This window comes from Oryza glaberrima, chromosome 11 (assembly GCF_000147395.1).
Source record: "Oryza glaberrima chromosome 11, OglaRS2, whole genome shotgun sequence".
Classification (NCBI taxonomy): Eukaryota; Viridiplantae; Streptophyta; class Magnoliopsida; order Poales; family Poaceae; genus Oryza; species Oryza glaberrima.
In genome coordinates this window covers 5,943,967-6,004,914 of record NC_068336.1, presented here as the reverse complement: position 1 = coordinate 6,004,914, position 60,948 = coordinate 5,943,967, and the positions used below count along the sequence as shown (strand labels likewise).

The following is a 60,948-nucleotide window of genomic DNA, read 5'->3' as shown; positions in this document are numbered from 1 at the left end:
ATAGGCAATTGTATCTATTAATTAGGATATTTTGTGTAATTTCCTTAGAAATATGTTTGGGCAAAAGTCTGCCGCAAAGACTTATGGTACCTTAGAGTTTGTTAGAGATAAGAGTCGTGTCCGGCAAGAACATATTTTGTACCTCGGGTATAAATATGGCCCGAATCCATGTAATCAAACAACAATAGTTTAATCAACCTCGGCGCATCGCCACCCTTTTTACTTTCGTCCTATTTCGACGAGTTCTTGCTTTCGGGTTGAACTGCATCGATTCGATCTTCAACTAGAGGTAAACTTGTCATGGTGGTTTGCGTTCTCGGGATTAGTGCTTCTATCTTTATGATACTCTAATCCTGTTTATGTAATTCGTCGAGTTATCATATATGCTTTATAATCTCTGTTAGTTGCGCTATATAGCTTGTTATCGGCTGTTTCTTATTATTAGGAAGTGACCGATATAGTTATGTTTTGTTATTAATCTAGATTATATCGTATATCTACCATCTCTCATAGGTTTTCATCATCTTGCCTAGATTTTATACTTATCTTTATATTTAATGTTGCATCGGTTGAGTTCGATCTATTAAGTAAGATCTATAATCATGATATCTAGCTTGCTTTATGTTTATCGAAGGAGATAGTATCAGGGTTTCAGTCGATCTTACCTGATTTAACTACTTCACATCATATATGCTTGATTGATATGTTAAATCTACCATTTATATTAAGATCTTATTGCAGTAAGGTATATTAGGCTTCTTGTTTGATATATTCTACTTGTTTTAATATCTTAATATAGAGTGGTATCGGAGTATTAGCCGGTACACGCTAGATCTATCTGATCGGCTATGTTATAAACATATATAATCATTGTTTTAGTGTATGCTTAGACTTAAGTGATTTATACTGTCTCGGCATGGCGACCGATCTATCCCAATCACTTAGTTTAAGCATACGTTGAAAGAAAGATTATATATTGTTAATGCCTACAGCCAATTGAATAGATTTAGTTCTATCTTATTGGCTTATGGCTACCGATCGATTCAGATATGACATCAGCTCAAAGAATTTGATAAATGATATGTCATCGGCGGCTGGCCGATCGGCTATCGTTTATGGATTTAACTACTATTTTCCTGTCTTTATTTCTTATTGATTGCAGGATCAAATCAACTGGCACACTCACGAACCTAAATGCAAGATTTTTGGACCTGCACTGAAGTTAAGCAGATCTTCTAAGCCAGTGTGTGTTTTTCGCATCAACAGTGTCCCAGGGCAAATTTTGCCTATAAAAAGGATGTTCCTGTACATGGGACTCTTTAGATTGCAGATGAACCATAACTGGTCGCGTCTGCGAAAATCGTCCTCCATTTTCATGTGCGGCTTAAGAAGACCGCACGCAAAAATCAATTTTCGATGCGGACCTCTTAACAGGCCCGCATGGAAAAATACTATATTTTCGCAAGCGGGCCACTTAAGAGGTCCGCATGGAAAAATCTATTTTCACATGTGAGCCTCTTGAAGGCCCGCCTATAAGTCTATCTTTGTTCCTCATTTCCCTCCACATTTCAAAACTTCATCCTTATCATCTCCTCTTCTCTCACTCTGTTTTCTCTCATCTCCTCTCACAGTCGGGTGTCGGCGGCACCGACCGACGGCGAAGGCAATGACTCCCTCGCCTTCACCCGCGAAGCTTCGGAGGCGGGCTTGAGCGGGAGGCCGGCGGGAGCGCGGAGGCCGCCGCCACTGCCGTTGAGGGCGGGAGTGGCGTCCTTGGCCGACGATGACGACGACGAGGAGGAGGAGGCGGCCTGGGGAGGTGCACCTGGCCCCGCGTGCACGTGCCCTGCCCCCACCGACGAGGAGGAGGAGGAGGAGGCGGCTGGGAGAGGCGCAGCTGGCCCCGCGCGCACGCGCACTGGCCGGATCAACACCGTCCCTGCCGCCGCCGACGAGGAGGCGGCGGCAGCCGGGAGCGGCGCCGCTGGCCCTGCATGCACGTCGTGCCGCCGCCGCTGGATTCTAGGTTTTTTTTCGAATTTTTTTCCGTGCGGGCGACATACGCACTAGCACGTAAAAATAGTGAATTTTGTAGACATCTGGATGCGTGCGGTTCGTCTACCGCACGCGAAAATCCTTTTTGACAAAAAAAATGCTTTTTTAGTAATGCTACTAAATCGCATTATCACAACTTTAGATCGTTAGGAATTTGGAATATAGATGACCTCGATCGACCTTTTGTTTTCCTTCTTTTAATTTGGCATCGGACAAATATAACTTTGACTATTTGATATTTTTAGCATCACCGACCTACATCATGATAGCATAATCATATTAGTTCTAACTTCGAACTAATTAACATCAATTCAACCAAGATCAAGATATCTACTTAGGTTTATCCCCTAAATATATTTCGATTAACTGAGCAGGGTGATGATCGAATTAATTTCGATTAGTGAAAAAAGCCTAATCGAACCTCTGGTTGAAAATTTTATCTTGTTTTTTTTTTATCGGTTAGCTCGGTTTTTTTTTATCGGTCATTTTTACCCACCCCTATTTTGGGTCATTAGCCCAACCTGCAAAGTCGACTAGTACAACTGTACAAGAGCTTCCCTTCTCTTAAATTACCACACTTTGAGAGTGTTAAATTCACGTCTTTCGAGTGTCCCACAGCTAATTACACAATTTTTTAGTGTCCTGTAGCAAATTTTGCATATTTATAGTGTACTACTCCGTCGAAAAAAAAGACAAATTCTAGTTACGAATCTGGACACATAGCTTGGATTGGTTTTTTTTGGGATGGAGAGGTAGTTAATAAACGATAGTATATATATTAACGTTGGAGTTTCTAAAAATATTCAGATAGGTATTGATTGATTGATACTGTACTTCAGTTGCCTATCAACAACGGCTTAACACATGCAACATAATCAAATTTGAGTCTTTTTTATCTTAGGTTACTACTAGGAAAACATTGTTATCGATCTGATAGTAGTATAGTGCCATATATACACACACTCTTGAAACTGCCCTAGAGAACAGATGGTTTCGTATATAGTTATAGGCAGTTGTTTAGGCACACACTTGGTGTGTGTAGTCCTTGTTGAACTCTACTTATATAACAGTACAGATCCACTGACGTTTCGTACGTGCTGAGCTTTTTGCATGCATCCGGTGTTCAGCATCTGCACGAGAGAGCATACCACACACAGCATTTACTTGGTGTTGAGAGAGATGAAGAAGGCAATCTCATGGATTTCGGGTGCCCTCTTCATATGGATGTTTTTAATCGACGTGGCAGAACCTACCAAACGGGCCATCAAGTCAATAAAGGTTACGCCCGTTTAATTTCCTTTATAATTTATTACTTGTTATTCTCAAAAAAAATAATTTATTACTTGTTAGTTTTGCAATTAGCATCCAAATTTTCCTAAACAAGTATATATACAAGATAAAGCAAATTAAGGCTTCTACTGTGTTAGGCTGACGACGGTGATGTTATCGACTGCATCAACATTTATCAACAGCCAGCCTTCAACAATCCTCGCCTTAAAAACCACACAATATCGACAATCAAGGTACGCAATATATCCAACTTAATTTTCATGTATGCATGTTTGATTATTTGAATATTCCTTCACTTTGTTTCTTGGTTTTATACAATTGGCATGCCAATATATGTGCTGCAACTTCTTTTTTCTTATTAATTGATTTCTGTGTTAACTTTGCTAGACACGACCCGGCAAATTGCCTTTCTCCAAAAGAGCGAAAACAGCTCGACAAGCATGGCAAAACAATGGGAGATGTCCCGATGGAACTATAGCAATTAGAAGGGCCACACAACAATCTCAGCTTGAGGTTGATGCCACACAACCAAATGGTTGCTACATCGAGGTATATATATTTATTTTCACAGCTGTACTAGGAGTACATGTTAATCCTAGGGACGTGCTATTGACTGTAGCATCGGTTTCTATATAAAATACTTCTTTGTCCTAAAATATACCATGATGTTAACTTTTTTTTAATAGAAGACGACGAGAGAATTGCCGGTTATATTAGATAGAGAAAGAGAGTTTTACAAGAACAATACAAGAGATAGATGCAGATTACACTTATTATAGGGAACAAGGAACCGACAGATAAACCTAAGGGAGTTTGAAAGCGATTTAATTTCTCTACCTCTTATGTCTTCAAGAATGCCCGCTACCACCCGACTCGCATTTAGGGGTCGGTGGTTAAATATTTTTTCATTTCTCATCAAATGATGTTAACTTTTCATATATTATCTGACTATTGAGTGTAGTATATGTGTACTAGCTAAGTATGACTCGATTGATTGTCTTATAGCTAGCTAGCTAGGTTAATTGTTTGTAATTTCAATTCTTCAGTATGCAGGAATCCAAGCACCTCAAACTGTATATGGCGCTAGAGGGGACGTAAACGTGTGGGGCATACGAGTAGAGCCCAACGAGTGGAGCACGAATGGCATCGTAATAACCAATGGACATGGTGCCTCGTTGCAGTTTGGGTGGATGGTACGCAACTTTATTAACCTTTTGTACAATTAATTAATTAATTTAGTTGCATCACCAATTAATTTTAATAACAGACTGTACTAGCTCAATTAATTAAAAAGAAAAACTAACAACTAAGTCTTACTGTTTCAGGTAGCCCCTACTCTGTATGGGGAATCCCACGGTAAAACAAGATTGTTCATCCGAACAGTGGTAAATATCATGATTTCTTGTAAGCACATTCATATAGCAACGCAGCGACGGTATTTAATTATATTATGGAATATTGGAATCCCTTCTTCCTATATAGGTGGTACCCACTAGATCATTTACTCCTATAAAGCTTGCTCTATGTTAATCCACGTCATCAGCACTTTTAAGTATATGCTAATCCTACAACCACACCCTCATAAATAAGTGATGATGCAACGTTTGGGGTCATGTAATTAAGTAATACTCTCTCGATCCCAAAATAAATACAGCTGTGTAGTACAAATTTGAACTATATAGTTACACTTATTTGGGACAAAGGAAGTAATTATACACTACTGGCGAAATGATCTTTGGAGGGTCGAGCGATTTCCACAATAGTCCTGGTTCTAATAAGAACTGGGACTAAAGACTGTTTTTAGTCCCGGTTAAAAAAATGATCTTTAGTCCCGGTTGGTATTACCAACCGGATCTTTAGTCCCGGTTCATCCCCGGTCAGAAGCCTGCCAGGGAACCGAGGATCTTTAGTCCCGGTTGGACTTTAGTCGAGTAAAGATCATTTAGATCTTTAGTCCTGGTTGGTATTACCAACCGGGAGTATAGATTTATCTTTAGTCCCGGTTGGAGTTACCAACCGGGAGTAAATATTTCTCCCCCATATCTGATCGGTTAAGTCCTAGATAAGATCAGTTAAGTCCCCTCCATTGATCTCTCCTCCCCTCAGATCCAATCTCTTCCCCCTCCCCTCCCCTCCTCCCCCTTCTTCCCTTCCTCCTCCTCCCCTCTACTCCCCCTCCTCCCTCTGCACGACCGAGCGGCGGGCTGAGCCGCGGGCGGCGCGGGCGAGCGCTGGGCCAGGCGGAGGCCGGCGCGGGCGAGCGCGGGCAGGAGGCTAACGGCGGCGGGCCGCGCACGCAGGCGGCGGCCGGCGTCCTCTTTTTTTTTCGTGATTTGTGATTTGTGATTCACTAGATGTATAATTTCTAGAATTTGTGATTCATTGCATGGATCTGCGATGTTTTTATTTTGTGTGTAATTTATTTAAGGATTTGTGATGTATTTGAGGTGAATGATTTGGGATGTTACTTGATTTGGGGTTTGATTTGGGGATATGCTTCTCACCCGATTTGCGAGAAAATACAGGATTAACTGTCAGTAGTAAATTAACAATGAAAAAAAAAAGAAAAGAGGATCAACCGGGACGTGGCTTAGCCATCTTTAGTGCCGGTTGGTATTACCAACCGGGACTAAAGATGAATCTTTTCTCCCGGGTATCTGAACCGGGTTTAAAGACTGCGATCTTTAGTCCTGGATTCCTTCTCCCGGTTCGCTACCCGGGAGTAAAGGGGGTTGCGAACCGGGAGAGATGTGGGGTTCTCCAGTAGTGATAAATTTGTGGTAATAGTTGATATATGCTGTTAGAATGTTTTATTCGTTGGTAAATTTATTACTTAGAATTAACCATATATAGTTTCTGTTGCACATTCTAATATACACACACGCAGGATCCACAAAACGGTGTCGATTGCTTCAACCTGAATTGCGCTGGTTTCGTGCAAATTTCGAATGAGTATGCATTTGGGGCAGCCCTAGCCCCTTTGTCAGAGTATGGGGACGTGCAGTATGAGACCCATCTCACTATTTACAAGGTAATGACTTCAATTACACATTCTTTTATTCAAAGTAAACTTAAACACCACCGCTAGAGTGTTCTTTTTTTCCTAACCTCAACATACTTAATTTTGACAGTAAAAAAACAGTTAACAGTATTCGGAGGTATGTTTGGTAAAATTTCAACGACGTGTATAGACAAATGTAGTGCTTGATGGGGGTGGTTTTATTGTTATCAAAATTTTGGCAAAATTATGAGATACGTTTAGTTGTTTGCTACTGCCTAACTTACCCCCTTAGTAGAGAATTTCTGTATTAGGCTACTAATGATTTTGAATTAAACACTTATATCACCATGGTTGTGTACAGGATATGCTTTCTAACAGATGGTGTGCCATGTACGGGGACACCATGCTGGGGTACTGGCCCTTAGAGGCTTTCCCTGCCTTTGACAAGGGCGAGGAAGCTTTCTGGGGTGGCCAAGTGTGCAACATGCATGAGGGCCAGGAATACACAACAACGGGAATGGGGAGCGGATATCACCCAATAGAAGGTATGGGGAAAAGCGCATATATACATGGGATTCAGGTCATGCAGATTGACAAATCTTGGCAGAGGCCAACCAGGACGTTTGGTAACATGAGCAACCAGCCCTGCTACGGTGTCGAGCCCTATGAATCCAAGGATGGGGCGCTCTCCATCTTCTTCGGTGGTACCGCCAATATGGCTTGTTGTGGCCTCGCTTGCCAGAGCCCAAGGAAATGATGAATGGCACAGACTTCCACTACATGTAATGTAGAATGTATGGACATCCATTAATATTATATATTTTTAGTTACCTAAAATTTGAGTTGATCCAATTAATTACATTCTACATCTATGAAGGAGAATCCTCTTATTGGTTTATTGTTTACATTTGTTGTTAACTCCTATATTTTTCAACACGGTTAATACACTTAAAAAAAGAGTTCTCCTTAAATTCTGCATTTTTCAACCCCCCCCACCCCCGCCGTTATGCTTACAAGCATCAGTCAAAATCGAAGTAATAAAACCTGAAGCAACAGAAAGCCATGTAGAAGAAGTGAAGAACTACTCAAAGACACACCTTCTTGAGCTAATTTATGAGCAGCTTTATTCACTGATCTACTAACCCGAATGACACTAACGCTATCACAAAGGACTCAACTTCATCTTCAAATCTTGTGTACCAAAGACCTATAATTCGATCTGTTGACTTCCTTCTGAGCAACCATCCTCATCTATATCTATATCTATACTAATATAAAAAGGAGGAGTTGTACCCCTCCAATCCTACATGCCAAATCACATGTATCAATCCCTACCGTCCATCCACGTCGCACGCATCACAACCGTCCCTACCAGCTACCGCCCACCGATTCCACTCCCTCCACTGCGATTTCTGCCTGCACTCTCTCCACCGCGTGTTTACTCCGCCCCCGCGAGATCGATGATTCCGCCGCCCACTACTCGCTCATCCTCGCTCCGCGCCTCCTCGCGTGTCCCCGCTGCCACCACACTACACTGCTGCCCCCGCCGGAGTCGAGGCCATCCCTAGCCGCTGCTGCCCCCCGCCAGAGCCAAGGTCGTCACTAGCCGCCACTGCCCCGCTTGAGCCGAGGTCATCCCTAGCCGCCGCCGCACTCCACCGCTGCCGCAAGCCGCCGCCGCCGCCGAGGTGGTTCCCCCTTTGGCCGAAGATAAGCTTTCGTTCGTTAGTCTGCTAATGGATACAATATTTAGTTTTTTAGATTCATCCTCTCTTGCTCCACTAGTCAGTGGTCTCAGGTTGTAGGCAGGAGAAGGCGATCTCATAGCAGGGTGCAATGGCAACATCATACCATCCCTCGCAATGCTTCTGGACTAAAGGCGATGCAGCTGGATACATGTTCCTGTATCCATGTTGGAGGTGGATTTCCTATAAGTAGGTTAATTACATGGTTGATGGAATCTTCATGGCATCAGGTTCTACTTTGTAAATTTACAAATTATTTTTTCCTCTATAGTTCTGTCCCTATGGACTGATATATATTTTGTATCTGAAAATGCATTTGGGGCTTGATGTGGCCATGCGGATTCTTGAGTGAAATATCCAGCAAGTTCCATGGGTGCTGGAAATTTGAATATAGCATGACATCCACAAACGGGCTTCAGGAATTAAGAGGAAGCCAATCAGGACAAGGGCCTCCTGAGCTAATGTTGTGTATTGCACGTACTTCTTTGTGTCTCAATTTGGGCAACTGTTGTATCAAAAAATTTTGTTAATGAAGCTGATATCTCAATTGTTGTCAGTTGTTCCTATGAATACATGTGCTTGAGCATTAAAGAAACAAATGTCTTCAGATATGCACTTTCATGAATTCTGAGAGAAGATATGGACCTCCCACAGCTAGCTATGGAGAAACATGCACAGTTTAGACAAAATGTCAGAGTGCCTAGGAAGACATGCTGAAGACATGTTGGGTTTCTTTTTCCATAAAATAAATTAGTATACCATTTCTACATCTTGGCAAAGGTTGTACTTGATGATCTTTTATGGCCACTGTAGGTTAGTTATTCACTGCTGTCTCTCCTTTCGTTGGAGAATGGGCTCCATGGTGCAATGGTTGCAGTTGTTGGTTTTGAACAAAGTTTTAGTATTTTTTGCAGTTCATGGTACTTATTCAACTATAATAGCCCTCAAGACAAGCATATATTCTGAGGTAACTCATTGTCTACTAAAGTTGAAAAATTAATTTAGTTCATACTTATGGTACTTATTCTGCTATAATAGCCCTCAAGACAAGCATATGTTCTTAAGGTAACTCACTGTCTACTGAAGTTGAAAAATTAATTTAGTTCATACTTGAACTGGTTTATCATAAATAAGGTGCGTGATTATTCAAAGATCTAGAGTAAAGTAATCGATCTGCATGGTCTTTTGTTCGTCAACGAGAACTCTCTGAAGTTTCATTCCTAGGTATTTTTTCCTCTTGTGATCATATAAATGTTATTTCGATTGCAATGTGAGAAGAACACATATGAAGTCCTTGTGGCTGTAGGAAAACCATTGTGGAGTTCATCTGCTTATCAACAGATATCATAGTTCTTTTTTTAGACAGTGGAGTTCATCTGCTTATCAACAGATATCATAGTTCTTTTTTTAGAAAGTGGAGTTATCTTCAATCCCACTGAAAGAATCTATGGCATATGCAACTGAATTAACTGATCAAATTCAGTTATTATCCTTCACAGCTTGAGATTATGCTTCTAGCACATCTAGCCAGCAGTCCCTTCATATGTGCAGCCTTATGCAATTGAATTAGCCACAAAGTTATTTATGAAATGCAGCAGTGGCTTTAACAAGAATGGAAGCCTTGCTTCTTGGGGAACTTAGGGTGGCCTGAGCTACTCATCAGTTACTTAGGATGAGTCCATATCCTTATTAGGATTAGCATGATACTGATGCTCCCTGTACAGCTGTACCCAGAATATATATGTGAACGTATACGTTCATTTTTATCTTAAATAATAGAAGGTTGGTTAGCTAGATCTAAAATGTGAGCTTTTCTATGGTGTGGTGCCCTGGTATACAAGAGGTATAGGGTTAATGCTTTCAGTATTCTGCTTTGTTTGCTATCTATTAATGCACAGATGTCTCAAGCCACTGTATAATTTGTAAAATTCATGCCAACTGATACCAAATACAGAGCAGTATATGGTATATTTTTTATCTAATCCTTGCATGGATAATTTATTGAATTTGAATTAGGGATAATCCTTTTATTTGATCTTGTCGAGGATCTGGTGGCAACAGCTCTGTGGCTCAATAGTAAGAGGAGGGGGCGTTGAGAGACCAGGAAGTGAACTGTTGGCTACAATTGGTAAGGTATGCCTTTTTTTTAATTACTGGCTCAAATGGACTAATAATTGGTATCATTATGTGTATTACAATAGATATTATATACATTATCTGTGATATATTCCAAAAAGTGCTCTTCATAGATAAACCATCGACTACCTCATATGAGTCATTAAAGTTCCCCGGTTATTTTTGATATGTTTGAGGTCTACCGCCATGGGATTGCTAACCATGGACTATAATATTACTCTCTACGATGCAATTTTACAAATGAGAAATGAGATGCTAGCTGTTGGCATTTTTTTACCAGCTGGAGATGCTAGCAATCTCACATAAACAGTGAGCATAGTGACTCTACTTCAGAGTTGTTTCTTTTTTTTTTTACCAATGAATAAAATCTGTGTAGATATCCTTTTGTTCCTCGGGGGCACTCATATGGAGCTTTGGAATTTCTATTAATAAAGGTGGATGGTGCATTGCATGTTATATTGTCACTCTAGGAATAGACTATGCATGTTTTTTAGAGATCATTCAAATTATCATCCCACAATGGTCTATGAAACTCAATTTTTACGTGAAGAATTTATATGGAGTGTTGCATAAAAAAGGCTCGCATTTATTATTCTACTTTTGTGTATATAATGCCAAAACGTGCCTTGCAGATGCACGATAACTAGTTACTTCCAAAGAATCGGTCTCAATAATTAGTTTAGATACTACTAACTCTCCTGCAAGATTAGCCGCCCTGCTACAAGCCAGAAATTCCGCCCTGGTAGCATCCTTAACCCTTGGATGATACTGTGCAACCGCGGCCATAAAAACTCCACTGTCATTTCGGATGGCCACCCTGGCCCACTACTTCAAACTTGTGTGCCACCTCAAAATCCCCATTTGTGTTTGCCTTCACCCAGCCGATCGGCGGTCTTTGCCAAGTCTGTGATGAATCGTGAATATGGCCATTGTTCCTGGATGACAAGTTCGCCCATCTATACCTATACTAATCGGGCACTTTCTACGAGCTCTCATGTTAACCAGAAAAATCTAACCGTTGATTAAATAATTGATATTACAGTCACCGTAAATTATAAATCCAATCCGTTTGTAACTTTGTGGGCCATCTGTAAATCAATCTATTTTACACTGCTTCACATAGAGGAGATGAGGGAGTTATTACGGGAGTGAAAAGATGGTTTCCGCCGTAACACGATTAGATCTGTTTCAAGCCACATGAATACATCCACAAAAATCAGCCACACCTGGCACAACCGGAATCAATTGGGTCGAAGCTATAGGCACACGCAGCGGCCGGTGTAGGAAGACCCATGATCGATTCATCAGTCACCGGAAGTTCACGTCCATGCAGCCGCCAGCTAGCAGTGCAGAGGCTTGATCATCAATTCATCATCCTTCATGCCATTGATCAGATCCAAAACAAGTGTGCAATGAAGATTTGGCTATCCAACGACCTCTTGGTGAGTCATGTATGTTCATGTATTAACTATTATGATCAGAAAAATAATGTAAGTTAACGCCACTGATTTTTGATTAATCCTCATCAATGTTCAATTTATATCCATGAGTCATGCTGATTGCCTCGCTTTTGATATGTACGAAGGATTAGCTTGACGAAGGCTTGATCCAGCCCAATATTAAACAAGGAGGTTACTATGTGTTTACAAAATAATACTCCTATATGCATAATACACTCACATCATAAAGATAGATTGATCTATGCAAATCCAAATTAAATCGGAGCGTGGAGATCAGGTTATACTAAATCTTTTCTTAAATTTTGATTTTGTTAGGGTAGTTTTTTATATGTACCTATATATTTTTCAATCAGTTGAGGACATGAACAAATTTCATGACCTAATTCTTTTAGGCTCTGCTTGCATTCACATACAAAGGATGAGCACAAGTATATATGTCAATGATATTGTTTTTCTGATCTTTTATCAATTAGCTTTATTAATTTCTTTCACTATTATCACAATGTCATATACTAGGTTAGCTATATATTCGCCTACTTTTTTTTACTGAACAAACCTCGCATCATGGCCATCTTTAGTTGCAAATATTTCTTTTAATACTAGAGGGTAGGTGTTTGCAATAATTAATTATTACTTCATATAGACGGGCAGAATTTTTTTTGTGGTCTCTTTTTGCCTACAGGTGAGTTAACCAAGACTAAACTATCTATTTCTACTATTCACTAGGCTCCCTAAAAGTTTAGAGCTAAAATATATTCAATCCCATGCTGGGTATAAAAACAGTTGAAATCCTGGGGAAAAAATAATCACCTTCAATTGAATAGGTTAAAATAAGAGTACATGTTAGGTACAACCCATCTATTACAATTTATAAATTCATAATTTAATTATTATAAGTTTAGATATTCATAATTAATGAATTTAAAAGCAATAAAATTGGACTCAACTACAAGTATAACTTTATACTTATCAGTTCTGATTCTTAATGCAATAATTTAAAACATAAGAATAACATAATTAGAGCTACTAATCTAACCAACTGTTTATACTTACAAAGTACTATACAAACTCTTTATTTTTTTTCAGAACTTAATACTTTATGATTTCATAATTAAGAATTATGTTCCTATCTCATACTCTCAACTCAGTATTTTTTTAGAGATTAATAATAGCAATTAGCAATTGATGTTAAGTGTTTTTTTAACCAAGTCATTATAATTCATAAGATATCCAATATATAGTTATAATTTAATATTTACAGCGTGTTAATAAATATCCCGTGCAACGCACGGGTTGACGGCTAGTTCATCCAATTGGAACATGATTTTGCTTGCCATCACCATATCTGGATGCTCAGGGTAGGTAGCAAAACGAGCATCATTTCAAACCGACCACAGATTATAGAGCGCCACCACAAAGCTTGAAGTTACCTGATCTGATTGATCAGCTAGCTGGTCCAGTAACCAAGCCGCCAAATTTTTTGCATTGTGGTACTCCCTTCCAGGGTAAGGAAACTCTGCCTATATTTTGTCATGTAAAACTTTCCACACCCATTGCGAAAAAGCACACTCACAAAAGAGATTATAAGCATCCTCCATTCTGCCACAAAAGATACATCGAACCCCTTGTTTAGTGCTCCTTCTCTGTGACTCCGAACTCAGAGCCAATCCATTCTGGATCAATCTCTAGAAATGTACCTTCATTTTATTTGAACACTTCCTTCCCATAGAGTCAACCATCCCAGGTGGGATTGCTGATTAGAGGTTGACACCAATTGGACAGATTTTTGGCCAAATTTTTGATGTTTACAATCTTATATTTATAATATGATACTTCAGAATTTTTGTCCAAATTGTAGAAGTTTTTGTCTCAAAGGTTTTTTTTGGTCATTTGGACAAAATTGTACAATATTAACGGAGGCTAACCGGACGGCGATGGTAAATTGTAGAAGTTAAGCAAAAGTATATGGAATATTATAGAACGTGACAAAGTCAATGGTAAATTATAGACTTGTGACAAACTCAGTGACATATAATGGATTCTCTCTCGTGGATGGAAACCCCTACGGCACAGCATGTGTGACTGTAGGTAGGGGTGGATAACGAGCTAGCTCGGCTCGTTTGAGCTCGTTGTCTTAACGAGCCAGCTCGGTTCGGCTCGTTAATGTTAACGAGCTAAAAGGCTAGCTCGGCTCGGCTCGCGAGCTGGCTCGTTAAGCTCGTTAACGAGCTATATCTCATTAATGTCATATTAATAATTTCAAATTTAACATTTTATTATGTATTAACATAATAATAAATACTAACTAATATAATACTCACTAAATATGAATAGTTTTGATGTAATTAAAAGACTAAGCACTCGTCAAGAAACAATAAGTTCATGAAGATATGGTGATATTTTATACTAACGAGCTAAACGAGTAGCTCGCGAGCTAGCTCGTTAAGCTCACGAGCAAAAAGACTAGCTCGACTCGACTCATTAAGAGTCCTTGTTCAAATCGATCCGAGCCGAGCTTGCTACGAGATGATCCGAGCCACGAGTTTCGAACTTTTTGTCCACCCCTAACTATAGGTGATGCATAAACAGTGAGTAGTCCTTCACAATACGTTCAAACTGAAATAAAAGGGAAGAAATTGCATCCAAGCTAAGAGTCTGAGATAACTAAAGGGAATAGAGGCGTGTCTAATTAACATGGGACTTCCAATCTTCCATTGGGAGTGGGTTTTAGACTAAAATCCGCTCTAAATGGCATCTACGATTAGGGATGAAAATGATTTGAAAATAGCTTCAACCATTTTTTGTAATTATATTTTTCTCGAAATCATAATCGAAAACGATAAAGCGAGAAATTAAAACGGTATCGGAAATATCAAGAAAAAACATATATGCATGGAAACATGTTGGTTGCGATCAGAAACTAGTTATAGATGTCGAAAATCACATTTATAACTAAGTAGAGATAGGGGCGAATGAAAAGAAAATAAGGACAATGAAATTAACATAAATTAACATAAATCGGCTTAGAGTTGATTCTTAGCATTTATTAACATAAATTATATTGTATGGGGTGAATGAAAAGAAAATAAGGACAATGAAAAAAATATTTTGGTCCATTAATAGTTAACAGGTCTTGTTGTCTCAACTATTATAAGTAGATACTCCAATTTCTAAGTGATGTGGATTAACTAAAAGCTCATATCAAACTCTACCTTTATATATGCCCAAATATGACCAAATAATTCAAGCTTACACTAGGTTAATTATAAGTTGTCTGTTATTTAGCCATACACTCAAGTAAGGGTTTGGTTGATGAGTTGACGGGCCTTAGATCAAATAGGGACATGAACCAAACATATTTGGGGTATTTAAAAAATGGTATTTACCATATTATTAAAACAATAATTTCCAGAATTATAGGGTCAATTATGGAAACGGTTGGTATAACAGCAAAGTCACTTTCGTTTTCTTCCATATTTTTTACTTGTTCGACTATATCATCCCGGTCCCTAAACTTGCATATCACTTGTTTAGGTCCTCCAACTTGTTCAGTTGTGTCACCCCGGTCCCTAAATAAGACGGTCTAAAAACTTTATATCAAAAAATAATTCATAAGTGAACTCTAATGAAGACAAACTTTATATTAAAATTGTAGCCCTCGACGCGACATACAACTTTGTAGTTGAAAAGTTTTTGAATTAAAACTGTTTAGGGTCCCAAAATATTGTTGCATGTTTATAGATTTTGAAATTTTAATTTTAAAATTACATTTTGGGATAAAAAATGACTTAAAATAAAAAAATAAACTACAAAGTTGCAGATGGCGTCGAGGGATACAAGTTTGATATAAAGTTTGTCTTCATTAGAATTCACATGAAAAGGTTATGAATTATTTTTAAATATAAAGTCTTTAGACCGTCCTATTTGATCCAGATGATATTCAAATCCAAGTTTAGGGACCGGGATGACACAACTGAACAAGTTGGAGAACCTAAACGAGTGATATGCAAGTTTAGGGACCGGGATGACACAGTCGAACAAGTTTGAGGATCTGAACGGTCGATTTGCGAGTTTAGAGACCGGGATGACACAGCGGTACAAGTTTAGGGACCGGTGATGGACTTTACTCTCTACAATATGTTAGCTATAAGTTTGTCTACAATTTATTTTCTTCTCTTTTTCTTTCATTTATACATTTAATTTATTTGTCTTGAAGTATGTGTAGAGCTAACTCTTACATATGAGCCAACACCCTTATTTTTTGTTCTCTCTTTTTCATATAAGCTTATAGCTGACTTAATTATAGCACATTATTATCAGAAGCTCGAAAAAAATGAAGTGGGAGAGGTCACACTCTCTTTCTCAAAATAAATAAATAAATAAATAATAACCTTCCAACTTGCTTTGATTGATGGACCTCCGATCACATGATCCAATTCGAGTCTGCATGCCAAATTAAATGGGCCATATATAACAATGCATATATTATGTTTTTGCTTCAGTTGCGAGTCGTCACAAAATTCTATGAAAACCCATACATAAAACAATACTGATACTACATAATGGCAATATTAACGTGGTAGATATCTTACACTAAATTTACATGCATTGTTATGTAACTGTTAAATTAAGTAGGAGCACTGTGTGTGATCTTTTGGTCTGCATTCCTGTTGTACCAACCAACCGATCGACCAACTCAATTTACCACATCCTTTGCGTGAAGCAAAATATAGTAACACAAAAACCAAAAGATTGTGACGAACGAAGCAAACGCCCAAGGCACAAACACTAATTAATCGTGTCAGGATATCCATGCATAAACTAACTGCTAATTAATTAACCCGCATATATATACCGGTGGTGGTAAAACTAGTCGAAGCTGTAATTAAGCACCATGGCTAGGAGGATTATTTTCCTACTGTTCCTCATAGCGTGTGTAGTTGACAGAAGCGTCAACGTGCATTGCGAGAAGCAACTTGTGTCATCGTTCGACAAACATGACAACGCATCGTCTTCACTAGCTGGTAACTATGAATAGCACATATGCGTGGGTATCTTATTTAATAAGATTTTAATACTTTGAAGTTTGAGGATGTTCATGGGCAGTTTTTGTTGAAAATAATGTTCATGGGTATTTATCAATCGTACGTACTAGTGTATTAAGTCGCTCATTCGTGCGACTATAGCCATCATGTTATAAATTGCGTGCAAGAAAATATGTTAAAGATAATATGAAATTAAATAATTAGTTACTTGGCTTGATAGCATAAATCTAAGAGATTTCCTGGAGTTATAAGTAATTCTATTTCATATTCTTGCTTATTTTCTTTGTGAATGCATTCAATATTGAAATAAAACCAACATAAACATAATTACCATGTGTATAGAATTTGTAAATGTTTAAGGGCCAAATATTAAAGTTTATTTTGTCGTTTGAATTAGTCTAGTTGTGTGTGTGAATTCTAATTAGTCTAGTTCTGCACTCATAAATGAAACAGTAATGAAACTAATTATGCATCAAAACAACACACTATTAATTTGTACTAGTTGCTAGCTAGCTAGTCACCATCACCTATATATTGTTGGCTTGTTGGTTAGTACTCCACTGTAAAAAAATTAAGTCCTTGAAAAAAAAATGACATGGTTGACCAATTAGGGCTCCTTAATTTGAATTGGAGGAAAAATGAAGGAAAATCAAAGGAAATGAGATCCTACCTTATTCATGCCTTGATTTGTAGAAATGAGGAAACAAAAACATTGGAAACTTTTTCATTCCTATGATTCTAGAGGAAGAACGTAGGAAATTTAACATCCACTCTAAGCTCATGTTTATTCTATCTCGCGTAGGATCGAGGCAAATCTAATAGCTCATGATTACTTGTCTATTCAATTAGTGTAGGTTAGATGTGTATAAGTAGATAACCCACCCAATCGTATCTTCCTATATAGTTAGTACCCACTAAGAGGTATTTACTCCTATAAAGTAAGATATGCAAGAAGCCATATCATCAACAATTTTAAACCATTAAATCACATTAGTACAAACATAACAACCATTGGATCAAGAAGCTACTTATTCGTCCAATTCAATCATTTATTAGTTATCCAATCACCTCTCTTTGCTCTACCTCATAGACACACACAGCACTATTATATATTTTGTGCATAACACCATCTCTTTTCGAATACAACTCAAATTATTGTTTATATGTGTGTTTTGTTTTATTATGCATGATTAGTTAGCATTTAATTATTAGGAATCGTTACCTGAATTAATTTTCAGAAAAAGCTTGAATGAAGCATAGAGATACAAATTGTCTAACTGCAACGATACCCATATTGCGCATGAAAATAATATTCATATATTATAACAATACACAATGACGTTTGGAAAAATAAAGCATGAATTGTATTGTAGTAACATAAGATATATATAAAGCCACATTATCATATATTTTGTATATATATAGAGTTGCACATAACCATTAAAACTACGATTTTATTTGACTACAAAACTCGCGGCAAGACGCGGGGTGCCAACTAGTTTAATTTAATAATCCAAACCCATTCATGTGTGTTTTCTACGATCCAATCAAACACACGTTCCTACAACATTCCTACGTTTTTCAATTCTCTGTTTTGCATATGTATTCCTATCCTATTCCTACGTTTTCTCGATCTTGCATTTCAAAGGAGCCCTTAACGTAAAATTTCTTCCTCTCAATTAATTTCCCTCTCCTTTTTCTGTCTTGCAGAGCTGTTCTCTGGGAAAAGGATACCCCTTTTCCGATATATCACCAACAAAACATCAAGGCTATCAACTAAAGCTGTACAGGTCGGATGGGATCGAGGGCTACAAACATCCCTATATGTCATATCAGTTGGGCTTGGCACACCAGCCAAGACACAGATCGTAGAGATAGACACCGGGAGCTCCACATCCTGGGTCTTCTGCGAGTGCGACGGCTGCCACACCAACCCCAGAACATTTCTGCAGTCAAGATCTACCACATGTGCCAAGGTGTCCTGTGGCACTTCCATGTGCTTGCTTGGAGGCAGTGATCCCCACTGCCAAGATTCAGAGAACTATCCTGACTGCCCATTCCGTGTTTCATATCAAGATGGATCGGCCTCCTATGGCATTCTGTACCAGGACACCCTGACATTCTCTGATGTTCAGAAGATCCCCGGCTTCTCGTTCGGCTGCAACATGGACAGCTTCGGCGCCAACGAATTCGGCAATGTGGATGGGTTACTCGGGATGGGTGCTGGCGCAATGTCCGTGCTGAAGCAAAGCTCACCGACATTCGACTGCTTCTCCTACTGCCTGCCGCTGCAGAAGAGCGAGAGGGGATTCTTCAGCAAGACCACAGGCTATTTCAGCTTGGGCAAAGTCGCAACAAGAACAGATGTCAGGTACACGAAGATGGTCGCACGCAAGAAAAACACAGAATTGTTCTTCGTTGATCTCACCGCGATCTCTGTCGATGGAGAGAGGCTCGGCTTATCGCCGAGCATCTTCAGTCGAAAGGGCGTCGTGTTCGACTCAGGTTCAGAGCTGTCCTACATCCCGGACCGTGCGTTGTCCGTGCTGAGCCAGCGGATTCGCGAGCTGCTGCTGCGGCGCGGGGCGGCGGAGGAGGAGAGCGAGCGCAACTGCTACGACATGAGGAGTGTTGATGAGGGAGACATGCCAGCCATATCCCTGCACTTCGACGATGGAGCTCGGTTCGATCTCGGCAGCCATGGGGTGTTCGTCGAGAGATCGGTGCAGGAGCAGGACGTGTGGTGCCTGGCGTTTGCGCCGACTGAATCTGTCTCTATTATTGGAAGTTTGATGCAGACTTCCAAGGAGGTTGTGTATGACTTGAAACGGCAGCTGATTGGCATTGGACCATCAGGAGCTTGTTAGTTATTGGGTTGTGTACTACTCATAAGAATTCTTCATATATACTCCCTCTATCCCAAAATGTTTGACGTCGTTGTCTTTTTTAAAAATGTTTGACCATTCGTCTTATTCAAAAATTTAAGTAATTATTAATTCTTTTCCTATCATTTGATTTATGATTAAATATACTTTTATGTATACATATAGTTTTACACATTTCACAAAAGTTTTTGAATAAGACAAATGGTCAAACATGTTTTAAAAAAGTTAACAGTGTCAAACATTTAGGAAAAGAGAGAGTATATGTATGTATTATGTTACAAAGTAATATAAACAGAGAAACTGTGATATGTGATACAAGAGGGAAAGGAACTTTATATTATTTTGATGTAATTGTCTAAGATGAGTATAATCTTGTTGTGATTGTCTAAAGTCAATAAATCTTGCTTTATCTTTAAAAAAAAAAGAGGGGGAATCCTATAGGAGAATCAAGTACAACAAAAAAAAATTCTGAAATTAATTTTCAGGTAAAGTCACAGCAGTACTACACAAAAGAATAGGAGATCTTGTCAGGTAAGAACAAGTGAGTAAAGTCCATCAGCGGTCCCTAAACCGTTGTGTCATCCCGGTCCCTAAACTCGCAAATCGACCGTTCAGGTTCTCAAACTTGTTCGACTGTGTCATCCCGGTCCCTAAACTTGCAGATCACTCTCTTAGATCCTCCAACTTGTTCGGTTGTGTCACCCCGTTTCCTAAACTTGGATTTGAATATCTTTGTCAAATAGGACGGTCTAAAGACTTTATATTTAAAAATAATTCATAACTTTTTCATATGAACTCTAACGAAGATAAACTTTATATCAAACTTGTAGCCCTTGACGCGATCTACAACTTTGTAGTTGATTTTTTTTATTTAAGTCATTTTTGTCCCAAAATGTAATTTTAAAATTATAATTTCAAAATCTATAAACAGGCAACAATATTTTGGGACCCTAAACAGTTTTAATTCAAAAACTTTTCAACTACAAAGTTGTAGGTCGCGTCGAGGGCTACAATTTTGATATAAAGTTTATCTTCATTAGAGTTCACATGAAAAAGTTATGAATTATTTTTTGATATAAAGTTTTTAGACCGTCCTGTTTAGGGACCGAGGTGACACAACTGAACAAGTTGGAGGACCTAAATGAGTGATCTGCAAGTTTAGGGACTGGGATGACACAGTCGAACAAGTTTGAGGACCTGAACGATCGATTTGCGAGTTTAGGAACCGGGATGATACAACAGTACTAGTTTAGGGACCGGTGATGGACTTTACTCAACAAGTTGATTGTAAATGGAACAGAGGGTGATGCTACAAAATTTGTGTGGCCTTCCAACTCAATATTTTTAACCATGGACTATGCAATATAAAAACCCTAATCAGCACAGTTGTGATTTGATACTTCCAGAGAAATTCCCTCCTATGGTCTTACCAAAATAATGTTTTCCAACCAATATAATTTAGCTAAGAAATCATTCACAGCTATTATTTGCATAACATAGAACATTCAGTTACAACAGATAACTTGACTTGAACATATGTGAAGTGACAGACTTTGGAATGCTTAAGTGTGAATATGAGATTCATATCTGTGTTTCTATAATCATAAATTATACAGTGGGAGATATTTCCAATTAATCATTATGTTTATCTTTCAAATTTATATAAATGTTCACCATAAAAACAAAGAGACGGTTATTCATAGTGAATGACATTATGTGTTTCTAATAATTCCATAACAACGAAGGTTATTTTGTTTGCAATCATGAAACTATGAGAGAATGTTACATGGCCATGGGGATCAAAACTCACATACCTGCAGTAAGATTAATAGAATCTGAAACAAGCTTCGTGCCTACGCAGTTAAATGATACAGAGTGCTACTAATAATAAAACAAAAGACCAGAACTACATAAAACTTAAGACTGGTTTTCTATATCAGCTAGATTAAAAAACACAAAAGGCGACAAAACCAGTTAAATGTTGCATCTCCATGTGTAGAATTTAGAAACACAAGCAGCAGAATGCAAGAGATTAACAGAGATGTCCTTGTACCATGATTCCTTCTGCAAGGAATTTTTTTTTCTCTTTCCCTCATTGCAACTTTACAAAAGTTCCTATATCCTATTTCGCTGATACTAATTTGCTTAAAAAGTTTTTAAGTAATTATGACCAGGAAACTTTTTCCAGAATGAAAATTTTCATCCAGCAGCTCCCAAAACGAAAACAACCGAAGCTTCTTATCTCTCTCAGCATTGCTTGGCCCGAGAGCAAAAGAATCAACGCGAGGAACCATGTGATTCAGTCCTAGAAACAAACCGAGTGACCCAAAGATTGAAACTTGATGGCATGGAAGTGGATTGTTTTTTCTTTGGGTTTGTTATATACTCCTTCCGTCTTTAAATGTTTGACGCCATTGATTTTTTTAAACATGTTTGACCATTTGTCTTATTCAAAAAATTTAAGTAATTATTAATTCTTTTCCTATCATTTAATTCATTGTTAAATATACTTTTATGTATACATATAGTTTTACATATTTCACAAAGTTTTGGAAAAAGATAAACGGTCAAACATGTTTAAAAAAGTCAACTACGTCAAATATTTAGGGACGGAGTGAATATATATACTACACATTGAAGCGGAAGGAAGGGGCGATTTGGCACTCGGAGGAAGTGAGCCGGGGGGAGCAGCAGCAGAGATGCACGTCACTGGGGGATAACGAACCGGCAGCTTTGCGTTTCTTCTCTCGTACAATGCGCTTCAGCCGAGAGAGTGATAGAGGGAGCACCCGCTCTGTTCTCCCTTCTCTTCCTACTCCACCGGCTAGTATTTTGATGATGTGGAAAATGGTTTAGCCTGCTGACTAGAACTTGCTACACATGCTCCTAGGTTGTGTTCTTTTCCCCTCTTTCCCAACTCACTTCCCTCGTTTTCTATAGGCACGCCTTTTAAACTGCTAAACGGTACACTTTTTTACAAAAGTTTTCTATATGAAAGTTATTTTAAAAAAATCATATTAATCCATTTTTCAAGTTTCTTTTGGCTAATACTTAATTAATCTCACTATAATCGGGTGTTTCGTTTTCCGTGTCAGGAGGCCTCCCGAACACAGCCCCCAATGGATATGGGTAATTTTCGGTAACGGGTAGGGTTTGCACTTTTGGTAGTCACCAAAATTAAGGTGGTTGCCAGAATTTTAAAATTTTCATGAATTTTTTTTTCTCGACCAAAATTATTTTAAATTTTAACATATTTTCATTGAATTTGGCCAAATTCACAAATACTTGGAAAAATCCGAAAATTTTGGGGAAGATTTGTGCTTGCCAGTATGGTCCGATATCACCGAAATTTCAAACCATGGTGGGTAAGATTTGGTGTGCTTTGCCACGGAGGTTGTATGCCCACATATAACCTCTCCAACGGCAGGCTCATCATACATGCATGCATGCATGCTGGACATATGGCGTGATCCAAAAAAATGCATGCCTATGTAAAGCTAGTCCATCTACCAGCAACTTCCTCTCTATGACTATATGCCAACATGCCTTTGATCCGCTACTTGGCTACCCCGGCTATCACTTTGCATACAATCATACAAACATACACTCAGCCTTAATCCTTGCATTACTTCTCTAAGACTAGAGACGCCAATGGAGCTCCGCTTCCTCCTCCTAGTCCTAGTCCTTCTCGCTCCCCTCCTGCCCGGCACCACCGGAGATCAGCAGCACGACCACTTGCCCGCCGCCGCCGCCGGCGGCAACACCACAACGGCGCCGTCGCGCGATCCCCTCCGCATAGGTGCGTCGATCGATCACTAACTTGATCTAATTCTAACCCCCATCACCGAAATGTGCTCTTTCTCTTACTACTTTTGAATGGTTTGATTATTTTCAGTTGTCCGTGCAGCCGGCGGCGGTGCGTCACCATCAGGCACGGTGGCGGCGGCGACAGGCGATGATGCATCTAATCCTCCTCCTCCTCCTCCACAGCTTAGCCGTCCCAACCGTGACCTGCCTACCGTCCCATCTCCGCATGACCATGAACCCGTGCCCACGCCGCCATCACCGGATTTCTTCCCCGATTCGGCGCTCCGCACCATCCCTGCCAATGCCATCGCCATGTCCGCAATATTATTGCTACTGCTCATCGCGGCGACGCACTAGATATCTATCTAGTCTAGCTATAGCTTTAATTGGTTCCTCCATTGGTTCACTTCAATGGGGATTTAATTAAGAATTAAGCTTATTATTCTACTAGCATTTGTTTAGAAATTAAATTAATTAATCAGTGCAGATGCTGCCTCTTATTCGAAAAAAAAAATTGTTGTTTTTACCGTATAACGTGTTGTGTTTTCTCAATCTCTCTGCGTCGACGCTTTTGGTTTAGTTGTTTGTTTTATGTACGTACTATATATATGTAATGTGCTCTCGCTTTATAATCAATCATGCATGATACTGTGAGGATCTTTCAGTTGCTTAGATCTTTAAGTGCTGCTGAATTAAAATTCCATATCGCAGGGGTTACGTAGCTGGAATGATGTTTAATTAGCCCGCTATTTGTAGCAGATTTCATGGCTGTGTACATCCTTTGGGATGTAGAGTTCAGGTTGTTTAATCCATTATCTAATAAAAAATTGTACAAGATTTCTAAATTATATACAATCCAAAGTTTTGAATTAAACATTATAAACCAAACCTTTTTAAAACTATGATTTTGATACTGAAATTTAATTTAAAATGACATGTCATTTTTTATTATATGGAACTCCGTACGTAATAAGAATTTAATATCGGAATTGCTATATATCATTTGACATAAATTTGGGGATGAGATCTTACATATTTTAGATCATTGGATCTGTGCCAAGATTCATGCATCGACTTCTTCTGCAGCTCCGGTGGACTTTCTTTCTTCTCCGGCGCCGACAACACCCCAACTCTAGCAGGGAAGAGGGGGTTAGGGTTTGGGGTTGGGGGAGGGAAGAGGGGTTTTTTCCTGGGGCTTAGAGGGACGGCCGTGGGCAATGTAGGACCGGCGGTGGGTGGTGGACACGGGCGGGCGGCGAGGCGCCGGAGCCACGGGGTTGGCAGTGGGCGGAGGGCTGGCATTGGCGGCGGGAGAAAACGGGCCGCGACCTTGGGGAAGAGAAGAGGGGAGGGGGGCTTGCCGGCGCCGCTGACTCCCTCCGGCCAGCCAGCGAGGCCGGGCGGCAGAGTAGCGGTGCAGGAAGCGGAGGAGCGGACGCGTAAAAGCAGCGGCGGCGGCGGGTGGACTGGGAAGTGGAGGAGGAAAAGTAGGTTTTTTTTTTGTTGCACGAATCTCAAAGTAATCCAATGGTTCATAATTTGCAAGATTTAGGGAAGTTTTTTCTGTCAAAAGACACCTAAACAGTCCCCTTTATATTAAGGAATGTTGGTACCATATTAGAATACAATATTTAGCTTTAATAGATTTGACTACCATAAATGGTGTCTTATCACTCATAAGGTAAAAGCAAAGTTAGCCATTGGGTCTTAAAAAAAAAAGGTTAGCCATTGGATCAATAGACAATTGATGGCTCACAGTAACTTGATGTACCGTAAAAATGTCCTTGCAAGAAACAAAATGTATGATAGAACTGCGTGCTCTGAACATGACACTATGCAACTGCATCCTCGTTGAACCACGAGGAGCAGCAGAGTTAAGGTGGCCAGTTAGGGTTTTCAATTTCGATTTTGGCCATTTCGGCTCTACTGATATTGCCGAAATTTCAGTATTTTCGGCATTCTTTTAATCAATTTCATTGCAATCACTGTGATCAGTACGTAGTGGGGGATCGATCACCTTGCAGTCATGCTGATTGGGCCTCTACTATATGCTGCTTCTCGTGGCTGCAACGAGTAGAGCATGCAGTAGTTGCAGCTAGAAATGCAGAGGATGTGCACTGTCAGAATGAATATCACGTTCAGAAAATTAAGTACCTCACAACTTCACTGCTTGCATAGTTGCATGACACAAAATCATCATGCATTGTGATTTCTCGATCGATTTGTTTCTTGCAACTAAGCTAGAAAATATTTGAACTGTCAACGATATGATGCTCCTGATTCCTGAAGTGTACACAGAATCACAGATAGACGGCCAAACTGAAACTAGTACATGTTTCATGCTCAGTAAGTGATAATGCCTGTGTGAGCCCTCCTGGAGTACACGGAAAATTAAGCTCAAAACTAAAATCCTGGCCTGTTCTTTTTTTTTTGTTCTCAAAATTAACTTGCCACACCTATAATTTGGAACTTAATTAAGTTGAAAACCAAACCAACACGTAAACAGGAACTGAGAGACACCATGCGTACATGATGAATTAATTAACTGAGATGGATCACTAAGCAAGCACATTGCACATAGAAGAAGGAAACTAATTAAACCAACAAAAGCTACGAAAAGGAGGCACACACAGCACAAACGGCTGCAACAAATCGTCCCCATGGAATCAATTAGAGGAGCTAGCTAGCGCACCGCCGCCGCGACGAGTAGCATGGTGGAGAAGACGACGGCCGCGGCGGCGGTGGCGGCGCAGAGGAGCGAGCTCGCCGGCGGCGCCTTGGAGTACGGGTACGGCGTGGTGGGCAGGGGTCCATAGTAAATCCACGATTGGTGTGTACTAGGCAAGCCACTGCTGTCCGGACGATCAAGCTGACGAGGAGTGGGCAGCAGTGCAGATTCAGACTCATTGCCGGCCATGGCCGCCGCCGCCGCCGCCATGGCCTCCGGAGTCGCGCCGGCGCCCGCCGCTCCAGCTGCACACATATATACACCATGCAAATGTCGTAGTAAGGGATAGCACACATGCATGCATTTGATTTCGATCCTCATTTTGGTAATGGTCGAGCTAGTTAGATCAGTAGTAATGAACTAGTGATAGTGTATTAGTGTGACGCACATATGCAGAGGGGATCGCACGGCGCCGCCGTGGTGCGCCGAGGCGGCTGCTGCCCGGCGGCGATGCCGGCGGTCAGGAGGAGGAGGAGGAGGAGGAAGCGGCGCTCCATTGGTGTCTGAGGGAAATAGGCTGTAAGAGAGTGTGTGATGCACTGGTGCCAAGGGATGGATAGATGGTAGCCAAGTAGAGAAAAGGCATATGTGAGTTATATATATACTAGAGAGGAAGCTGCTGGTAGTAGGTAGCCGCACTTGTTGCATGCCTCATGTATTGCTCGATCGATTTGCTTCACCGTTTGAAAATTTTCATTTTCTCACAAAATTTTTATATTCATTTTGTCATACAAAATTTGCTTATATCGCATTGGGCCTGTTCAGTTGCCAGGGCTGGAGCAGCTAGCTGCAGCCGTCGCCCGCTGCTTCCTCCTATGTGCCACTATTGGTGCTGGTTTCAGAATCCGATGACACAGAAGTTCTTTTTTTTAACGACTCAGTTGTATAAGACGGTGCGAAGTTCTATTGATAGAGCAGGAAAAAAAATTAAGATTACAACTCTGGAGAGTCGTAACTAGGAAAAACAAAAATATATACCACCACCCACACACCGACAGCACCAAACCACATGACCTGAAGAAGACTAGCATCGGACCGACCGCCGCTATGCGTGACCGATCGCCGCTATGCCAACAACGGAAACAACCGAGATCACCCAAAACCCTCCTCTTACAAATAACACAAGCCCAACTCTATCCACATATTCAGGATTTAGGGAGAGAGGGTCAGAGAGAAGATGGAATACCTCTCCCCCCTAGGACCTCCGCCGTGGCCAACTCATAGAAACTAGGACGCCGCCACAAGAGGGAGAAATCTAGAGCGTGCTTGTGCCAAAAGTTCGGTTGGTTTTGGCAAGGGGATGCCTAGACGACATCTCCAAGGAGAAAGCGACGGAAAAACCGCCACCGCCGTTTGTCAAGGTCTCAAGAGAGTTGAGACTGGGCTTTCGCCCGACAATCATCCTTGAGGGGTGAGACGGCACGACAACGCCCTCAGGAGGGAAATGACGCTGGAGCGCCATCGATTGTCGATCTAGCCGAGGCTGGCTAGGTTTTCACCCACTGTCCACCACCTGCTAATCTACCACAGCTCCATTGCTCCACCGCCATCAAAACCTCTGCCGGCGCGTGGGTACACTGCACCGGTGCCCTCCGCCGGCCAGTCTCCGCTTGCAGCCACCTCACCGGGCTCCGCCTCCCCCGACGTTGTCTCCCGCTGCGCAGCCATCATGCACTGGCCGTCCTTGACTCAACCGGCCAAGCCTACACGTGTTGGACGGCTTCCGGCCGCAACTCTCCTTCGGCGAGCCAGCGCCACCTCTGCCATCGCGGTTTGTCAGCCGAGCCTCGACCTCGCCGGCCAGCCGCAACCACCAGCGCCACCTCCGCCGACGCAATCTGCCGCCCGAGCCTCGACCTCACCAACCAGCTGCAACCATTGCGTGCTGTCGCCCGCGCATGTCGCCACCTCCTTCGCGGGTGCAGCCTCCTGCCCCTCCGCCACCGTCGTCGCGGTTACCGGGGCCTCCGCGCCGTCGCACGTGCCTCCGCAGGCCACCACGCAGTAGCGCCGTTGCCGCCAGTCCCTGCCTCTGTCGCCCACAGCGTCGGTCGCCACTAGTTGTCATCCGGCCGTTGCGAAGTCGGACCTCGCCCGCCGCCGTGCCATCGGGCCCCGCCGACCGTCACCAGCAGCAGCCCCCACCGTCGGCCGCTTCCTCGCCAGATCCAAGCGTGGATCTGGCGGTCACTTCACCGCCGCATTCACCTCCACACACCGCCGCCACCCCGCCCAAACGCCGCCACTCCTCTGCACTAGCTAGCCGCTGTCATTTCCCCCTCCAGATCCAGCCGGACGGCACGGATATGGGCACTATCCCATACGCTGAGCAGCCCCCCTTGCCCCTGCATGGAGAAGAGCGAAGCCCCGCCGTCGCCGTCCTTGCGGCCGCGTGGCTTTGTCGGCGGCTGCTCGGGCGGCGGCGAGGCGGAGGGGGAGGGAGGGAGAGGCGGGTGACGGCGGCCTAGTAACCACTCGTGTCGCCCGAGGGGGAGGGCGACACTAGGGCTGAGCCTTCCCACCACTTCAAACTGCTTTCTTATCATCTCGACGACACAGAAAGTCACACTAAACTTCGTACTCCCATCAGAGATGTCGAGAAGTCCTAACTCTCGAATCTTATAAACAAAAATGTTTTGTAACTTCATACATGTCACATATATACTCTTTTATCCCAAAATAAATGCATATTCCCTTCGTACAATACTAAGAAAAATTTGTGATGAACTTATTTTTAGACAAACCAAGGGTAGGTAGAATAGTAGATGTCTAACTTATTATAAGACCCACTTTGAACTCTCGCTAGTAATGAATTTATACTGCTACGAAACCCCTCATAAGTATTGGCTTATAGGCATCAGTTTATTTAAAACTGGTACATAAGATCTTTTTCTACTTCCGTAGAGTGAAAATATACAGAATCGGCACCTTTGAGCAACTTGTAGTCGGTAAGTACACGGTAACTGCAACTAATTCAGATCGTGGGCAAGAACTTGTAGTCGATCTTCTACACGGTGAGGTACATGTCGATCTGCAGGACGGCGTTGTTGGTGGTGGCGTTGAAGGAGTGCGTCCTGAGGAGGCCGTACCCGGCGGCGCCGCGGAGCACGCCGGCGCCGCCGACCACCGGCAGCTCCCTCACCTCGTCGAGGATGGCGTCCCTGGCGAGCACCGACACGGCGCCGCCGCGGTGCACCCCCGCCGTGAACTCCATGGTGGCGCTGAACAGCAGCGCCGAGTCCGTCCGCGACGCGAACATGTAGAACCCTCTGGCGCGCCCCACGGCGGCGGACGGCGCGTCGGCGCCGTCCGTCAGCGGGTCGTCGACGGCGTACAGGTCGCCGAACCGGTTCACCGCGTCGCCCGGCAGCGCCGCCGCCGCCGCGCCCCTCACCACGCGCACCGCCGTCGCCGCCGGCCCGCCCCCTGACGCCGACGCGGTCACCGTGTCGTGCATGTAGAACCGCGTGTGCGTCGTCGTCGTCGTCGCCGTGCCGGCCATGGCGACGGCGACGGCGACGGCGAGCGCCAGCTGCAGCAGGAGGGGCATGGCTAGCTAGCTAGCTAGTGGTGGTTCGACGTCGAACGTTCGATCGGTGGAGACACCTTTGTAATGGTGGATGGCGCCATTGGCACTATTGAGATGGCCCATCGGCAGATGAGTATGTGAGATTCACAAATAGAATTTAATAATTTTTGTGTTCTTTTTATGCTGTGTGAGTTTTTATTTGTTCGTCTGCGTTTTTGTTTATTCATGTGTGAGTTTTTGTTGAGTTGGTGTAATAATTGGCTATAGCTTTTTGAGTAAAGGCCGGGATTATATTATATTCTATTATCTTAAAAAAAGATGGGTATGTGAGATGTGCGGTGGTAGAGGTTGACAGGACAGTAGCTTTGATATGCTTTATGCATATGATGATCAGTGCGAATTAAGCAAAAGCTTGGGGCCGGGTGTACTGTGTCGGGGCATGTCGAAATCGGAGGTTGGTGATCGATTGGATCGGTGGTGTTGGATTGATTTGTTGGAGGTATATCGAGGGTAGAAATGCGTGGCAATTCTTCCATCTCTCATGGTTGTCGATTTTCTTTCCTAAAATCTCCGCGTCCTTTGAGGAATTGAGGGTGAGTACAGGTTAAATTCGAGAGAGGATTCAAGATTTGTGTCATGCTCCACTGTTCTCCACTCAGGCTGTGTTATTAAGTTCAAGTTCCCAACCTCACTCTTTTATTTACCGCGCGCACGCTTCCTAAACTGCTAAACGGTATGTGTTTTATAAAAAAAAATTCTATAAAAAAATTGCTTAAAAAATTATATTAATCCTTTTTGAATTTTTTTAACAATTAATTAATCACACGTACTAATTTTTCGTGTTGGAGTGAGGGTTCCCAACCTTCACCTAAGAACGTAGCCTCATCTAGAACTTCGGAACTACCTATATATTTTGTGACGAATTTTCTTCAAAAAATTTTACAGATATAAATACAGTATAATCGTGGTATAATTGTTAGCAACTTTTTTTTGTCATGCCGCCAAAACACATAAAAGTTAAATACAAGTTACGATGCAATTATTATGACTGTACTATGTTTACACATGTTAAATTTTTGAAATAAAATTTATCGATAAATAGGCCCCGTTTGGTAAGGCTCCAAACTCCAACTCTCAGCTCTAAACTTCTACTCTAGTTAGAGTTAACTCCTGTTGGAGTTGCAGACCCATCAGAAGTGTTTGGCAACCTTCTAGCTTCATATCTGAAAAAAATTGAAAAAAAAAGAAAATAAAGAATCCCCACTGCCAGCCGGCCAGTCCGCGCGCCGCCGCCAGCCCCCGCTCCGCCACCGAGCCAGCGCGCCGCCGCTAGCCCCTGCTCCGCCGACCAGCCCGCGCGCCGTCGACCAGCCCACGCGCCGTCGCCCAGGCCACGCACCGCCGCCGAGCCCCCGCGCCACTGCCACCTGCCCGACCATCGCCGGTTGCCGCCGGCGCCAGCGTTGCCAGCCCGCCCGCCGCAGGATCTTGCCGGAGAAGACGGGAGGAGAGAGAATGTGAGGAGGAGTTTTGGGGTAGTTCAATGGTATTTTTGTGTAAATACATTAAAAAATTAAAGGGTAGTGGATCTTTTGGGGTGGAGTGGAGCTGTGGAACAGCAAAAACCCAGCTCCACCCCCGTAGTACAAATTTGTGGAGCTGCTATGTGAACTCCGCTCTAAAAAACAGAGAATTTGTACCGTTTGGCACAGCTCTAGATAAGTTAGAGTTGGGAGCTGGAGCTGTGCCAAACGAGGCCTATATAGCAAAATTGGTCGCTGATTGGCCTAAGTAGACTCTACTCTAGGCCGATGGGCTTTGACAGTTTCTGGGTCGTTCTCACTTGGGCTTGTTAGGTTCAATGTGGGCCGCAACTTTGACTGGCCTACGTAGGCTCTAGTTGGGCTACTTTTGTGTGGGACATATCAAGGGCAGTTTTCATGTGGGCCAAAAGTTATCATCTTTTGCCGTATGCAATTTTCAACCACATAACCACGTATAATATCTCCCCAAGTTCTAAAACAGTGCAAATAAACTCTTTGATGGTTTAGAAAGCAGTTTCTACTGACATCATAGGTCGACCGTGCTCGGACTCTACGAATTAGCATGGGTGCGATCAGAACCCGTCACCGCGTCCAATCTCAACGTGCATGTTACTCCCTCCGTTTCATAATGTAAGACTTTCTAAATTAACATCTAAATGAATATGAGTAATGCTAGAAAGTTTTACATTGTGAAACGGAGAAAGTATATGTCAATCCACGTTGCTAGCCGGAAGAGCTCCTAGATCGATCCCCGTTGCTAGGCCCATCTCCGTAGCCCAGTGTCGGCCTCACTGTGGGGATTTTAATGTTGACGGCCGCTTGTGATCTCTCGATCGGCTTGGCAGCCTTCCACCTCAGCCGTCTATGGGCGCAGCCGCCTTCGTAGTCGGGTCTCCGTCCCTTGCTGCTATGCTGCTCTCGTTTGGTCATTAACAATTTACACAGATCTAGCTTTAATCATGTTTTAAACATGTAGCTTTGAGTGGTATAGACTGGCTGAACAAAGAAGGATTGAAAGTGATTTTCACGAGGGTTCCTGTCGGTTGATCAGAGCTACTAACTTTCAGACAATTTTTCCTTTTTTGGTAGCCAGTAGCCATAGACAGACACCTGGGATAAAGAAGGAGATGATGAGATGGACACTGATAAACGAATTTTCAACGTTCTTTGGGAGCCACACAGAATCAAGCTAGGATGATTGATTAGAAGATGAGAGAGACAAAAATAAAGTATGTCCTGGATAGTGGATACCACGTTTCTCCAATGATTTTCCTTTTAGGCACACACATAAAACCATCCAGAAATGACATCGAGAGTAGTAGAGTTTGTGGTAGAGAAAGCTTGAAATAATAAGGGGATTCTTTAAACTTCGATGAAATCTAATTGATGGAGAAATTAAAAAAAAAATCATATTTTGACTTAAAACCGGATCTGCATGTACAAAATTAAAACCTCATGCCATCCGTTTAAATATAATTTAGGAATTGCTATCTAACATGTGATAGAAAATTGGTCATTCTCGTGCATGCAGGATTGAGATTAAAAATCAAGCATACGCGGATGTCTGTGTATCGTAGACACAACCTGCCTGCGGGATGCCGTGGCATGTCTCCACCACTCAGCCTTAGTCTTTTTTCCGAGTTACATGGCCAGTTACATCTATGTAACTAATTTATATATATTGTAATTATATTATGATTATGATTATAATTGTACTGTAGTTATATTTGATAGATTTTTAGAGGATTTCTGTCAATATGCTGGTTAGACATTCCCTTTAAATTTTGCAAGCAATTTCATTATATTGCACGCATTACTTACTTTGAAGTTGTTTCATAATTTTTTTAAGTATATTGCACCCACGGTATAACAACTTGGCAGGTGTGTGCGATACAGTGCAAGAACTTGAGAATTAAACGTTCGAGTGCAACAACTTGACAAATGAGTACGTTCTAGTATAAGAACTTGACAATTTAGTTTTTGGTGCATCAACTTAACTAAGCATATGCTAGGTGAGTTTTTTTCAGGATGTCAATATGCCATTACATAGCAATCATATGGATATTACCTAATAATATTGAATTTAATCTTTAAAAATTATACACATCCAATTTACATCAATTACCTTTAAGATTTTTTTGTTTTCTTTACCTTCCCAAATCTCAACCGAAATTATTTCTACGTCCAGTTTAATTGACTTTCAATTATTAGTTATTCAGATAAAAATATAAATATGCTTATATACACATCGACGCTAGTATATCGGTAAAATAAGTACTTAAAAATTGAATATGTATAAAAAAAGTGTTCTAAATAATTAAGTTGCCGCATAACTTCTTAACTTATTGTATCAAAATCGTATATATCTTGTAAGTTGTTGCATTTATGTGATCACTTATACAGTTCTTGTACTAAATTGCACCTACTTGCCAAGTTGTTGCAGTGGAACAATCATTTCTCAAGTTCTTGAACCAAATTGCACATATCTACTAAGTTGATGCATCGTGGGTGCAATTTACTCATTTTTTAAGGGAAAAGTACATTGTTTCATACGTTTAAAGGCTATTTATATAAGATTTTTCTCAAGGAAGGGTTTTGCATTACATGGAATTTGCCTGATAGATTAATCTGTGGCTGCAAGCACTTGACTGTGAATATACCGCCTTAAGGATAGGTATGTATTAATTTCTAAGGATATGTACTCCCCCGTCCCATAATAATATAAGAGATTTTTGAGGGATGTGACACTTTATAGCACTACGAATTTGGACAAAAAGCTTGCCTAGATTTATAGTACTAGAAAATATCCCATCCTTCTAAAATCCCTTATATTTTGGGACGAAAGGAGTATGTTTTAATTATTTCTTCGTCTCGTACGTACACATCGGTGCACAACTGCACATGTCAGAATATATATTCAGCCAGGCATCAGCCATACCGCTGGTATAATGAAGACATTGCCTAATGTGATTGAGATAAGGGTGATAGATTAATTCATGTTCTAGCTAAGACTTCATCCGTCCTATAAAAACCAACATATGATGAGATGTGAAATTTCTTAGTACAATTAATCTTGACAGGGACATGTCCAGATTTATTGTATTAAAAAATATCACAAATTCTTATCACACATCCTGTTCTAAAGGTTAGTTTTATGTGGCACATAGAGAGTACTATATTTTACTCTTTTTTCTCTCACTACTACTCTCATTTTCTCATTCATAGTGTATGTCTACACATGCATATCATGTCATGTCATTCGTGCATGTACACATAAGTTTTTGCTTGCTCATTTGCACGCTTTCTCCCTTTTTCATATTGTATGTCTACTCATGCATATCATGTCATGTCATGTCATTCGTGCATGTCCACATAAGTTTTTGCTTGCTCATTTGCATGTTTTCTCCCCTTTTCAAATGTTTTTTCTTTCAACATAATTATCCATTATATCATTTGATTACACTGTTGTATTTACACTTAAATCTTTATAACAATATATCACACAATTATATTTTGATAAAAAATCAAATATTGTTTCACCCTTTAAAGAAAATTGTTCATTGTATAAAGTGTTTCAAAGAAATACAACAATTAAAAATACCAAGTGCAATAACAGTAAGCACCTATACGAAACATTGAGTCCCAAAGAGCGGAAAAAAGTCATATTTGTATCACATAGTAATATTACATATTGAAACAATATAAAATACTCTCTTAAACATTCCAAAAGACCAGGTGCAACATTCGCAAGTTAACTAGTGCAACATCATATATATTCTATTCTAGTTGTAACATTTAAATAAAATATGTGCAACATTTAAAAGAAATATAAAAATGCTACATATTTTTTCATTGAAATATAACCATGTGCGGTCTAGTTCTAAAGATTTAATTGCAGCGAATTTAACAGTGTTATCGGATCGTAGATTGAAGAAGTAAATTAAGAGAAAAAGTAGTTTAAAATTGCTGAACAAAAATTATACCACCCAACTAACCATGGTTTTTTATTAGATGCATGCATGAATGTAGACTTACCCCTTGTTTAGATCCTACCTCAAAATTTTTTACCCTGTCACATCGAATGTTTGAACACCTGGATGAAGTATTAAATATAGGCTTAAAAAATAACTAATTACACAGATTGCGATTAATTTGCGAGACGAATCTTTTAAGCCTAATTGCTCCATGATTTGACAATGTGGTGCTACAATAAACATTTGCTAATGACGGATTAGTTAGGCTTAATAAATTCATCCTGCAGTTTACTGACGGATTCTGTAATTAGTTGTTTTATTAGTGCTTGAACGCTACATACGACACCCTATATAATATTCGTTGTGACACACCAAAATTTTACACGCATGGATCTAAACAACCCCCTAGCTACATGGCTATGCAAGGTTTTTGAGGCTTTGTGTGGTGCACCTGCATGTGTGATGGATGCTGAGGTGGGTGTCGGATTTTTAAGCTAAATATCGTACCGATCCAAGCACTTGTCTAAATATTACTGAGTGCATGTTCAAATATTCAGCTGATAGCGTGAGCTCATATCACCTATACCATAAAGACAATGCCAATACATAGGCATCTTCTTATTTATTAATTTCAGATTCAAAAATTATTATATTTAAAGCAAACAACTATCAAGGGCTACATAAACCATAAATAAATATATAATTAATGTTACTTAATCTTCTCGATACAATACATCCACTGGATAATATATAGTAGTGTAGTTACAACTTCTCGACACTTTGAACTATATGCATATATAGGAGATGGCTTTTCATTCCACAAGGAAACTATACACACAACTTTAGGGTGAATCTATCATAGGGGCATCTGGATCTTGAGCCTCTACTACTTTCTCCGTTTCACAATGTAAGTTATTATAGCATTTTTCATATTTATATTGATGTTAATGAATCTAGATAGATATATATTTATATTCATTAACATTAATATGAATATGGGTAATACTAAAATGACTTACGAAACGGAGGGGGTACATACTAATACGAGGACAATAGGAGCCCTATGAAACCCATCAAATTTTTATTTCTTCTTAAATCCACCGCTGCACAACTCGTCGCACAGACGATGCAGCGGCCAGACATGCATATATGCAGTGGTCGCGTGCGTTTTCTGTCCATGGCTAGCTCCGTGCTACTTCTAGCTAGTGCTTCAGGTAGAGGTCGATCTCGACGATGCCACCGGTGGCGAGGCTGTAGTCGTAGTTCTTGGTGACCATGTACCCGCGCGCGAGCCGGAACCGCCCCGTGCCGCCGATCACCACCGACTCGCGCTCGCCGGCGTCCATGTCGATGCGGCCCTTCGCCGTCACCGAGCTGCCGCGGTGCTCGCCGGCCTCCAGCACCATGTGCAGGCTCAGGTCCGACACCACGCCGCCCTCCGACACCCGCACCGCGAACCCCTGCGCCGTGCCCACGCGCGCGCTGCCGGCGGATGGCCCCTCCGTCAGCGCGTTGTTCAGCGCCACGATGTCGCCGAACTGCCGCGGCGGCGAGCCGTCGTCGCCGTTGCCGTTGCCGTTGCCGTTGTCGCCGTCGAGCAGGGAGCGGCCGGAGACGACGCGCATGGCGGTGGGAGCCGGGCCGGTGTAGGCGTCGTGCATGTAGAAGTGGAGGTGGGTGGTGGTGGTGGTGGTGGAGGCGCCGTTGCGGTGGAGGAAGACGGCGGCTGCGAGGAGGAAGCAGCCGAGGAGGAGGGAGGAGAGGGACGCCATGGTCGAGCTTGCTGTGGGCTATGCTTGGCTGCCTGCTTTGTGTGTGGTTCCAGGCAGCCTTTAATGCTTACAGCTGCTGTACTTATATAGAAACCTAGTCGATACACCGCACTTTGCCGTGGAATATATAGATGAATGCATATTATACATGATAGATATACATATTTAAATAATATGAAATTTATGTGGAGATAATGGTTCGACATTGATTACATATATATTAAGTTCTAAAAATACAACAATATTATAAATGATATGTCATACTTATATGATATTTAAAATAATCTATATAATAATTACTAGTAGATGATGATGTAGCACACTTGCATATCTATCTATCTATTATATACTCCCTCCATACTCATAAAGGAAGTCATTTAAGACAACGATACGGTCTCCAAAATACAACTTTGACTTCTTGTTTTTATAAAAATATTTATTGAAAACTGATATATGTATACTTTTATGAAAGTATTTTTCAAGACAAATATATTCATATAATTTTTACATTTTCAAACTCAACAATTTGAAAGTTATTCATGATTTATATTCTCAGGGTTTGACTTAAACATTGTCCTAAACGACTTCCTTTATGAGTACGGAGGGAGTATTAAAAGTCCACTAAATTTCCTACAAACGCTCCTGGATCGTCACGTGGCACTCTACAAACACTCCTAACCTACCACGTGGCAAAGAAACATCTAACTAATAATTTTTATTTAAATTAGTGGACCCATTCTTTTTAACCATTAGATTAAATGTAAAAAAAAAATAGTCCACCCATCCTAATCCACTTGGGCTCACTATTCCCGTGGATGTACATACACGTACGTACTCCGTATGCTCCTACTCCAATTATTATCTTTTAATTCTATTATCTTTTTATCTCTCATATTTTCCTTCTTTTAATAAAAAACAAAATTTATGTAAAAACATTTAGAGATTGGTGTTATGGGTGCCGAAAGTGATAAAACCAACGCCTATAGATCATTTAGGTGGGAAATGGTCTATAGGTGCTGGTTTTATCATTTTCGGCACCCATAACACCAGGCACCTTTAATAGACTATAAGTGTCGGTTAATTAAAAAACTGATACCTTCAATCTATTATATACTAAATGTCTATTAAACTTCCTACAAATGTTCGTAATCCGCTATATGGCACTCCTACAAAAGATGTAGCCGCTATGTGATGCTCTAATAAATTGTAGAAATTATGAGAAAAAAAAATACTAGCAATCGATTTTCATTTAAAATAGTGGACCCAATAATTTAAAACATCATATCAAAATAAAATCTCTCTTACGTATGTACGTACGCCTATCCTCCCCTCATTTACTCTTTCTTTTTTCTTCTTTTTCTAATTAAGGTAGTTATTACGAGATATGCATCATAACTTAATATTGGAAATGGTTATATCTTTCCATGCATGGAGCATCGAGCTGGCTGTGTAACATGCAAGCACTAACTCTTTTTTTATGGACGATCTATACATTAATTTTATGGTACGCTTGAATGATTATATGTTTAATTAAATTAATCAATGAGGGAAGTCCTATATTCACTCTTTTTACTATGTTTTCGATATAAAAATAGACATCCGATTGGTTATCTGTTTTCGATATAGAAATAGACATCCGATTGGTCATCTAATAGGTAAAAAAAGATAAGCCGTTTGAGATATAGTTACAGGATGTGAGTTCCTCTGTTACGGTGGCCGATCGTCACATAGTCTAAATGATTATATATAAACAATAGATAGCTAAATGATTAATATATTTTTAAATATATTCAGTTTTTAGTTTGATCCATGTAGGCTTTTCTTGATATATGATAAATATATTTTCAGACATAAATCCATATCCTTTCCGTGACAACTAAACATCAATTAAACATTATATAAAAATTGATAATATATATCATATCATCATCTATTATATGTCCATTACAACACCTCTATGTCTTCACATTTCACATCTAATAAATTATTTTAAAAAATCATATTTTTGAGAAAAAAATACATATGACCATCGATTTTATTTAAATCGATAGACCCTTCCCTCTCAGAAAAACTCAGGGCTCTCCTCTTCTCTCCCCCTTCCTATTATTTAGCTAAAGTCCATTAAATTTCCTACAAACACTTATAGCTTGTCACATGACGCTCTAATAAATTAGAAATCAAAGAAACTATGTGAGAAAACAGAACAACTAGCCCATAATTTTCACTTAATACGGTTGACATTATATTATACTCCATCATTAGATCTATCTTTAGAAAAAAATCCAAAACCCATCTCCACTGCCCCCTTCCTCCCGGGCCTCCTCTCCTCACGATACAAACATCCCCCCTCTTTCCTTCCTTCCTTCTTTTAATTTTCTAGCTAACAGATTTTTATAAAAATCATAAAAATTCTAATAAATGTTTAGCCATTATTTTTCTAAAATTGATGGACCCATTAATTTTAACCGTTAGATCTTCATCTAAAAAGAAAATCTGATACCTGCATCCTCACCGCCACCTCCATATGTGCGCACTTACATACTTACGTTCTCCCTCCACCCTCCTAACTCTCCCCTTTTCTCCTATTTCTTAAGCTAATTGCTATTTTTTAGCTGATACTCAATCTATCAAAAATTAATAATCGGATTTCTAAATGATCATAAAACTCAAGTTACATATTTTCTCAATTTTTTTTGAATTATTGTGTTATTTATAATTAAATACATAAGTCAAGATCCATATACATAGCTCAAACTTCTAATATAAATGTTTAAGATCAAATTTTTAAGCATCATATTAAATACTAAATATTAAATTTAGATCATGTAACGCCGCTAAATCGCCATGTGGCAATAATACCAATCCCCCTAAACCGACATGTGACCATCTAATAAATTATAAAAATTCATAGAAATTATATTAAAAAAACTAACCATTGATTTTTTTCAATATCTTCAATCATTAGATCTATTCTTAATCTTAACCTACTTAAAAACTTCAAGATGATTCCGTCCTCTATTGCTTGATGATGCCATCCATGAGTCAGCCGCACATACTCCACGTATATGTTGATCCGTTCACGAGAGAGTCCGCGTATGTGTTCTATTCACGAGAGAGAGAGCACGATTCTGACTCACATTGAAAAAAAAAACACCACATCATTTGACTCGGCTCACTGAAAGAAAAAGTCAAATGAAAAAACATCTTACTTTTTATTTGAAATTAATTTGTCAGACCGATTTTTAACAAACAAATACATATGCCCGCGCATTGCGTGGACTACCTTTCTAGTTGAGATTTAAAAGTTAGTGAGCAGCAATTTTATAGTAAGATGGGATATACTCCCTCCATCAGATGCATCCGAAAAGAATGTTAATTGTAGAGTTGAAAAGGCAATTTAGTAGAGAAGGAAAATAACTTAGGTATCCCTAGGGTTTACACTTTCGATTTCAGTACGACTGAAATTTACGAAATTTTAGGATTTTCGGCAATTTTCGGATTGAAATTTTCTAAAATATCGAATGAATTTGAATAAACTTTGACCAACTTCAACAAAAATTTGAGAAAACCCAAAAATTTCGGTTGATATATTGATTTGCCGGTGGGGACCAAAATTGCAATCACTGGTATCCCTCATTGAATGTGAAGTTTTTGAGAATGACATAAAAACTCTAGCTAATTGAATTAGAGGTAGTGTAATACAGTACCACAATCTCCGGGGAGTAAACAATCGTTTGCTTCCAGCGCCGCACCAGCATTGACGACGTTCTCCTGCATCTTCACCGGGGAAGCTAGGCCAAAACTGAGGTGTGGCCATGGAGAAAGAAAAAACGGTCTCAATAGTTAACAGAGGCACAAAGATATTGCGTGAATATTCGCGTCGAACGAGATCCCGTGAATCGCTTATCTGGACTTGCTTCAGCGGCCACGTTGATTTTCTTTTTGTTACGTTGCATTCGCTATGCGCGAACATCTCGTTGATGCCCCGCGTGTTTAGTGGGATTTCAAAATTCTTACTGATAAACATTGCTGATTAATCTTTGTTTGTTTCCTTTTTTTACTCATCAGTTGTTGTTTTTTTCGACAACATAATGTGGAGTACGTGTTTCTCAAGTAGGCTGCTAAGAAATAACAAAATATTTTCTTCCGTTGGTTGCTAGGCCAACAGCCAACTGTATACATGAGATATTTTGCTTTGAAGTAATTATGGCTTAGTGCAGGGGTGGAGCTAGAGTATTGAGGGGGTGTTTGGGAACCCGGTCAAGAAAAATTTGTTGCTATATTTGATCTATTTTTACCATGTGTTCACCTCCATCAATACAAATTTAGACACTCCTATTACCTTAAATTTAATATAAAGCAGAGTAAATTAAAAAGTGGCACCCTTCCATCTCGTTCTTTCTTCGCGTCCGTCTTATGGGTATTGCCAGTTTTTAATCATAGGCTGTTGTTAAATCTGATCACCTAGCATTTTGCAAGAAAGCCTGAAACTTAAGACCAAAGTCTTATACGAAAGAAAGAACTACCAAAAGTAAACTATATCGGTCAGACCAAATTGGGTATAATACTGCTCTCTTAGCGGCCACATTTCACGTGGGCTATACCAGCGAATCTTTGGGTATGACCCGATGTGTTCTGCAGTGAGCCCAAAGCACCTTGTAAGACCTCTGATACCAACCGCAAGTACCACACATTTTTGAATGAGTAGGATCCATATGTACAATCATATATATATAGCCACTCACTCTGAATGTGTCCATGTCCACGATTGGCATCTTTCAATATAATAACCACAACACCAAGTAATAAGCAAAGGAGAAACCTTTGATAGAATAGTTAGCCAGTTATTAACTTCATCCTAAGCATGTTAAACCACTCGAAGGCAATGACCAAGCAGGATACTTGCTGGGGACTCGAGCTATAACACTAAATTTCACAGTCATCTCAATTGCTCAAAACTTATACTCTTGCTTCACTAATTCTGTGAAAGCAACTAGCAGCTTGCACTTTATAAGCAAAACATAAAAATATTAGAGGATTTGTGTCATATGAAAAATAATTCTATAGAGCCCATTGAAGAAAGGACTAATTTTTAACCAATCCCCTTTAAAATTCTAATGAAATAGACTATTGTAGATGAATTTCGGAGGGAGAATAAGCATGAGGCCCCACCTCCCGTCTATTTTTCTGTTGTTGATGTGTATTTTTCTGCTATGCCAATCTACTGATGGTTTGGAAACTTTCCTGTGTATGAAAATTCTCCATAGGAAGTGAAATGATCATGATATTCTATTTCTATCATGATATAGCCGCCTTGCGCTCCGTGGGTATTGGTAATTAAATAAGTGAATAGTTGTGATGAAATGATTGCAGTTTGTCAAAGAAGCATTAATTAGATCAGTGTACATACAAGACCTTTTTTCGCGGTCCGGGTATATAGCGAGGTAAGCAGAAGACAATTGACAATTTGAGAGACAACGAAATAATCAAATATTCCGGCCGTTGCTGTACATGCGCTATAGAGATAAAAAATGCTATGTGAACGATTTCTTCTTATAGACTTATACGACGGTCCTAGTGCGATTGGGAACGTATGGTGAACGCCACCATGCATGGTTAGCTGGGAAACGGACGGTAAATGTCATGTTCTTTCTTCGCTTTTGCGTCGTGATTCTAGGAGAGAGCCGTTACGTCACACGAACATAGTATATAACAAGTTACTAACTTTTTCTTCAAACTTTCAATTTTAGTCAAACTTCCAATTTTAGCGTGGAACTAAACACACCCTAAAATAAATAAATATAATATATATATATATATATATATATATATATATATATATATATATATATCAGCTCTCATATAAAATGAATTCAAGTGACTGTCAGGACAAATATGGTACGTATGATTGTACTGTGTTCAACGAATTTTCAACACTCTTGGGAGCCGCATATAAAGAAAGGATAAGAGTATGCCCAACAACCTCCTATAATTAGGAGATGAGGGGACCATATGAATTTTCAACGTTCTAACGAGCCTATAGAAACAAGCGAATAAGTATGAGACGAGAGAGACAGCCTATAGAAACAAGCGAATAAGTATGAGACGAGAGAGACAGACATAATAAGGTACTGGATGATATAGATACTAGGTAATTCCCCGCGCTTTGCTTCGGAAATTACTAAGGGGGTAATTTTTAATATGTTTTTTCAATAATCGAGCTAAGTGTAAAAAAATATTAGATATTAACAACAGATAAAACAGGTTTGCTAAACTATGTAAGGAGAGAAATAAACTTTATAGACTCTGTAGCAGATTCTGGATGAAATATGATATCCCACGCTTCTATTACATGGATGAATATATATGTTAAGTATTATAAAAATGTTGGATATGTATGTTGAAAATATTATGAAAATAATGTGAAGGGTGATGGTTGGATATACTTGCACTTTTATTTGCATAATTTAATGAATTGTAGATGATGCTGCAATGTTTGTTGGAGCTTAGTACACAATTATTAGTAATGGACGATGAGATGACATGTTTACACGTTAAGCTTTAGCTTTAGTGGGCTGTAACTATATAGCAGGTATAGATGTGACGATGGCCATTTGAGTGAAATTTTGAGTTAATTAAACCATCCATAATTACACTAGTTAAAAGTTTGCAATAGAGAATGTTTGAGATATGAGATCTATTAAATCTAATTGATGGATAAAATATACATTTTGACTTAGAACAGACTGTATATGCTCCCTCAGTAAAAAAAAAAGTCCTAGTTATGAATCTAAACATGAAATTGGGTTAGTCAATCGATTCATAACCATTTTTCGAGCACTATATTAAAACCTCTTTACTTGCCCGATCATATCTTAGACCTGTAAATTATATTATGGTCTACGTTCCACTCATGGCGATGTGCTTGAGTCCGAGGGATAGGGGGTCGTCTTGGGGCCAGAGAGAATGAATAGATAGGGCCCCACAAGTTGTTAATTGGCCGCTAGGGAATTCACATGAAAGGGAAGGACTTATTCTGAACCAAAAAAGTGCTCACTGAACCGAACATGAAAGTTGCTTTCCATCGTTTTTCATCATAAAGCTGTTCACATAACTTCACTTTTGACTTGGATTATATATCCCATATATCCAGGTACCATATTAAGATGTGATTGGCATCCCTCGGCAAGCACTGGCATGTACTTACCGTATAATAATTGCTCCACAAGTACTAGTATGTACTAGTTACCGTATAATAATGGATTGATATGCATGTTTTTTCTTCCTCATACATAGACACCCGAGCACATGTCTTGTGATATCTTAGCCCAATAAGGATTAGACATGTGTGACCCATGAGAGTTCTATGCGCATGTTTAGTACCACCGAAGGGAGGACCATTACAAATGGTATCAGAGACGACCCTCGCGGTTGCGCGTATGGGTCAGTGTGAGGGCACATGGCACATGGCGCATGTGGACTTTGCGTGAGGCACATGGCATGGCATATGATGCCGACACTGGACGTTCGGGCATGTGCTAACAGGGGGTGTGTTTCTATACCTTTGCTTATATGCCTGTGTAGCTATGTGGGTGATTTGGACCGACGGGGACGTCGGGTCCTTTGAGGGGGGTGTGTGTCTGACATCCCGACCCAATAAGGATTAGGCCTATGTAACCCATGATAACTGTGTGCGCATGTTTAGTACCACTTGCTAGTTTAGCAAGGGTGGAACGCCCTTATAAGGCCTCTTCCCTCAAACTATATCACTCCGGGTTAACCTTTTAGACGAAGCATGGACAAAAGTGTAAGTGGGATGGTATGTGTAAGTGGGCCCGTCCGTCGGATGGGCTGGCTACGCGGTTCTGGAGGGATGTGTGATTGAGGTGAAGATGGAATATTAGTTCATGTGGTAGCTTGAACTACTCCATCTAAACCATAAAAACTAACTTCTGCTACAAACCGTACATAGCCTACATTTACATTTATAGCTAAAAGTTGAATTTCTTTTATGGGACAGAGAGTATATATACGAAGATAGCTATACATCCATCTAAGATTATATGGGCACTTCTAAGTGTGTTAAATAGCAGAAATAAATATTGAGGTAAATCTCTTTGATGTACTTGGAAGTTTATATAATTATGTACTCTACTTGACTGGAAAAATCACGCCCAATGATGCAACTATGAATAATTACCTAATGATGCAACTATCAATAAGTACAAATTTGTTGGATGAATTGAAAAGTAGTACACTACTTCACAAATGATTTTTCCATGCGGCTAAAATCGATTTTCCCAGATAGGGGATGACCCGCCTACACCCAGATGTCCAAAAAGTCAGTATTTTTACATGGGGAAGAGCAACTGCATGTGAAAATACAGTATTTTCGCATGCGGGCGCTTAAGCTGTCATAATGCAAAAAGTTAAATCGAAAGAAAATGAACAATCCAAAACCATAGCAACTCCTATGCCTGGCAGCCGTTGCCGCCGCCCCCGCTCCCACCCCCGGGGTTCGTCCTCGCTGTTGCTGACGCCCTCCCCACCTCCCATCAGCATTGCCATCCCTACCGCCAACCGCCGGATGCACCATCGCTGCCCACCCAACCACCGGATCCACTGCCGCCAAGCTCTCCACCGCCCTCCCCACCACCGGATCCGCCGCTCCCTGCTCCTGTATGCCGCCGGATCCCTCTAGTGATGGCCACTCCCGCTCGTCCGCCCACTTGCCACCATCGTTGTCGTCGTAGCCATCGCCACTATCATCATGGCCGCGGTGGAGGAAGGGGGAGGGGGCGAGAAGATACGAGGAGAAGATAAGGGAGTGGAGTGGAGTGTGGAGAAGTTAGGAAATGAGATATTTTAAGAGGAGAGAATAAAGAGAGGGAGGGGACGGGTAAACGGTTTGGTGCTAGGCGGGCCTATTAAGAAGCCTGCCTACGAAAATTGTTTTTTCGCATGTGGTCTTTGAACCACGCTCTTGGGGCAGCGATTTTTGCAGGCGGGAGCAGTTTAATTTGCCAGCAACCTCAAGGGGTCTCATTCGGAAAAATCGTTTCTATAGTAGCGGTAATTAATTTAGAAATATCTTAATGTAAAATGTAGTTTGTGCGCTGCTGCCTTTAATTGTCCATGAGAAGGCGCGTTCCAGGCACGAACGTGACCGGAACACACGACGCTCACGCTGCAAACATGCAGACGTGCTCATGCAAAAAATCGAAAATAGACGAGCTACAGTACAGTACAATACATCACAGGACGCTGGTTACAACTTTAAGCAAGAACACATGAAATGAATAGGCATAGGCATGCAGGAGAGGCGCGCGCGTTCTAGCTGTACGTAGTGTGTCAGGCTGCTAGCTAGTGCTGCAGGTAGACGTGGATCTCGACGACGCCGCCGGCGGCGAGGCTGTAGTCGTAGCTGCTGCTGGCCATGTACCCGCGCGCGAGCCGGAACCGGCCGGTGCCGCCGACGACCACCGACTCGCGCACGCCGACGCCGACGTCGATCCGGCCCTTGATCGCCACCGAGCTGCCGCGGTGCTCGCCGGCCTCCATCACCAGGTGCATGCTCAGGTCCGTCACCAACCCGCCCTCCGACACCCGCACCCCGAACCCCTGCGCCGTGCCCACGCGCGCGCTGCCGGCGTCCGGCCCCTCCGTCAGCGCGTTGTTCAGCACCACGATGTCCCCGAACTGCCGCGGCGGCGACGAGCCGTCGACGATGTCGGTGGTGGACTGCAGCAAGGAGCGGCCGGAGACGACGCGCATGGCGGTGGGAGCCGGGCCGGTGTAGGCGTCGTGCATGTAGAAGTGGAGGTGGGTGGTGGTGGTGGTGGCGGCGGCGGCGCTGTCATGGCGGCGAAGGAGGACGGCGGCCGCGATGAGGAAGGAGCAGCCGAGGAGGAGGGAAGGAGACAGGGAGGATGACGCCGCCATGATCGACGTTATCGAGCTTGCTTTGTGTGTGGTTGCTACTGGCAGGCAGCCCTCATATATACGCACACTATGTACGTACTGGTTTATGATTTGTTAGAATCTAGTTTTAAACTTAACCAAACTGCAATTTTTTTCTCCTTGTTTTAAACGTGGGTTTATTTATTAAGGTACTGACTAGACCACCTTTCTTTTGTTTCGCTTTGTTCCAGTTGCTTTCGATCCAGTACTACCTCCGTTTTAGGTTATAAAACTTTCTAGCATTGCTCATATTCATATAGATGTTAATGAATCTAGACACATATATGTGTAGATTCATTAATATATATATATATATATATATATATGAATATGGATAATAGTAGAATATCTTATAATATTAAACGGAGGAAGTATTAGCTAAGTGCAAGGAAATATAGGGTCTGTTTGGGGAGCTTAAGATTCTGAGAAACAACTGGTCGGTAGCCAGCTTATGAGAATCTGGAAAAGCTGGGTTTCCCAGCTTATAGCTTCTAGGCTGTGTTTAGTTCACACTAAAATTGGAAGTTTGGATGAAATTGTAACAATGTGATAGAAAAGTTGGAAGTTTGTTTGTGTAGGAAAGTTTTGATGTGATGGAAAAGTTAAAAGTTTGAAGAAAAACTTTGGAACTAAACATGGCCCTAGTTTATTTTCTGGTTTATACAATTACAGCTTCTCAAAATCTAGACCAAAAGCTAAACTGTTTGGGGGAGCTTCTGATTCTGGAAGAAACTGCAGCAGCTAGAAGCTCTCTCAAACAGGGTCAATCCTTGCATATAATTTTTTTACTCCTTTCTTGTCATTTTCGAAAAGAAAAACTTCGCTTTAGTTAGTACTACTCTATTGGTTCTTTTGACGCCGTCAATTTTTATATGCGTTTTAACCATTTATCGTATTTAAAAATCTTATGCAATTATGCAAAAATAGAAGTCTTAAATGATAAAATTAATCACAATAAAATAAATAATAAAATAAATGATATTATAGCATTTTTAATAAAATAAATGTTTTACATATGTTAAGTCAATGATGCTAAAGAGATACTATACACAAGCATGATGTGTGGGAGTGGTAATAATATTTAACAATGAAACATAGAGAGGCGTTTTTAAGGGTGGCATTTCTGGTTATACACGAGTCCCTCCCATAGGGGTGAAAACAGAGTGGATTCGGACGGATAGTGGTCATACCATATCCTAAACCATTGAAGTTAAACTTTATCCACCTTACATTACCCAGTGCAACGCACAGGCATTGTGCTTGTTTAAAGAAAAAAGGAATTAGCAATATCTATATTAGATAAGTTTCATTAAATTTAACATTGAATATATTTTGATGCAATATTTGTTTTGTATTGAAATGTTACCATATTTTGCTATAAATTTGGTCAAAATTTTAAAAGTTTGACTAAGAAAAAAGTCAAACGACTTCTAATATAAAACAGAGGGAGTATGATTTTTCACATGCAGGTCTATTTTTAAGATGTGGTGCTCTTAACATAACTAACATAACCGCCCTACGAAAATCACAACAAAATATAAAATAATGGGCCGGGTGATGGGAGTGGCAAAACTCTCGCTTAATTATCCTCTCCCCCGTCCCCTCTTACCCTCCATCTCCAGTACAGCGTGGTAGCGTGGGAAGCGGGCTTCGGATCCAGTGGAGCTCGATGAGGAGTACCTCTGTGATGGCCTCCATCGCTTCTCTCCCCCTCCCTTGTGTTGGGATTGCTCACTCACAGCTACAAGTGTTAATCACAAACACTTTTGTCTCTCTCTGGTGGGAAATCACTTCCTCTCTCTCTACACTACCGTGTTTTTGCCACAAACACACACGCACAAAGGCTTCTCAGGTAGACACACACAAGCAGCACAAGATGCAAGTATCTGTTGATTCAACCACCCACGGCCTCATCATTTTTGTCATTATATATAGACTCAAATTACATGCAAAGGATAACAACCAGCCAATTCTCTTGACCGGGACTCACGCCATGCACTAACAAACTAACCCTCTATGCAAGGCTGCATGTACACCTACATGCAAGCTAACAACCAGAACGTGCATCTATCCACTATTGCGTGCATGCTGCGTTTCCACGCCAACGAATGACACAGCCATCTCGGCCACTTCGCGATGTCATGGCGCACGACGTTCTCCTGCAGCATCTCACGTACCCGCCGTCTCGCACGGCTTCTCGGCCATCTTCGCGTACGCATCTCGCATACAACCATAAGCTTCTTCGGGTACCATATCCTGCTACCTATACATTTATTTTCTACATGCGACCAAAGTAAACATGCTAATGCTAATGACAAGATTATTTCTAACACCTTGCTCCTGGCAGCTACAACGATGGGCATCAAGCAACATCACAGTGGTGGTGCCGGATCCAGCAAAGCTCGATTTGGAGGACCTCCTGCGATGGCCCACATATCGCCTCTCCTCCTTCCTCACTTCAGATGATTGTGATGGCAGGCTCTGGACGGTGGCAGCGACGCAATACTAGAAAAAGTATTTTTTTTCAATGTAGGGATTTTTTTTTTCGCAGACGGACATGAGCCTAGGAATCAAATGACCGCCTACAAAAATATAAATCAGGGTGAAGTTCGCTGTCTGCCTACGAAAATCTATTTTCACAGGCGGATTACTTAAGCGGCGCCTGTGAAAATCATTTTCACAATTTTCACAGGCGGACCACCTAAGCCGCGCCTGCGAAAATCTATTTTCGCAGGCGCACTTTATGTGATCCACCTGCAAAAATCGTACATACCAAAAAAAAAACTTCAATCCTTATCTACTACTCCAACCCCTCCCTATCACTCATTTCTATCTTCTCAACTCTCTCCCTCCACCACCGGCTTCTCAGCTCCGCCATCCCCTCCCCTCCCCTCCCATCTCTCCCTCCCTCCACCGGCGGCGGCGGCGGCGGAGGCGCGCGGACGCGGCGGCGGCTCCCCGGCTTCACCTCCTAGATCCAGCCGGAGGGAGGCCGGGGGAGGGCGGCGGCGGCGGCGACGACGTGGTTCCCTGGCCTCCCCTCCCAGATCCGGCCGGAGGGAGGCCAGGAGAGGGCAGCAGCGGCGTGCGCGACGCGGCGGCGACCCGGTGCGGCGGCGGCGGCTCCCCGGCCTTCCCTCCCAGATCCGGCCGGAGGGAGGCCAGGAGAGGGCAGCAGCGGCGAGGCGATTTTTTTTGTTTTTTTATTGGATTTTCGCAGGCGGGCCATTTGCCCGCCTGCGAAAATGGATGATTTTCACCGTCGTCCGTCTGCAGGCGGTCCTCCCCTTCGCCTGCAAAAATTGCTTTTGGCCGCTTGCAAAAATGTTTTTTCTAGTAGGGACGGGCTTCGATCGCGTTTGATCCGATGAAGGTGGACTTTAGGTGCACTGGATCTGGCGGAGCTTGACGTGGAACACCTCTAGTAGAGATAATAGGGTGAGATCTGGTGGACTTAAGATGCAATAGAGCAATGTCTTCCGGCAGCGACGATGTGTCAGGCGTCGAGGAGGTTGGTGGTCGGATCTAGAGTTTCTAGAATACTTTTTTTTATTTTTGTCCCACAATTGATTTTGGCATGAATGTTAAGAAAATAGAAGCACAACGGAGATACAAATTTTACATAAAAAACTCTTGCGGGAAAAACTACTGGCACCGACCGGTAATTATCAGTATAAAGGAGTTGGATACAAATGCAGAGGATACATTGGGTTGTCTACCATTTGTTAGAAAATAGATGCACAACGAAGACACGAATTTTACGTGGAAAACTCTTGCAGGAAAAGACCACGGACGCCGACCGGCAATAATCACTATATAGTAGTTGGATACAAACATAGGGTTGTCACACCCTCCCTGTGCGGCTTACAACAGATATATATAGCTAGGAGTCCTCATGGGCAAAGACTCGAAGTCTTAATGGGAAACTAATCCTATTAAGAAACTAATCCGAATATATTGTGGGCCTAAAATTCAGATCACATATTTAACAATTGTGTCGTCCACCGGGATTTTCACAGACACATCTAGATCCCTATGGTTGCTCTAGCTGCCTATGAAAAGTCATTTTAGCAATTTAATTAGAAAAAGTTTCGTGTGTTTATTTATTACGAGAATGCTTAATTACGGGCGACCGGCGCTGGGGAGCCGGATCAGGCGCTCCCCCCGCATGCCCCTCCCCGGCACACCCACCCACTTCTCTCTCCCATTTTTTTCCACAAAAGATGTTTCACCTAGTGTACTTATAATGTTTCACTATTTATAGATCTAATGTTGCAGTGAATTGAAATACTCTTTTGCAACAAAAAAAACCCACATATTTTGGAACCTTTATTAAGGGAATTTGGTTTATTTTTTGTTCCACCAAAAATATTTCACCTAGTGTACTCATAATGTTTCACTATGTATAGATCTAATGTTGCAGTGAACGAAACATTCTATTGCAACAAAAAACCCACATATTTTAGAAACCCCATATTAAGGGAATTTGGTTTATTTTTTGTTCCGCCGAAAAATGTTTTACCTAATGTACTCACAATGTTTCACTATGTATAGATCTAATGTTACAGTAAACTGAAACATTCTTTCGCTATTTGCTGAAACATTATTTTTATATAAGGTGAAACAACACCCGATTTAAATGAGTGAAACATTTTCGATCTACTTAGTGAAACAATTCCGATATACCTGGTGGAACATCGTGTAACATTTAAAGATAATTTAATAATAAGCTAAATTTTTTTCGTCGGATTATATCCATGTGTGGTCTTGTTTTGAAGATTTAATTGCAATGAATTTAATGGTGCAATCGGATCATGATTTGGATAAGTAATTTAAGAGAAAAATCAGTTTAAAGTAGTTTTGCACATAAATCAGACGCTGACGTCATGCTGACGTCAGCGCCCGATTTTAACCTCCTTCCATCGGGCGCCTGAGCGGGAGTCACGTCCTATTTATTACGGTGTGTATATATAGTAGAGACTAGACTACCATTCGTTTGTTTTGCTTTCAGCTAGTGGCTAATAGCTAAGGCCCCGTTTAGTTGCACACCAAACTTCTCCCAACTCCCAACTTTCCATCACATCACATTCTCCCAACTCCCAACTTTCCATCACATCACATCACATCCAAAACTTTCTTACACACATAAACTCCTAACTTTTTTTTCAAACTACCAACTTTCCCCAAACTTCTCCCCAATTTTAGAAACTAAACACGACGAAATATAAGCCATACCGGACCAATCCTTATATACAACTGGGAGGCCAACTGGTCATTTGCTTTCAGCTAGTGGCTAATAGCTAAGTACGACGAAATATAAGCCATACCGGACCAATCCTTACATACAACTGGGAGACCAACTGGCCAAGTGGTTAATATCAATTATTCCATCCTGGTCCTTTCTTGAATGGTCAATCTTGAAAAAAAATATCTTTACTCTAATTATAATATTAGACTATTATGCTTGTTTGCGAGCCAGAGAGGCCTTTTGTGGCTTAATTTGTCGTCCTCCAAAGTCCCTTATCTCCTGAGTTATAGGTCTATATATTTCTGGCTGAACAGTCCTAAATTTTCTTTTAGAAAAATTCTTCCTCCTCCATTTTCTAGTAACTACATCAGTTATTCATCAAACTTTCATCACTATGTCTATGCATAAGTATTTAGAAACATGCTATATTACTAGAGTTGCTACATTATTAATATAACCATTTAACCTCTCTGTTTTTATTACAACCTAATCATTTATATATCGGAAATGCTATAGGACGGTATTCCATTTGAACGGGATGATATCTCTGAGATATCATGTTGTGATATCTAATCGGTATCAAGATACCTAACCGGTACCATACTATTCAAACCAGATATCGTTGTAGCAACCCCTTTATAAAATCAGCACTTATCAAAGTTTTGTACCATATGGCCAGCGATGAAAAGTAAACAGAAATGGCGACTCTTATGACATGGAATTTTTAAGGGAATTGGATCATAAAAAGAAGGGAAAATTAGAACCGTGCCATTATAATTTTACAAAATTTAAGATATGCTATCCTGACCCACATGTCATTAACTCATGCGGGTCCTAAATGTCATTGAGATATCGATAGCATATCTCAAACTTTGTAAAATTATAATAGCATGGTTCTAAATTACCAAAAAAAAGAATGGTGCATCCACGGTGCAAACAGGCTCGATTTATGGTAGCCTTGTCCTGGATAGCTGACACATATGGAAACCACACATTTGATACAGCTCCAAGTGAACGGGATGAGGACCCACGTGGCTTGGCTCAACTTTTTTAACCCGCTTTTCAACATATGTGTTTTCAAGGGAAAAAGAAAAGCATGTGTGCATGTTTCTTTTGAAGAACAATCAATCCCTCCCCTGGCTAGTGGATAGGAAATTCATCTAAACTATAGCTATTTGCCTATTTATTTAGACATTTTTTTTCCAAGCAAAGCTAGAGTTTTGCATTTAATGAAATTGCCCGATAATTAATACCCTTTTTTAAAAAAATAAACTCTCTCCATCTTATAAAAAACAACTTCTATGGATGGGAATATGGATAAAAGCTTGTTCATATCCATCCTCATAAGTTGATTTAATTTTAGATAGAGTACGTGGCTGTCACCGATTCCTAAAGTGGATAAATCCGAGCACATGTTTAAACATATGTTTGAATATTCTGATAGGCATATAAGCCTACCTACCACCTGTACTGCCGTAGTACACGACAAGGACATTGCCTCTTGTGATTGAGGTGAGTTAGTATGACAAAAATATAATATTTATGATATTTATTAATAAATAGCTAGCTCGTGCAGCTCATGGATATAACTCTCCTAATGATGTCAGCCTTAGGAAATACCGATAGAAGGGAAATGGCAAATGTAAAATAAATATGGTTAGAGCATCTCTAGCAGTGTCGCTAAACACAACCCTCAAAACTATTCAAGGGTGAACATAAAAAAAATACGGAAGAAATTTCTGCGCTTCCCAATTTTTTCTCAGCTCGTGTTGTTCTCTCGGTCTCGAGCCGTCTTCCTCTGCCCAGCGCCCCTCCCTCAGGATGGGAATGGTTAGCTTCTGCATTGAACCTAAACCATTTCATGTGACAACGCTAATCCATAGTTCAATAGGGGCAACCCTTAATGATTCTATTAAATGAATAGGTTATCCAATAGAGCAAAAGGTTAACCGAATGAACCTAGCACATAACCACACATATACAAGGCAATACATCACAGGACTACATATCTGCAAAGCATCACAGGGTTACATATATGCAAAGCAGTACATCACAAGGCTAATTACACAGCCAATTCACCGTAAAAGAGCAGAGCTGCAGTAAGTTCACAATAAAAAATAATTGGAAATGCGTACTCCAGTACTCCACCATTAACCACAAGAACATGATAGCGTATCATTTATTACAATGTGCCTAAGTCAAAAGAAGATGCACAGCTAACATCATTTCATACAAAAGTACCATATTGCATTGATCTGGAATTCACCAATAGGACATTCTCTCCAAAAACAGCCCCCACCATCTTCAACACACCTTTCATATCCTAGCTTCCCTAAAGAATTGTAATATAGGTATTATTATTCACAGCTATATATCTCTAATAATAGCTACTCCCTCTGTTTCATATTGTAAGACCTTCCAGTATTGCCCATATTTATATAGATGTTAGTCCACATTAATATAAATGTTAATGAATCTAGAAGAAGTACATATATTCGAACATAACATTTTTTTTCTCCTCGAGAGGATGTCCCCCGCAATGAGGTGCTAGTTATCATTTTAAAAAACGGTAAGATGCTGATTGCTTTCCATGAACCAACATATCCAAACTCATAAGCACCAACATCAGTTAGGCATCACAAAAGCGGCACTAATAACATATTGTTAGTGCCAGTTCTACAACTGGCATATTTAGTCCCTCGTATATGTTGGTTTTTGTTTAGACCCGGCATGAGGCTCACCAGGGACAAGTTAGCATGTTCCCATCCGGCTAGGCTGTGTTCGCTAGAGTAAGTTCCCATCCGAAATAATGCGCACGGAAAATGGAACGGTCCATTAATGGATTAGCGCGTGATTAATTAAGTATTAGCTGAATATTTTTCAAAAATGGATCGATATGATTTTTTAAACAACTTTCGTATAGAAATATTTTTGAAAAAAACATACCGTTTAACAGTTTGAAAAGCATGCGTGCGGAAAACGAGGAGATGAGTTGGGAAACTTGGGTTAAAAACAACAATCAGCATATATGAGTCCACTATTTGTGCTGATTGTATGTAACAACCGGCACATATGAGGCTCACCTTACATTCCAATTCTTATATTACGCCAACATTTGCTGAGTATATATAAGTAAAGTAAGAGAGTTAATTAGTAATTAATTCTCATGCTAAATATTTTATATTGCAATTAACCGTTATACATATATGTTGAGATTATAGGCATATAATGATTTAATATATTCCATAAATAAATCATGACATTACAGATGAAAACTAGCATGAACGCATCATTAGATCTACACATGTAAACTACACAGTATAACATGAACAGATCAAATATGCGCAACATATTGAACACGTACCGAGGTGACGGAAAGACCGGATGCTTGGTTGAAACTTTTCGCAGGCGTCTACGAAGGCACGAACACGCGAGCGAAGAGGAAGGCGAGCCGTCGTGAATGAACAGGGAGCAGTCGCGCGAAGCGCTTCCCAAAAACCTTATTGCCGCCTTCTCCCGGTGCAGGACGTCGAAGGCAGAGGTTCCGGAGACCTGCTCTCCCGATCGCCGGTGCACGCCGGCGAGCGAGATGGAGTAGTCTACGAGCGACGGCGCAGTACAGAGTAGGAGGCAAACCCTAGATTGATTTCGCGTGTTGCGTGAAGACGGCAGGTCGGTTTATATAGAGAAGGGTCGCTTGATCAGGGCGCCCGCATGATCTCTACTGCGCGTAACCGAACCGGATAAGTCGCGCGTAACTTATCCGGACTCCACGCCGTTTGCACGCACCAAATTTTTCGGAACGTTTCCAAAACAAAAACGAATCCGAATTTGCAGCAAAACAAAACTGCAAAAGGAGGCTGCATCTGCGCAAGGGTGAAAAGCCAATTTTTCGGACCATTCGACGCGTACGTCGTGCACGCGCGCCGCCTGCCCTGCCAGGCGAGGCGAGGCGAGCGAGCGCGCGGGTGTGTTTCCCCTCTTCTCTCCACCACACATGCTTCAAGTGGCTAGGAGGGCATCCTCCCTTTTAAGGAGGTCCCCCTCTCCTAGAATAAGCAAGGTGGTACTAAACTCCACATGCATGCCATCCCATGAGGTGGGCTTTTGTGATTTTCCAAAGAATTAATCTTCGAGTGGGCTAAGGCCCATTCATTAATTCCAACAATCCCCCACCAAATCTCAAAATCCCACTGAGATTTGCCTTTTCTAATGTACTGTTTATATACCAGCGGTTCGATGGAGACCGATTAAGGTTGAACATCCACTTAGAACTCCAAGCTACACTTACTTACAACTTGAACAATGGACTACGCCTTGAGTTGCAAGTCTTGTGCAAGCAAGTTTCACTCAAAGTCTTATCTGGTACTAGACCGTCTATAGACTACCCCTCGGGTGGAGCGTATAAGTCATACTCCTAGGTCTTTAGTAAGCTTCCTAGAAGATTCACCCAAAATCTTCATAGACTGCGACCAACAGTCAAGCTCACAAAGGTGAGTTCTTTCAAGAATGCTCTGCAGGACAACATCTTCGCTAATTAAAGCCAACAGAACTCATTAAGGCATAGCCAACCTGCCTTGCAGCTCACGAGAGTACATGCATCTTCACTTGGAGAGGGTATACATTGGTACTCTCCTCTAGTTTACTAATGATTTGTTCTTCCCAGGATCTAATTCACGGGATCTCCGATCACATAGACTGGGTTACCACCATAGTATAACTCACATAGGTCTCAAACCCATCTCCTTCGATGCATTGTCTATCACATTTCGTGATAGTCCCTTTGTGAAGGGATCTACCAGGTTTCTCGCTGTTTGGATGTAATCCAACGTTATAACTCCGGAGTTTCTTAATTTCCTGACAGACTTCAATCGTCTTTTCACATGTCTAGACGATTTCATATTATCCTTAGAACTATTCACTTTGACAATTACCGTTTGATTGTCACAGTTCATAAGGATAGCCGGCACCGGTTTTTCAACAATAGGCAGATCCATTAATAGATCACGCAGCCATTCTGCCTCAACAGTAGTAGTATCCAGTGCCGTTAGCTCTGCTTCCATGGTTGACCTCGTCAAAATGGTCTGTTTGCAAGACCTCCATGAAACAGCACCACCACCCAGTGTGAAGATATATCCACTAGTGGCTTTGATCTCATCCACATCAAAGATCCAGTTAGAATCACTATAACCCTCCAGTACCGCAGGATACCCAGTATAGTGAAGCCCCAATTCCACAGTACCTTTCAGATAGCGCATTACTCGCTCAAGCGCACGCCAGTGATCATCTCCTGGATTAGAGGTAAATCGGCTCAACTTGCTCACAGCAAAGGAGATATCAGGCCTAGTTGCACTAGCCAGGTACATCAACGAGCCAATGATTTGGGAGTATTCCAGTTAATTCCTAGCAATTCTCTTGTTCATGCGAAGCAACAAGCTAGGATCATAAGGTGTTAGAGAAGGCTTACTATCAATGTAGCCAAAGCGATTCAAAATCTTCTCCACATAATGGGACTGCAAGAGTGTAATCCCATTCTCACCTCTAATTAGCTTAATGTTTAAGATAACATCAGCTACTCCCAAATCCTTCATATCAAAATTTTGAAACAAGAATAATTTAACCTCATTTATCACCTCAAGGTTTGTCCCAAATATCAGTATGTCGTCAACATACAAGCACAAAATAACTCCCTCACCCCCACCATGGCGATAGTATACACATTTATCTGCCTCATTGACTGCAAAGCCTGCAGATGTCAATGTTTTGTCAAATTTCTCGTGCCATTGCTTAGGAGCTTGTTTCAAACCATACAAAGACTTCAACAATTTACACACTTTGCCTTCTTGACCTTCAACTACAAACCCATCAGGTTAATCCATATAGATCTCCTCATCCAGTTCTCCATTAAGAAAAGCTGTCTTAACGTCCATTTGATGAACGAGAAGACCATGTGAGGCTGCTAGGGAAAGTAGCACACGAATTGTGGTCAATCTAGCAACAGGTGAGTAAGTGTCAAAGAAATCTTCGCCTTCTTTCTGAGTATAGCCCTTAGCAACAAGCCGAGCCTTGTACTTTCCAATAGTACCGTCAGGCCTAAGCTTCTTCTTGAACACCCACTTGCACCCCACAGGTTTACACCCATAGGGTCGCTCTGTCACCTCCCAAGTCCCGTTAGCAATAATGGAATCCATTTCACTACGGACAGCCTCCTTCTAGTAGTCTGCATCAAGAGATGCATATGCTTCTGAAATTGACTTAGGAGTGTCATCCACGAGGTACACAGTGAAATCATCACCAAAAGACTTAGCCGTCCTTTGTCTCTTACTCCTTCGAGGAGCTTCACTGACATCCTCCTCAGAGACATGTTCATGTGTATGTTCAGTTTGTTCTGGTGGTGTGATTGAACTGGGAATTATTTCAGAGGGTTGGTTCGAACCACTATGTGTATCCTTCATTGGGAAAAAGCTCTCAAAGAAGGTAGCATCACGAGACTCCATAATTGTACCAACATGCATGTCCGGTACCTCGGATTTAACTATTAAAAATCTATAGGCAATGCTATGATGAGCATATCCCAGAAAGACACAGTCCACAGTCTTGGGTCCAAGTTTACGCACCTATAATGGTTTAAAGGTATCGGTTTTATGTGTTTTCAGCCTGCGGGAGAGGGTAAAACACTATAGATGCCGGTTTTAATTGTTCCAGCACCTATAATGCCGATCTCTATGAGCTTTTTTGTAGTAGTGGTTTTTCGTGACCATGTACCCACGCGCGAACCGGAACCGCCCCGTGCCACCGATCACCACCGACTCACGCTCACCGGCGCCCGTGTCGATGCGCCCCTTCGCCGTCACCGAGCTGCCGCGGTGCTCGCCGGCCTCCAACACCACGTGCAGGCTCACGTCCGTCACCATGCCGCCCTCTGACACCCGCACCGCGAACCCCTACGCCGTGCCCACGCGCGCACTGTTGGCGGATGGCCCCTCCGTCAGCGCGCTGTTTAGCACCACGATGTCGCCGAACTGCCGCCGCAGCGGCGAGGACGACGACGGCGATGATGTGGTGTCATTGTTGTTGCCATCGCCGTTGTCGAGCAAGGAACGGCCGGAGACGACGCGCATGGCGGTGGGAGCCGGGCCGGTGTAGGCGTCGTGCATGTAGAAGTGGAGGTGGGTGGTGGTGGTGGTGGTGGTGGTGGAGGCGCCGATATGGTGGCGGAGGAAGACGGCGACCGCGAGGATGAGGGAGGAGCTGAGGAGGAGGGAGCATAGGGAAGCCATGGCCTGGTCGAGCCTGCTGTGGGCTATGGCAGCTGCTTGCTTTGTTTGTGTTGTTGCAGCTGGCATGTATTTATGGATGTGACGAGACTGTGAGCGCTAGTATGTTATAAAAGTTAGTCGATATTGCGGAACGACTAACCTTCTCGATCGCTTCGATCATTTATCACCCAAAACATGTCAAACAATGATACAGGAATATACGATATTTGTTAACAAAGTTTAGCTGAAGTCCTATATCTTCGGGGCTTTGATTATGGGCGCTCCTTTCCAACCAATATAGCTCCTAGCTACTAGGTACGATTTCCGACAAACTCGCCTTTCACTCCGTTTATTCGCCACAGTTATATAATTTTTTTATCAAACATGTAGGACAATTGCGTATCATTGCATTACAGAAGAACCGGTGATTATATGTGCATCCTTGATAAAAAAAAACAAAACACGGCCACGACCTTACCTAACCATCTTCTAGTGCAACAACGATGAGGTAAGAAATGCCTTAAGCCTTTGGCCATGCCCAACAAAGCAACTCCTCACTAGTATACGATAAAGCTCCAGCAAGGTTAATTAGGATAAGCATCTTTAAATACACATCGATTATGATGCTTCCAAATTAACCAAGGTCCTAGAATGATCAGAGAGTTAAGGCCTTTTTTTCGAACTTAACCATCAACCAAACCATCCATCGTAGCTCACCAATCCCTCAAAAGAGGCTTCATTACATGAATTGTGTAAATGGTTGATCGATCGTCTCCCTAGTCTGATCACAATGAGTGCATTGGACAAGGTGTGTGACTTCAACTTGCAAGAAAGTCAGCTGTCCAGAACCTATTGTGTTTTGTGTACAACCAACCACATGAAAAAACTTCATTTGCAGGGCCTAGCGCATGTATTCCAAAATACGTTCCCATTGCGGCCTAAAAAAATTAGATCCAAAGAAAAGGCCCTCACACTACTGGAAAAACCATCTTTGGTCGGTCGACCAAATTCCACAATAGTTCCGGTTGTAATAAAAATCGGGACTAAAGAACATCTTTAGTCCCGGTTCAAAAGGTTAGAGCTACTTTTTAATTTTTAGTCCCGGTTAGTAACACCAACTGGGACTAAAGATCATTTTTAGTCCCGGTTCAAAAAACGACAGGTGGTGTCAGACCCCTCCTTTATCTTTAATCCTTGGTGTTACCAACCGGGACTAAAGATCTATTTATATACCAACCGGGATAAAAGAACGACATGATCCGGTTGGTGTTACCAACCGGGAGAAAAGAACGACATGCACAGAGAGGCATGGTGTCAGACCCCCTCTTTTATCCTTAGTCCCGTGTCACCAACTAGGACTAAAGATAAATTTCTAGTCCCGGTTGGTATTACCAACCGGGAAAAAAGATCGACAGGATCAGTTAATAAGTTCCGACCTTTATCTCCTCCTCTCCTCACTCAGATCCATCTCTTCCTCTTCCTTCTCCCATCTCTTCCTCTAGCTCCTCTA

The 60,948-nt window shown here is 41.3% G+C and overlaps 7 protein-coding genes and 1 pseudogene across 7 annotated transcripts; 3 read left to right on the top strand and 5 right to left on the bottom strand.

Moving 5' to 3' along the window:
* Positions 1 to 3,162: 3,162 nt before the first annotated feature.
* On the top strand, positions 3,163 to 7,203 carry LOC127755421 (uncharacterized). Its single transcript, XM_052281097.1, has 7 exons — positions 3,163 to 3,333; positions 3,483 to 3,578; positions 3,733 to 3,894; positions 4,392 to 4,538; positions 4,671 to 4,730; positions 6,233 to 6,376; positions 6,708 to 7,203. Exons 1-7 carry the CDS (start codon positions 3,166 to 3,168, stop codon positions 7,101 to 7,103), a joined length of 1,173 nt encoding a protein of 390 aa, XP_052137057.1. The 5' UTR covers positions 3,163 to 3,165; the 3' UTR covers positions 7,104 to 7,203.
* A 9,377-nt stretch (positions 7,204 to 16,580) lies between these two features.
* On the top strand, positions 16,581 to 20,028 carry LOC127755247 (protein ASPARTIC PROTEASE IN GUARD CELL 1-like). The gene is made up of 2 exons (XM_052280905.1): positions 16,581 to 16,711; positions 18,443 to 20,028. The coding sequence occupies exons 1-2, from the start codon at positions 16,582 to 16,584 to the stop codon at positions 19,597 to 19,599; spliced, it is 1,287 nt and encodes a 428-aa protein (XP_052136865.1). The 5' UTR covers position 16,581; the 3' UTR covers positions 19,600 to 20,028.
* Positions 20,029 to 23,192: 3,164 nt separating this feature from the next.
* LOC127754709 (uncharacterized) lies at positions 23,193 to 23,781 on the top strand. Its single transcript, XM_052280280.1, has 2 exons — positions 23,193 to 23,416; positions 23,513 to 23,781. Exons 1-2 carry the CDS (start codon positions 23,269 to 23,271, stop codon positions 23,779 to 23,781), a joined length of 417 nt encoding a protein of 138 aa, XP_052136240.1. The 5' UTR covers positions 23,193 to 23,268.
* A 2,089-nt stretch (positions 23,782 to 25,870) lies between these two features.
* On the bottom strand, positions 25,871 to 26,695 carry LOC127753632 (uncharacterized). The gene is made up of 2 exons (XM_052279042.1): positions 26,541 to 26,695; positions 25,871 to 26,397 (listed from the first exon to the last, which is right to left on the bottom strand). Exons 1-2 carry the CDS (start codon positions 26,647 to 26,649, stop codon positions 26,108 to 26,110), a joined length of 399 nt encoding a protein of 132 aa, XP_052135002.1. The 5' UTR covers positions 26,650 to 26,695; the 3' UTR covers positions 25,871 to 26,107.
* A 2,173-nt stretch (positions 26,696 to 28,868) lies between these two features.
* LOC127754173 (pterocarpan synthase 1-like) lies at positions 28,869 to 29,812 on the bottom strand. The gene has a single exon (XM_052279648.1). It carries the CDS (start codon positions 29,700 to 29,702, stop codon positions 29,160 to 29,162), a length of 543 nt encoding a protein of 180 aa, XP_052135608.1. The 5' UTR covers positions 29,703 to 29,812; the 3' UTR covers positions 28,869 to 29,159.
* Positions 29,813 to 35,876: 6,064 nt separating this feature from the next.
* On the bottom strand, positions 35,877 to 37,062 carry LOC127755080 (dirigent protein 1-like). Its single transcript, XM_052280716.1, has one exon. The coding sequence runs from the start codon at positions 36,969 to 36,971 to the stop codon at positions 36,402 to 36,404; it is 570 nt and encodes a 189-aa protein (XP_052136676.1). The 5' UTR covers positions 36,972 to 37,062; the 3' UTR covers positions 35,877 to 36,401.
* Positions 37,063 to 46,053: 8,991 nt separating this feature from the next.
* Positions 46,054 to 46,969, bottom strand: LOC127755412 (dirigent protein 1-like). The gene has a single exon (XM_052281086.1). The coding sequence runs from the start codon at positions 46,911 to 46,913 to the stop codon at positions 46,335 to 46,337; it is 579 nt and encodes a 192-aa protein (XP_052137046.1). The 5' UTR covers positions 46,914 to 46,969; the 3' UTR covers positions 46,054 to 46,334.
* Positions 46,970 to 58,871: 11,902 nt separating this feature from the next.
* Positions 58,872 to 59,459, bottom strand: LOC127754708 (dirigent protein 1-like; annotated as a pseudogene).
* Positions 59,460 to 60,948: the final 1,489 nt, after the last annotated feature.

Bases quoted from the DNA above. Each gene is read 5' to 3' on its own strand.
- LOC127755080 (XM_052280716.1), bottom strand. From the start codon at position 36,971: ATGGCGTCCCTCTCCTCCCTCCTCCTCGGCTGCTTCCTCCTCGCAGCC.
- LOC127753632 (XM_052279042.1), bottom strand. From the start codon at position 26,649: ATGGAGCGCCGCTTCCTCCTCCTCCTCCTCCTCCTGACCGCCGGCATC. The intron at 26,398-26,540 runs GTGCGTCACACT...ATATGTGTGCAG, and splicing joins GTGCGATCCCCTCTGCATAT to CTGGAGCGGCGGGCGCCGGC.
- LOC127754709 (XM_052280280.1), top strand. From the start codon at position 23,269: ATGGAGCTCCGCTTCCTCCTCCTAGTCCTAGTCCTTCTCGCTCCCCTC. The intron at 23,417-23,512 runs GTGCGTCGATCG...GATTATTTTCAG, and splicing joins GCGCGATCCCCTCCGCATAG to TTGTCCGTGCAGCCGGCGGC.
- LOC127755247 (XM_052280905.1), top strand. From the start codon at position 16,582: ATGGCTAGGAGGATTATTTTCCTACTGTTCCTCATAGCGTGTGTAGTT. The intron at 16,712-18,442 runs GTAACTATGAAT...TCTGTCTTGCAG, and splicing joins CGCATCGTCTTCACTAGCTG to AGCTGTTCTCTGGGAAAAGG.
- LOC127754173 (XM_052279648.1), bottom strand. From the start codon at position 29,702: ATGCCCCTCCTGCTGCAGCTGGCGCTCGCCGTCGCCGTCGCCGTCGCC.
- LOC127755412 (XM_052281086.1), bottom strand. From the start codon at position 46,913: ATGGCGGCGTCATCCTCCCTGTCTCCTTCCCTCCTCCTCGGCTGCTCC.
- LOC127755421 (XM_052281097.1), top strand. From the start codon at position 3,166: ATGCATCCGGTGTTCAGCATCTGCACGAGAGAGCATACCACACACAGC. The intron at 3,895-4,391 runs GTATATATATTT...TCAATTCTTCAG, and splicing joins CAAATGGTTGCTACATCGAG to TATGCAGGAATCCAAGCACC. The intron at 4,539-4,670 runs GTACGCAACTTT...TTACTGTTTCAG, and splicing joins CGTTGCAGTTTGGGTGGATG to GTAGCCCCTACTCTGTATGG.